Source organism: Aegilops tauschii, chromosome 3 (assembly GCF_002575655.3).
Source record: "Aegilops tauschii subsp. strangulata cultivar AL8/78 chromosome 3, Aet v6.0, whole genome shotgun sequence".
In the NCBI taxonomy this organism is placed as follows: Eukaryota; Viridiplantae; Streptophyta; class Magnoliopsida; order Poales; family Poaceae; genus Aegilops; species Aegilops tauschii.
Window position 1 is genome coordinate 19412807 of NC_053037.3, and position 71657 is coordinate 19484463.

A 71657-nucleotide genomic window follows, 5' to 3' on the forward strand; every position below is an offset into this window, starting at 1 on the left:
CTCCGGTCGGAACTGGAATCCCGACCCTCGCCTGCGCCTCGCTCACAAGATGGGATCCTCCCCAGGTCGGCTGCTGCTCGGCAGGATGCGCCCCGCGCATCCGACGGGGACTGGCGCCGCCGCGGTTCGGGTCGGGGTGAGGCTACTGGCTCGCGGGGTGGCTTCTCTGAGCGGGGAGAGCGCCGTGCGGAGGAGCCTTGCCGTGAGCGGTCTCCTGCCCCCAGCCGCCGGGAGGACCGACGCGCGTCCCGTGATGATGGTCCCGAGGGGCGTCGGGCGGATGCCCGTTCTGAACGGCCGAACTCCTTGCGGCGGCCCCTTGACGCTCCTGGTGCGGCTGCTCAGTCAAAGAAGAAGAAGAAACACAAGAAGAAGAAGGCCTCGGGGGTCATTGACAGCTCCGCTTCGGTGGGGACGTTGGAGCAGGTGGCTCCGGCGGTTCCCACCCCTCGTGTTGGCCGCCCCAGGTCTTATGAAGAGACGATGTGCCTCAACTGTGGCTGCGCGGGGCACTTCCGCTCCGAGTGTGAGCCCCCCCAATGCCCCACGACCCTTGCCTACCTCGGGTATGGGACCGAAGGGGGCAGCTTCTACTACGTGGATGCTGAGATTGAGGAGGAGGCGGTGCGGCCGCACTTGGCGATGGTCACTCTCGCCCCCGAGCAAGACCTACCTCCTGGGGTGGTGATCTCGGCTGACCTCATCCAGGCCGAGCTTGCCGCTGACATCGGTGACTTCCGCGGCTCCGACTTCACTTGGGAGGTGACTGAGACGGCGCCTCTTGTCTTCTCGGTCCCTTTCCCTTCCGCGGAGCTGCTCCATGTGTGCTCCCACGACTTCATCCGTTGCCCCATCAATGAGCTCATGATCTCCGTTCGGGTCGTGGATGCGGAGCCTGATCCTGTGTCTCCTATGGAGAAGGTGTGGGTCCTTGTCTACGGATTGCCCCGAGGTGGCAGGGTGGCCCCGAGGGGTGGCAAGCTTGCCCACATCCTCAAGGCAATCTCTGAGTCGGTGGGCAAGTTGGTGACCGCCGACCTGGCGTCCTTCGAGGATGATGGCCCCGCACGCATTGAGATCCTCTGCCCCGCTCCGGCTGAGATTGATGGGTTGTCCCTGGTATTCTACTTCGGCGATAAGGGGAAGGGGAAGCGCCTCACCTTCAAGCTTAAGTCTCCGGTTCCTGAGGATATGCTTGGGCCGGCCCCCGCTGCCGCTATGCCTCACCTGGATGATGGGCATGGTGGGGGTGGGACCGCGTCTTGGGGGAGCTCTTCCTGTGAGGATGATGAGGTTCCTCCGGCTCCGTCTGCTGGGCGACGTAGCCCGGTTACTACTAGTGGTGGGTCCTCCTGCCCTGCAGGGACGGCTTCCCAGGTGGCGTCAGGGAGTGGGTCTTTGGTCATGGCCACCCCTCTTCCTGTCGCACCCTCGGTGGCTGACTTGGAGGTCGTGGAGGAGGACGTGGTGAGTGTGGGGATGGAGGTGCGTCCTTCGTCATCACCCCGCTCACCTGGGGTGGTCTGCTACTCGCGTTCGCCGGGTTTCCCACCTTCCTCAACCTTGGGGTCCCCGGACTTGGAGCCTCCCCCGCCCTTGGACCTAGCCGTGGTGACCCCTACCGCGGCTGGCTCCAAGCCTCGGGGCGGGGCTTCTCCGCTGGTGGCCACGTGTCAGAGTGCGCGACTCAGCCAGTCCTGGGCCCTACTGGACGGCCGTGTTCCGACGATCCAGGAGAAGGCCGCCATGCGTGAAGGAAATATGCCCTAGAGGCAATAATAAAGTTATTATTTATTTCCTCATATCGTGATAAATGTTTATTATTCATGCTAGAATTGTATTAACCGGAAACATAATACATGTGTGAATATATAGACAAACATAGTGTCACTAGTATGCCTCTACTTGACTAGCTCGTTAATCGAAGATGGTTAAGTTTCCTAGCCATGGACATGAGTTGTCATTTGATTAACGGGATCACATTATTAGGAGGATAATGTGATTGACTTGACCCATTCCGTTAGCTTAGCACTTGATCGTTTAGTATGTTGCTATTGCTTTCTTCATGACTTATACATGTTCCTATGACTATGAGACTATGCAACTCCCGTTTACCGGAGGAACACTTTGTGTGCTACCAAACGTCACAACGTAACTGGGTGATTATAAAGGTGCTCTACAGGTGTCTCCGAAGGTACTTGTTGGGTTGGCGTATTTCGAGATTAGGATTTGTCACTCCGAATTGTCGGAGAGGTATCTCTGGGCCCACTCGGTAATGCACATCACTATAAGCCTCGCAAGCATTGTGACTAATGAGTTAGTTGCGAGATGATGTATTACAGAACGAGTAAAGAGACTTGCCGGTAACTAGATTGAACTAGGTATTGAGATACCGACGATCGAATCTCGGGCAAGTAACATACTGATGACAAAGGGAACAACGTATGTTGTTATGCGGTTTGACCGATAAAGATCTTTGTAGAATATGTAGGAGCCAATATGAGCATCCAGGTTCCGCTATTGGTTATTGACCGGAGACGTGTCTCGGTCATATCTACATAGTGCTCGAACCCGTAGGGTCCGCACGCTTAAAGTTAGATGTCGATCGGTATTATGAGTTTTGTGTTTTGATGTACCAAAGGAAGTTCGGAGTCCTGGATATGATCACGGACATGACGAGGAGTCTCGAAATGGTTGAGACATAAAGATCGATATATTGGACGACTATGTTCGGACACCAGAATGGTTTCGGCGAGATAGTGTCATTGACAGAATTCTTCAATCACTGCCACCAAGCTACAAGAGCTTCGTGATGAACTATAATATGCAAGGGATGGATAAGACAATTCCCGAGCTCTTCGCAATTGTAAAGGCTGCGGAGGTAGAAATCAAAAAGGAGCATCAAGTGTTGATGGTCAATAAGACCACCAGTTTCAAGAAAAAGGGTAAAGGGAAGAAGAAGGGGAACTTCAAGAAGAACAGCAAACAAGTTGCTGCTCAAGAGAAGAAACCCAAGTCTGGACCTAAGCCTGAGACTGAGGGCTTCTACTGCAAGCAGACTGGACACTGGAAGCGGAACTGCCCCAAGTATTTGGCGGATAAGGAGGATGGCAAGGTGAACAAAGGTATATGTGATATACTTGTTATTCATGTGTACCTTACTAGAGCTCGCAGTAGCACCTGGGTATTTGATACTGGTTCTGTTGCTAATATTTGCAACTCGAAACAGGGACTACGGATTAAGCGAATACTGGCTAAGGAGGAGGTGACGATGTGCGTGGGAAATGGTTCCAAAGTCGATGTGATCGTCGTCGGCACGCTACCTCTACATCTACCTTCGGGATTAGTTTTAGACCTAAATAATTGTTATTTGGTGCCAGCGTTAATCATGAACATTATATCTGGATCTTGTTTGATGTGAGACGGTTATTCATTTAAATCTGAGAATAATGGTTGTTCTATTTATATGAGTAATATCTTTTATGGTCATGCACCCTTGAAGAGTGGTCTATTTTTGTTGAATCTTGAAAGTAGTGATACACATATTCATAATGTTGAAGCCAAAAGATGCAGAGTTGATAATGATAGTGCAACTTATTTGTGGCACTGCCGTTTGGGTCATATTGGTGGAAAGCGCATGAAGAAACTCCATACTGATGGACTTTTGGAATCACTTGATTATGAATAACTTGGTACTTGCGAACCATGCCTCATGGGCAAGATGACTAAAACGCCGTTCTCCGGAACTATGGAGCGAGCAACTGATTTGTTGGAGATCATACATACTGATGTATGTGGTCCAATGAATGTTGAGACTCGCGGCGGGTATCATTATTTTCTCACCTTCACAGATGATTTGAGCAGATATGGGTATATCTACTTAATGAAACATAAGTCTAAAACATTTGAAAAGTTCAAAGAATTTCAGAGTGAAGTGGAAAATCATCGTAACAAGGAAATAAAGTTTCTACAATCTGATCGTGGAGGAGAATATTTGAGTTACGAGTTTGGTCTACATTTGAAACAATGCGGAATAGTTTCGCAACTCACGCCACCCGGAACACCACAGCGTAATGGTGTGTCCGAACGTCGTAATCGTACTTTACTAGATATGGTGCGACCTATGATGTCTCTTACTGATTTACCGCTATCGTTTTGGGTTATGCTTTAGAGACGGCTGCATTCACGTTAAATTGGGCACCATCGAAATCCGTTGAGACGATGCCTTATGAACTGTGGTTTGGCAATAAACCAAAGTTGTCGTTTCTTAAAGTTTGGGGTTGCGATGCTTATGTGAAAAAGCTTCAACCTGATAAGCTCGAACCCAAATCGAAGAAATGTGTCTTCATATGACACCAAAGGAAACTGTTGGGTACACCTTCTATCACAGATCCGAAGGCAAGACATTCGTTGCCAAGAATGGATCCTTTCTAGAGAAGGAGTTTCTCTCGAAAGAAGTGAGTGGGAGGAAAGTAGAACTTGATGAGGTAACTGTACCTGCTCCGTTATTGGAAAGTAGTTCACCAAGGAAACCAGTTCCTGTGACACCTACACCAATTAGTGAGGAAGCTAATGATATCGATCATGAAACTTCAGATCAAGTTACTAGTGAACCTCGTAGGTCAACCAGAGTAAGATCCGCACCAGAGTGGTACGGTAATCCTATTCTGGAGGTCATGTTACTTGACCAAGGTGAACCTACGAACTATGAAGAAGCGATAGTGAGCCCAGATTCCGCAAAATGGCTTGAGGCCATGAAATCTGAGATGGGATCCATGTATGAGAATAAAGTGTGGACTTTGGTTAACTTGCCCGATGATCGGCAAGCCATTGAGAATAAATGGATCTTCAAGAAGAAGACTGACGCTGACGGTAATGTTACTGTCTATAAATCTCGACTTGTTGCAAAAGGTTTTCGACAAGTTCAAGGGATTGAATGGATTTCTGAAAGAAGAGTTGTATATGATGCAACCAGAAGGTTTTGTCGATCCAAAGGGAGCTAACAAAGTGTGCAAGCTCCAGCGATCCATTTATGGACTGGTGCAAGCCTCTCGGAGTTGGAATAAACGTTTTGATAGTGTGATCAAAGCATATGGTTTTATACAGACTTTTGGAGAAGCCTGTATTTACAAGAAAGTGAATGGGAGCTCTGTAGTATTTCTGATATTATATGTGGATGACATATTACTGATTGGAAATGATATAGAATTTCTGGATAGCATAAAAGGATACTTGAATAAAAGTTTTTTAATGAAAGACCTCGGTGAAGCTGCTTACATATTAGGCATCAAGATCTATAGAGATAGATCAAAACGCTTGATAGGACTTTCACAAAGCACATACCTTGACAAAGTTTTGAAAAGGTTCAAAATGGATCAAGCAAAGAAAGGGTTCTTGCCTGTATTACAAGGTGTGAAGTTGAGTCAGACTCAATGCCAGACCACTGCAGAAGATAGAGAGAAAATGAAAGATGTTCCCTATGCTTCAGCCATAGGCTCTATCATGTATGCAATGCTGTGTACCAGACCTGATGTGTGTCTTGCTATTAGCCTAGCAGGGAGGTACCAAAGTAATCCAGGAGTGGATCACTGGACAGCGGTCAAAAACATCCTGAAATACCTGAAAAGGACTAAGGATATGTTTCTCGTTTATGGAGGTGACAAAGAGCTAGTCGTAAATGGTTACGTCGATGCAAGCTTTGACACTGATCCGGACGATTCTAAATCGCAAACCGGATACATATTTACATTGGACGGTGGAGTTGTCAGTTGGTGCATGTCTAAACAAAGCATTGTGGCGGGATCTACGTGTGAAGCGGAGTACATAGCTGCTTCAGAAGAAGCAAATGAATGAGTCTGGATGAAGGATTTCATATCCGATCTAGGTGTCATACCTAGTGCATCGGGTCCAATGAAAATCTTTTGTGACAATACTGGTGCAATTGCCCTGGCAAAGGAATCCAGATTTCACAAGAGGACCAAGCACATCAAGAGACGCTTCAATTCCATCCGGGACCAAATCCAGGTGGGAGACATAGAGACATGCAAGATACATACGGATATGAATGTTGCAGACCCGTTGACTAAGCCTCTTCCATGAGCAAAACATGATCAACACCAAAACTCCATGGGTGTTAGGATCATTACTGTGTAATCTAGATTATTGACTCTAGTGCAAGTGGGAGACTGTCGGTGTACAAAGGAAGGGGCGCATCTTTGTACCCCTTTACCTGTGCACGGACAGTCGGAGCCGCGCCCGCGGCCACGCCAAGCAGAACAGGGGAGGTGAACCAAGGTAAAACCGAAGCCCAAGACAGCCAGAGCAACGCCAAGACCGAGAACACAAAGAAGCAGAGAGGCGAAGCGGGTTCCCCCGGCAAAATCCTTGCCGGGGGCAGCCTCAGCGGCCCCGGCAAGACCCTTGCCGGGGTGGCTCACCCACACCAGCGGAGTGAGCCGCCCTCGAGCCCACTGGTTCCAACTCAACCAACCACGTTGGAACTAGGGCTCGGGAGGCACCTCCATGGTGGCATGCAGATCTTTGTGAAGACAAGGAATATTCAAGATCAGATGAGGATTAAAAAACAACGGCCCTCGGCAAGATCCTTGCCGAGGAAAGCCACAAGACCCCCGGCAAGATCCTTGCCGGGGACGACAGCGCGCCACGGCAAGACCCTTGCCGGGCCACCCGACAAGGCCCCCACCAAGGACGCCAGCAGGGCCACTGCCAGACCCGCACCAACCAAGTCTCCGCCGCCGTTCGCATGCAGCTGCCAGCTCAACCAGCTGAGCAGGCACCTTGTGGCAACATGCAGCTCCCAGGCCAACTCATCAAGCGCCTGCGTGGCGGCATGCAGATCTTCGTGAAGGCTCCACCACCGCGCCACCTCAGCTGCCTGCCTGCCTACATGGCGCCGCACGCATCGCTGGCCAGGGCGCGTGTCGAAGCGAGGAGGAGCGGCGAATGACGGGACGGGCCTCACCCCTGTCCCCGATAAAGCTAGGGGACACCTCAGCGGCGCATTGAATGCGTCTTGTCCTGTAATACGAGCGATAAGCTCGCAGTACTGTATGCCTTTCCACCTCCTGTGTGCCACTGTGGCAGCCCCTTTCGACTATAAAAGGAGGCCCATGGCATACTGGAGAAGGATCCGGCTCTTCGGAACCACGCACCCACCATAGCTAGTTCGAGAGCTCAAGAACTCTCTGAAATACATCCACCAAAGCAGGACTAGGGTTTTACGCATCGTCGCGGCCCGAACCTGGGTAAACGATCCTTGTGCTGATTACTAATCCTGCTCTTCTCGCAACCCTGCGCCCCGGCAACCGTAGTAGGGATTCTTGTGATCCCATAGGTGTCATTCCACACCGACATCTTTGGCGCGCCAGGTAGGGGGAGCAATTGTGAGAATCTGGTCTAGTAGTTGGCCTAGCAGTTCTTCATCGCCATGGCTCCCAAGAAGGAGACGGCCAGGAGGAAAGGGCGCCGCCTACGAACGTGAAGGACGCCAGCGCGGCAACAGAAAAGCTAAGTCATTCAGAGCCTTGAGTTATTTCCTCTTATATATAAGGTTATCGTCCTCGGAGTTCTTGCCTATGTATGGATAACCTGCACGCAAAGGGGCCCTCCCGCTATTGGCAACACCCTTGTTCTGTTTCTAGTCCGCTCAACAGCTCAAGCGGCCGCGTCGAGGGTGGCGGGGTAGCCTTCCGCACTTGGCAACGCTCTCGATTCTGACTCGAGTCAAGCTCGACAGTTCGGGTGGCCGCGCTAAGGGCGATAAGGTGGTTCGCCTGGCAGCAAGCACACCCGGCAGGCCAATGGGGATCCGTCCCCAAGACGCCGCCCTGGGTTTACGCGCCGGCAAACCTACCCAGTTAACGTAGGGTGGACATGCAAAGGAAAATCGAACAGGAAAGTAACATGCATAGTATTAAAAGTGCTGCAGAGTTATATTACATCAAATTGTTGCTGCGGTTCTAACTAAAGATAGCAACTGTCTTTGTTGTGAACCTGCAGCGGCGATAAGAAACGGGGTGCCTAATCCCGGCACTGGCTCTCCACCCTCAGAATTCCGCCGACACGGCTGATGATGGGCTTGATGCGCTCCCTGAGCGGCGCGAGGTCCGTATCCTCCGGCAAGCTATCCAGCGCGGCTTCGAAGTCGAGGTCAGGGTACCAGTATGCCACCTTGGTGAGAACCTTGGTCATGGCGCCCTGGCAGAGCCTCCGGGCCTCGTCGGCCAGCGAGGCCGCCCGGTTGGCATGAAGCCGCTCCAAAGCACCGACGACCTTCTCAAAGAACAGGGGCAGGGCTGCAGTTGGCGCTCACGCTCTGCTCCGGGGCGTACCTCACGTCCGGCATCCCCATGGTGGCCAGCTGCGCGGCGGCCTGGTTGGCGACGGTGGCGAGGCGATCGAGACAGCGGTTCTCGCCCTCCACGTGATCCATGAAGTACTACTAGAAAAAGGCTAATTAGTGGCGCACCTGTTTTGGCCATGAATGACACACTATAGGTGCGCCACTATTATCACGCCATTAGTATCCCACCGTGGTCAAACTTCCCAGAAGGTCACCCATCCACACACTACTCTAGCCCGAGCACGCTTAACTTCACAGTTCTATCCAACCCCAGCACCACCTCACTTCATAGGCACTTTTATATATATATATATATATATATATATATATATATATATATATATATATATAGTGTTACTATTCATCACCCAGGGTGCAGAATAAGCTATTCTTCACCCAGGTAATCTAACGACCATTTCATAAATAAATTACATTTGAAATACAAATAGTTACATTCATATTGATTTACTGTATAAAATTTGGCATTAACAAAAAAAATATAGGTCAAAAAATGTATTTTATGTACATTTTACACTATGTTTTTACATTTGTAATTTTACGTAACATAAATTTTTTTTACGACGATTATAGGTTTTCTTACGTTCTCTTTTTATCTCTAAAATAAGACAAAATTTACGAAACGTAAAATTACGGTGCATAGATGTTAAAATAGAGGTGGGTGAAGAATAACTGTTCCTCACCCAGGGTGACGAATAGTCAATCCATATATATATATATATATATATATATATATATATATATATATATATATATATATATATATATATATATCATATCAATCCTATTAAACCTTATTGATGTCTAGGACTTTGTTCATGTTCATGAGTGTGATGAAATTTTGAAAAAATATTTCAAACTTCCCTGTCATATTACGTATCATATTTTGAAAAAAAATTCCAAAGAAAATTCGAAACCAATTTTTTTTCTGTTACTAGTAGCGCACCTAGCAAATGGTGCGCCACTAGTAAGTTTGAATTTTTTTTCCATTCCCCCCTTCTAGATCTTAAAAGCCCCGTATCTTTCGTTCTGTTAGGTTTTGGGGATTCTGAAAATCTTGAACGGGGTAGATGATTTTTTCATATAAAAAACTTTTTAATCCGAGTTCATATGCAAAAGTTATGCCCATTTTACTAAATTCCAGAGAGATTTTGCAAATAAAGTCGAAATTCATATTTGTAAATTTTCCCAACAACTAGACCACATATCACATGGGAAACTTATTTTCTTTTATTTTTTTGACATTTCCATCATTTTTTTATTTTTTTTAACTGAAAAAGCGGTCCAGATGGGGTGTGTGTGTGCAAAGAAAGTTACTAATGGCGCACTACTAGTTGACATAGTAATGGCGCACCTTCACAAAGTGCGCCATTACTATGTGTATGACTTGGTCAAATCTTGGTCAAAGTTAGTAATGGCGCACTTTGTGTAGGTGCGCCATTACTAAGTTTGACATAGTAATGGCGCACCTATGCAAAGTGCGCCATTACTAAGTTTGACCAAGATTTGACCAAGTCATACACATAGTAATGGCATACTTTGGTGAAGGTGCGCCATTACTATGTCAACTAGTAATGATGCACTATCCCCTGGTGCGCCATTAGTAACAATTTTTTTCTAAACTAGTAATGGCGCACCACACATCAGGTGCGCCATTAGTAATATGTCAATAATGGCGCACCTGTATCTTAGCAGTGGCGCACCACATACATGGTGCGCCATTAATGTCCATATTAGTCATAGCCCTTTTCCTAGTAGTGAAGTTGAGGGCCTCGTTCTTCCGCAACTGCTTCTCGGCCTCCAGATTTTTGGTCAGGGTCCCCTCCCGGGCCCTGGCCTCCGACAGCATCTTCTCGAGACCCTCCAGCTTCAGCTTGAGGTCTTTGATGGAGCTGTTGGTCTCGGAGAGCTCCCCGCCTTGCTGATGGCCGCGCCCTGCGCCTCCGTCAGGGCGCCGTTGAGCGTGTCCTTCTCCTGGGACAGCTTCAGGGCCTGCTCCTTCAGCTCGTCCCGCTCCACCACTACAAGAAATATGTCAACTTGTGACCCTCACTATTGGCCGCTGAAAGGTCATAGTTTTTCATTTGCGACCTTTTTGTGACCAAAAACAGAAGGTCAAAAGCTGGCGGTCGTATACTGAAATTAACGACCTACTCACAGAAGATCGTTGAACCCATGACCTTTTGTTTTGGTCACTGGCTGTCTTGCCAGGGCACGTCGGATCCGACGTGGCAATCTGACGTGGCAAAATTGCGACCAATTGAAAAGGTCACTGACAAGATTCAGCCCGGTCCGATTCGGTGTTCTACATGGGCCGAGCCCATTAATTCAGCCTATTTGTGTTTTTTTCCATCAATTTTTGTTGGGTTCATGGGCCAAGCCCAACATTGCAGCTTTTTTATTGTTGGGGCAGGGCCTTTTTGTCTAAACTATTTCATTTTCCTTTTTTTAAAATGGGTCCAGATGGGTCCCAATTGTCAGGTTCTTCTAACTGCGTCCCATTTTTCATGTTCTAGTAAGTGGGTCCCATCAATCAGGCTCATATTCTTCATATTTCAACCAGTAACAATAACAAGCTCTATACGTGCCAATACATGACCATGTGTAATACAGTACTTTCAAGCTCTACAAGTGTAACGAGTTCTACAAGTGTAATACAGTACTGCTTTACAAGAAATGACAACATGCCAGACTCGCTAGACGACCGTAGTCAGATGAACAACATGACAGACTCGATGGACGACCGTAGTCAGATGAACAACATGCCAGACTCGCTGGACGACCGAAGTCAGGGCTGGCAACAAACAAAACTGCAACATGGCTTCCTCTGTCACCCTGTTACATGAATGAGAGAAGAATAAAAAAATTGGGGCAAATATATTATGAACAGACCATTCAAGAAAATGACATTTATTTAGAATGATAACACAAATTGAGCTAGTGCCATGCTTTTTGTCCTCCAACTAGTTAAAATGAGATACCCATACATACAAGAAAACAGATACAGAATATGAATATGCATGGCTCAAGTGCAAGTCGTGCAAAAAACTTCACTGCAACACATTGCACCTAAAACAAAATACCATTCTACTAACACGACCATCCATTCAACCGGCAAGATCTAACAAAACTAGTCAGCACAAGCATACTAACATCACAAAGGTAGGAGGGTATAAAGGGAACCGAGAGAGATACCTGTGGATTATAGTGCCAACGGTGATCTTTAGCAGCGCCGGAGACGACTCGAACCCAACTATGGCAGCGGCGACGACGACTAGTATAGTGCAGAAAAAAGAAAAGATATCAAATCAGCCATTTTTAGGCTCAACCATGGTTGATATCCAACAACATGCAAGCAGGTTTTTAATCGAGAAAAAAAATATAGAACAGTCTACATCTACAAGTAGATACAAACTGGATTTGATCAAGACTTATAGAAAGGTAAAAAAGTTGCATGTTTCAGAGCCAGGACAACAATCCATCTTTATTAGGAAAGGAAACCTGTCTGTTAGCAGCAGGCTCTCTTCGATTGTTCAACTTAATTGGGTGGTTTTGATCAAATATTATTGATGCAACACTTGGCATCACTAAACTACAAGTCCAAAGCATCATAAGCACTAGGCAGAAATCACCATGGCCAGAACATAACTTAGCAGAAGGGGTGTATGGTCGTGGACACACGCAGAGCAAGATAATAGAGCAAGAGAGAGCAAAAGAGAGGAGCGGTTGCTTACCAGAAAAGGAGTTACTGGAGTGGGAGGCCTGCGAGTGGAAGAAGAATCATTGCATGGTGGCGTGTCTCTGTCTCGCACCTGCGTGTGTTAGAAAGTGCACCCATCAGGGAACCAAGCATATACATGACATGCCGAAAGAATAAATACCATGGCAGCAATGAAATTAAACACCAACTGCCAACAGTACTACTGCTGTCGACTTGTTTGGATCATCACAAACCAACTAGTATAGCAGTTGGCACACGAAAGTAGCAGCAGTACATGCACCTTCCAGGTTCACATTGCACTTTCTTTTCAGGTTTGCAACAAAAGGAAGAAAGAAAGAAACAACATTCTCAGACGCACTAAGACACGAACTTGACAGCATAATATTCCCAGTCAGCCACTTAACTGGATCAATTCCCACAAAGCAAGACACAACAAAATATTAAAAAAGAATACACAAAGTGATCAGAAGTGGCTTTGAATATAACATTCGCCCTGGCAGAAGACTCTGTCAATAAAAGGCACTTGTGACTTCAACTAACTTGTGGACTAATTTTGCTCAAGTTTCTTAATAGACTTACAATGTTTAGCTTCCAGAAATTAAATCACAAAGTTTAGCTTACGGAGACAAAATTACAAGGTTTTCTATCTGCAATCAGTACAAACTTGATAGTGCTACAAGTGCTAATGATCCAACAGTGTCCCAGCTCCACACGTCCTAGTACTGAATTTCCTCACACTTGATAGCTCCACACGTCCTAGTACTGAATTTCCTCACACTTGATAGTGCTACAAGCAAGCAAGCAAGCAAACATGCAAATACAAGTAGTAGTACTGGTTGTCTAATGAATGGGATACATGATTCTCCTCAAATAAATTGACAAGGTTTTCTTCTTCTTTTTTCTAGTTAATGACAACCAGTCATCAATCAAGCAAGCTACATCACATTGGTACAGCAGTTAGCATCGTTCAGCATATATGGGGTGTGAGCAGTCAACACCTACCAAAAACAGGGTCAGGAGCTTCCTCTTATAATCGCTCGTCTTGTGCTCTGGTGAGGCGGTCACAGACACCGGCCTCTGCGCGACGCCGCTTGAGGGGAGCGCTCCAAAGGGGAGCAGACCTTTCGCTGCAAGACTCATGGATGGTGCCATGTTTGCTCACTGGATGAAATGAATGGAGATGTCATCAGCATGAATCAGAGACAGAACATAGCTGTTGTCGTCAGCATCAATTAGAGACAGAAATTAATTCTTGAAAAAGCAAAACAATAATACTAGTAAATACTAGTGCAGTTAACTTGTCGGTTAAGAGACTAACGAAACCAGTCACTCTAAGCATACTAGAGCTTCAAACCTCAAGCTAAACAGAGTAATACTAGTGCATACAAAACCTCAAGCTAAACACAATATGCAGTACCTAGGAAGTAATCATCATATTTTCACAAAAACAACATGCAATGCAGACATATATACTCATACAAGAAGATCACTGCCTGCAGTTTTATTTAGATGACATACACTGCAAAATTTTTAAGAGAAAATAACTGCACCGAGCAATTTACTTCATGATTATGCAAGCAAGTCGACATGACATCAAATCAAACACAAGCATAAATGATCTGTCAATCTGCATCATCAGTAGAGCTACACTACAGCAGGGCATTTCAGCATTATTTAACCCTTCAAATATTTTGTCAGAGTACATGTCACGAGTCTACACTCTACAGTAAACACAACTATAGTTTTCAGCAAACGAAACACAAATCTGGGGTACCAACCGTTCAAAAGGACACATGTCAGATACAAATTGCTAGATACAACAAGAAATATGCACAGTGCATGTCTTCCACATGGCAGGTCACCAGATCAAGGGTCCCTATCAAATAGCCAGATACGACCGTTCCTATCTACAGCGCGTGCCTTGCCCATGGGTCTCAGTCCAACAAATTCTGCATGTTTGCCCATTGGTCTCAGTCCAACAAATTCTGCATGTCACTATATCTGGGCAGCACTCCAATCATTCATAGCTAGCTAATTTTCCTAGGGTGCAAATGGCAGAGGGCTCACCTCATCAAGGAACGATGGCAAGGCCAAGCGGAGCTCGTCGGGAAATACAGATGCAAAAAACCTCTTGGCAGCCTCGCGAAGCACCTCGCCCAAAGATGGTGACCTACAGCAGAACCGTTCAGGTTACTTCCCCAACAACTAGGACGAACCGGATCTGGACCATTCATAAGAGGAAACGAAGTGAAAATACCCTGTTGGTACGAGGTCCATAGGCGCACTCAGAAACCCATAGTGGCCCTGAAGGTAGCAGTCCTCCGCCAGGACGACGGAGACCATCGGCGTGAGGTGCAAGATCCGCTCGCTGAGAGGACGCGCCGGCTGGAGAAGCCCCGTGGCCAGCGACCGAAGAGGCAGGCAGCCATGGCCACGTGCTGCGTAGCACCAACAGAAGGTCCGTCAAGCAGCGCCAAATCAAATCCAGAGAGAGGGGGGTCGAATCGGGGAGTTCCTACCTTGAGACGAAGGGGGGACTAATAGACTCCAGCTCCAGGTAGTCGATGACGGAGCACACGAACGCGTCGTCCACTCGCGCCACCGCGCGCTTGATCCGCTCCGCCACGAACACCAGCGGCTGCGACATCACGTCCCCCACGCGCACCATCACGAGGTCCCGCACGATGGCGTTGCCGAAGTAGTTGGCCGGCAGCTGCGGGCGCAGGCGCTGCCAGATGTTGTCCCCTGCGGCGGGAGGGACGAGCGCGGCGGCCCTGCGGTGGAGGGCGCCGACTGAGGCCTCCGGGACGGGCAGAGGAAGAGCGGCGGACGTCCTCCGGGAGGCGAGGAGGAGCGGGTGGTGGCGCGCGGGCGCGGGCGGCGGGGTTGGATCTGAATCAGGGAGGGATGGGATCGGCGGGGTGGCGGCGGCGATGTGGGAGACGAGGGGAGAGGGAGCGCGTGAGGGAGAGGGAGCGCTAGGGTTCGTGGGGTGAGAGGGTGAGGGAGTTTTCTTTTTTCTTTTTTTTTTTGAGACAAAGAGGGGGAGGGGGCGAGGGAGAAATGGCTGCCGTCGGATCCGAGAGCATCCGACGGCGTTTGAGCACGATCCGCGTGACATGTCCATGGACCAATCACAACCCAGTACACGTTATGACCTTCTAAATTGGTCGCAATCGACTAAAAATAAGGTGTTAAACCATATTTTTTCAAAAAAAGGTGTTGAATCATAGAAACAGTTTTATGATATGAGAAATTCAAAAAGAAATATTCTCATTGTGTCACCAAATGTGACATAGATTTTAGGAAAACTAACAAACTTGGAATTGGAATACCACAAATATCTTTTAAAAATTGTTATGAGAAATGAGTTTTTAGGGGGGGTTTCATTTTCTACTTTTTCACATGAAAAATTCAAAGAAATGATCTCATATTGTGCACAAGGGTGCATATTGGAATGGCAAACAATGTTGCCTAAGGAAGTTTTCATTTTCTTTGGACGAAAAAACCATTTTCCATTTTTTGAGTGCCCAAAAGGAGGTCTTTTTGTGAAGGACCTCCCAAAATAATTGTTGCAAAATTGGACCAAATCATTTTTCTAAATACTAGGCCATATTTAATGCATAATTGACCAAATGGTTGGGTGTTAAAAGTTTTGATCCACCTCTGGTGAAAAAGACAAATTTCCACCGATTTAGCTGGAAGCGGGTCAAATTTGAACTGCGGCTGCCTCATAGTTTGCTCTTTACTTTTTCCAAAAATCATTTCTAGGTACATAAGTATCTATCTAATCAGAGAAACATCAAAAGTTTTCCAAGATTAAACCACTAGCTAGGAACGGTCAAGCCCGCCGTTTTGACCGCATTTTGAAACGGGCATAAAAAATTCAAAAAAAAATCAAAAAATTGGAAAACCTTCGCATTGTGTCATTATATGTGGCCAAGTTCCCAAGAAAAATAACAAACTTGTAATACGGCAATTATTTTAAAAAAAGTGTTCTCGGAACCGAGCTATCACGTGTGGAGATCAATGGCTTTCAAGCCAAATGATCAATCTTATGGCCACATTCATGGCATAGTTTGTTCAAATGATCTAATATTGTGCACAAGGGTGCATATTGGAATGGCAAACAATGTTGCCTAAGGAAGTTTTCATATTCTTTGGACGAAAAACCATTTTCCATTTTTCGAGTGCCCAAAAGGAGGTTTTTTTGTGAAGGACCTCCCAAATAATTGTTGCAAAATCGGACCAAATAATTTTTCTAAAATACTAGGCCATATTTAATGCACAATTGACCAAATGGTTGGGTGTAAAAAGTTTTGATCCACCTCTGGTGAAAAAGACAAATTTCCGCCGATTCAGATGGAAGCGGGTCAAATTTGAACTGCGGCTGCCTCATAGTTTGCTCTTTATTTTTTCCAAAAATCATTTCTAGTTACATAAGTATCTATTTAATCAGAGAAACGTCAAAAGTTTTTCAAGATTCAACCACTAGCTAGGAACGGTCAAGCCCGCCGTTTTGACCGCATTTTGAAACGGGCATAAAAATTCAAAAAAAAAATCAAAAAATTTGAAAACCTTCGCATTGTGTCATTATATGTGGCCAAGTTCCCAGGAAAAATAACAAACTTGTAATACGACAATTATTTTAAAAAAGTGTTCTCGGAAACGAGCTATCACGTGTGGAGATCAATGGCTTTCAAGCCAAATGATCAATCTTATGGCCACATTCATGGCATAGTTTGTTCAAATGATCTCATATTGTGCATAAGGGTGCATATTGAAATGGCAAACAATGTTGCCTAAGGAAGTTTTCATTTTCTTTGGACGAAAAAACCATTTTCCATTTTTCGAGTGCCCAAAAGGAGGTTTTTTTGTGAAGGACCTCGCAAATAATTGTTGCAAAATTGGACCAAATCATTTTTCTAAAATACTAGGCCATATTTAATGCACAATTGACCAAATGGTTGGGTGTAAAAAGTTTTGATCCACCTCTGGTGAAAAAGACAAATTTCCGCCGATTCAGCTGGAAGCGGGTCAAATTTGAACTGCGGCTGCCTCATAGTTTGCTATTTATTTTTTCTTTCTAGTTACATAAGTACCTATTTTACCATAAATACATGGTTTGGTGGCGATACGTCGAGGTTTGGGCGGTGGCCGAGGGCCCGAACTCTAGAGCGCGTAAACTCGCATGCCCGCCGCATGGTCACCGCGTGACCGTGGTGTTGCCATGTGTTCTGGGCGGCCTAGGCATGTCTAGTGGGTTGGGCACTCCCCTGGTAGGTGCTAGGAAGAAAATTACAACATAAGATTCTCACGAGGAGACCGATCGATGCTCAAACATGAATTAGCAGCCAAGTGTTTGATTAGCGGTATGGGAAATGTACATGGCTAATGGGCGTGAGTTTTGGCTGAGGATGATCAGTTACTAAGAAGACCGTCTTCACAAATTTTCAGCTCAAAAGGAGGAGCCTAGGTGGTACTTGCTTTGCAAAGTACCACACTGGACATAAATACGAATGTTGAAAGCTGGGCTCAAAATAATGAATGGATTGAGCTGGCATTTGGTGGAGATGGTTATTTGGGCATAGGAAAGCACTGTAGAAAATGGATACCATTTGGACATGCCAAAATAGCACTTCCTTCACAAAGTGCTGTTCAGAACAGAATAGGAAAATGAATATTTTTAAATTATTTTTGAACTAGGCAAGGAAGGTTTTTTACATATTTGACGAAGATATGACCCAAAGTATTTATGAGATTTTTTTGGGAATTTTGGGAATGACAGAAATATAGGTTGCTTCACAACCTAGGGCAAAAACTGCCACATGGACATGACACATAGGCAAAACTGATGAGGTGGCGCCTAGTCATAGCAACCCACCACAATTTACAAGGTTATGACCATCTATATTGGTCATGATCAGTTAGAAATAAGGCAGCAGACCAGTGCTATCTGCTTTATGACCATTTCGTGTAAGGAAATTACGACCTTTCTAACCAAAATGGCCGTTATAGTTTAGGGTTTGGAGCCCCCCAAACAGCTTTTGACCAATTGGTCTCAAATGGTCATAGATCTATGACCAATTCTTCCAGGGTCACTGACAAAAGGTCACTAGTTGACATATTTCTTGTAGTGCACCTCCAACACCTTCACCTTGCCGGCGTGCACCTCGGGCTCTTTGTGCCTCTGCTCCAGCTCACGGGTCCGCTGCAAGACAAGCTTCTCCACCTCCCTGTCCTTGGCGCGGAGTTTGGCGTCGAGCTCCGCCTCACGCTTAGCAAGGTCCTCCTCCTGGGAGTTCAGCGCGGCCTGGTGCTGAGTCTGGGCGGCCTCGGCTACCGCGGCCAAGCCCTCCGCCGTCTCCTGGGCCTTCTTGATGTCGGCCAGCTTCATGGTGAGCTCCACGTCGCGCTTGGCCAACTCGCCTTGGGCGGCCTTCAGCTCGTCGTGAGCCTGGCGGAACCAGTCCTGCATCTCGGCAACGCTCTTCTGGAGGTCCGCCTCCGCCCTCTCCACCACCGCCGTCCTGGACTTAGCCTTGTCCAGGCGGGCGCGGTGGAGCACCTGGAGCTTCCGGAAGCTGGCGCCCATGGCGTGGCGGAGCCGCTCTTCCTGGGAGCCGTCGCCACCGGCGCTCGGCTCGTCAACGATCTCAAGCCCGTTGGCGGCGAGCACCTCATCGTCAAACACCCCCCCCCTCGACGGGAGCCCTGGTGCTCGACGCGCCTGGGAGGTGGACGAAGAGATCGTCGCTCACCTTCAGGTACCTGCCGGAGCCGGAGGCAGCGGAGGAGTAAGGCTGGTCATCAACCACCTCCTCCTCGGCCGCGGCCTTGCCAGCCTCTCCGGCAGGCCCCTTGCCGGCCTCCTCGGCGGGCCCTTTGGCGGCGTCCTCCGCGGCGCCCCTGGCGGCCTCCTCGGCAGCGATCTTCTCGGCCTCCATCGCGGCGTCCTTGGCCACGTCCTCGATGACGGTGTCCAGGTCCTCCCGGTCCGCCGAGAGAGGATCTGGATATCAAGAAGAGGGTGGGGTAGAGCCAAGATCAATGATTCAAAAAGAAGAGAAAAAGCAGGGACAAAAGGCCAGAGACTTACCGGTCCCGGGCTGGGAAGCAAAAGTCCCCTCCCGCCAGCATCTGGCGCCGAGGCGAAGCCACCGGCGCCCAAGTTCTCCTCCTCCTCCTCCATGTGCGTGGGCTCGGTGCTTGGCGCCCTTGCCGGGGACGCCTCTCGGGGCGGTGTGGTTGATGGGGGCGGTGTGGTGGGAGTACCCCTCTGTGGCTCCTCCTGCTGCTGCTCCCCTCCTGCATACGCGACAAGGTCAGCGCCAAAGTATCGTACCCATGACACATGTCGATGAGGAGTGAGCGGTGGACTTACGCTGGGGGCTGCGCTGGGGGCTGTTGTCCGGGCTGCTCAACACCACCAGCGGCGCCCTTGAAGTACCAGCCGGGGGCTGGCTGCCCACCGAGGTCTTGGCCCTCTTCACCCTCTGGGCCAGCATCTCTGCGTCCCTACAAAGATGAAAACGAGTCAAGGCAAGCGACACCGATTGAGGAGACAGAGATGACGGGAAAAAGCAAGATACTTACTCGTCGTCCACCTCCTCCTCTGTTGTTTTCCCCTTCCTCCTCGGGCTGAGGGACCCGAAGTCGAAAGTGACCCCCGCGTCGGCATCTGCCGGAGGAGGGGAGGAGGGCGGAGTCTGCGTGCGCTTGGATGAAGAGGAAGCCGATGTCTTTTTCCTCGCTGTCGCGGCCTTCACCACATTCTTCGCCACCGCGGCCCTCGTCTGACGCGCGGACTCCTCCGGAGACTTTGGCCGCTGTGCGGCCCTAACAGGTTGTACAGGCTCGCCAAAAGTGGCCCGCAGCAGGACTCGCCCTCTCCCCGTGGCCGGAGGGTCAACAGCCCCGGCTTCCTCCTCCAACAACTCGTCAGCCGCATCCTCAAACAGAGGAGCCTCGGTGCCGGCGCTGCTTTCTTCCCCGGCGGCCGTCGCCCACCGGGCGAGCTCCTCCTCCTCTGCAGCCGTCGCGGCCTTGTCCTCCACACCGCCAGCGCTGCCGGCCTCCTCGGCAAGCTGCACCTCCCTCGCCCTGGTGCCGATGTAGTCCAGTTCCGCTTGGGTGGTGTCCTGGACGAGCAGCCGCTCGGCGTCGGCGTTGATGTATCCCTCGTGCAGAGTGTCGAAGAACTCCTGCACCTGGACGTCCTCCGGCGCAACCCAGCTCGGGTCAGGGCCATGCGCGTTGCAGTCTGGCATCATGGCGATGATTTCGGTCCGGCGCGAATTATTGCACAGCGGGACCACTCCCGCCGACAACTTGAACAAGGGCCCCATAAAAACCTTGCCGGACTTCGCGGCGGCCCTCGCGACCTTGCCGATTCGCTCGACCTCGCCGTCGCGGCCCACATCGAACTAGAAGAGTCGCTGGCAGAAATGGGCATGCCCCATCACTGTGAAATTGTGGTCGAGGACGGGGCAAAGCCGCCTGATGTCAGCGGGGTTCGTGAAGAGCCAGGCCGGCCTCCCCTTGTTGTGCAGTGGAGCGATCCGGCGGCGGATGAAGTCTGCCCCGATCATCTCAAGTGTGAGTCCTCCCTCGGTGAGCCGAAGGATCCTGGTGGTATCGGCCGTGTGCTTCTCGTCGTCGGCATCGATGTCGCTCCAATCGCCTCTGCGGACCGGCGGCACCCGGCGGACTTCGCAGAACGCCGGCGGGTCCTTCTCTTCGATCCAGCACCACCGGCCCCGCCATTCTTCCCACCTCTCCTTCATGGCGCCATCCGGGTACGCTCCCTTGGACCTTGGGATCCAGGTGATGCAACCAGAAATGACACCTCCCGTTTGGATCCGAGGGAAGAAGTAATGGCGGTAGAGCGCCGTGTTGGGATGCACCCTCGCGAAACCTTCGCAGAGGTGCGCGAAAAGGGCCATGCACGCCACGGCATTCGGGGTGAAATCCAAGAGGCGGAAGCCAAAGGTATGCATGATCTCGCTGAAGAAGTCGGAGAAGGGAGGACAAAGCCCGCAAGAGAAATAGTCGACAAAGAAGGGGTACCGATTCGGCGCGGCCTCGGCGCAGTTGGCAGGGATGTCGCGCGTGGCTGGGTGCCCCGTCTTCTCTCCCTCCTTCTTTACCCCCCTCAAGGGTTTGAAGGCCTCCCGGAGCTCGAACACATCCACTATCGAGGGGAAGAAGGCGGATTGCGTCCGCTGCACCGCCAGCGCACTCTCCGGTGGCTCCGTCGCTCCGGCGTCCTTGGCCACTCCCTTGCCCTTGGTGGATTTTGGCGCCATGGCGGCTAGGGGAAGGGGGCAAGAGGTAGTGGACGGCGGGAACGCGACGGCGGCGAACAAGGACGAAGCTTAGGGAGGAAGGAGAAGGGAGCGGCGGCTCTGAGATTGGAAGAAGGCGCAGAAGGGGTAAAGTGAGCAGCGCGCCCGCGGTTATTCCTTTTTACGGGGAAGGCGCGAGCCGCCTCCTTTCCCATTAACCATGATGTGACGCATGTGTGCGGAAACCACCCCACGCATGCCGCCCACATCATGCTCGCCCCTCCACGTCGCACATTCAACGCGGGTCGTGGGAAGCGCGGCGCGTGAAAAGTTTTACCGCGGTAAAAACCGCCCCGCCTGCCCACGCACCGTTTTGGGCCTGGCCCGACAACGTGTCGCGCTTATGTGTGGCCCAGGCCCGGGGGCTCCTGTCGGTGTACAAAGGAAGGGGCGCATATTTGTACCCCTTTAACTGTGCACGGACAGTCGGAGCCGCGCCTGCCGCCACGGCAAGCAGAACAGGGGAGGTGAACCAAGGTAAAACCGAAGCCCAAGACAGCCAGAGCAACGCCAAGACCGAGAACACAAAGAAGCAGAGAGGCGAAGCGGGTTCCCCCAGCAAGATCCTTGCCGGGGGCAACCTCAGCAGCCCCGGCAAGGGTTGCCGGGGCGGCTCGCCCACACCAGCGGAGTGAGTCGCCCTCGAGCCCACTGGTTCCAACTCAACCAAGCACGTTGGAACTAGTGCTCGGGAGGCACCTCCATGGCCCTCGGCAAGACCCGATGAGGATTAAAACACAATGGCCCTCGGCAAGATCCTTGCCGAGGAAAGCCACAAGACCCCCGGCAAGATCCTTGCCAGGGACGACAGCGCGCCACGGCAGGACCCATGCCGGGTGCCCTCACCAAGGATGCCAGCAGGGCCACTGCCAGACCCGCACCAACCAAGTCTCCGCCGCCGTTCGCATGCAGCTGCCAGCTCAACCAGCTGAGCAGGCACCTGCGTGGCAACATGCAGCTCCCAGGCCAACTCATCAAGTGCCTGCGTGGCGGCATGCAGATCTTCGTGAAGGCTCCACCACCGCGCCACCTCAGCTTCCCGCCTTCCTACATGGCGCCGCACGCATCGCTGGCCAGGGCGCGAGTCGAAGCGAGGAGGAGCGGCGACGGACGGGATGGGCCTCACCCCCGTCCCCGATAAAGCTAGGGGACACCTCAGCGGCGCATTGAATGCGTCTTGTCCTGTAATACGAGCGATAAACTCGCAGTACTGTACGCCTTTCCACCTCCTGTGTGCCACTGTGGCAGCCCCTTTCGACTATAAAAGGAGGCCCATGGCATACTGGAGAAGGATTCGGCTCTTTGGAACCACGCACCCACCATAGCTAGCTCGAGAGCTCAAGAACTCTCTGAAATACATCCACCAAAGCAGGACTAGGGTTTTACGCATCCTCGCGGTCCGAACCTAGGTAAATGATCCTTGTGCTGATTACTAATCCTGCTCTTCTCGCAACCCTGCGCCCCGGCAACCGTAGTAGGGATTCTTGTGATCCCATAGGTGTCGTTGCACACCGACAGAGACTGAAGGAAATATGCCCTAGAGGCAATAATAAAGTTATTATTTATGTCCTCATATCATGATAAATGTTTATTATTCATGCTAGAACTGTATTAACCGGAAACATAATACATGTGTAAATATATAGACAAACATAGTGTCACTAGTATGCCTCTACTTGACTAGCTCGTTAATCGAAGTTGGTTAAGTTTCCTAGACATGGACATGAGTTGTCATTTGATTAACGGGATCACATTATTAGGAGAATAATATGATTGACTTGACCCATTCCGTTAGCTTAGCACTTGATCGTTTAGTATGTTTCTATTGCTTTCTTCATGACTTATACATGTTCCTATGACTATGAGATTATGCTTCTCCCGTTTACCGGAGGAACACTTTGTGTGCTACCAAACGTCAAAACGTAACTGGGTGATTATAAAGGTGCTCTACAGGTGTCTCGGAAGGTACTTGTTGGGTTGGCGTATTTCGAGATTAGGATTTGTCACTCCGAATTGTCGGAGAGGTATCTCTGGGCCCACTCGGTAATGCACATCACTATAAGCCTTGCAAGCATTGTGACTAATGAGTTAGTTGCGACGCCCCCTTTCCTCCCCCTCTCTCTCCTTCCCTCTCCTCTCCTACTCCCATTTGGAAGGGAGGAGTCCTACTCCCGGTGGGAGTAGGACTCCTCATGGGGCGCGCCTAGGGTGGCCGGCCCCCTCCCCCTCCTCCACTCCTTTATATACGGGGAGGGGGGCACCCCTTGGAGATACAACAATTGATCTCTTAGCCTTGTGCGGTGCCCTCCTCCACCATATTCCTCCTCGATCATTTCGTAGTGGTGCTTAGGCGAAGCCCTGCGTCCGTAGCATCATCATCACCGTTACCACGCTGTCGTGCTGACGGAACTCTCCCTCAAAGCTCGGCTGGATCAGAGTTCGAGGGACGTCATCGAGCTGAACGTGTGCTGACATCGGAGGTGCCGTACGTTCGGTACTCGGATCGATCGGATCGTGAAGACGTACGACTACATCAACCGCGTTGTGCTAACGCTTCCGCTTTCGTTCTATAAGGGTACGTGGACACACTCTCCCCTCTCATTGCTATGCATCACCATGACCTGTGTGTGCGTAGGAATTTTTTTTAAATTACTACGTTCCCCAACAATGCGGGCGGCTGCTCGCGACTACTCCTCAGGTACTCCCCCTGGTCCGTCCTGTTCTGGTTCTTGTTTTTCTGTGCTTGGTTCCGCTCCGTTGTCCCATCTGGCTGAGGTGGCTTCCGATAGTGTCATTTTGTTCTGTGGTGAGAAGGGGCCCATCCTTGAGCAGATCTCTGCTATCTGCGCCAAGGAGAGGCTTGACGGGGCATTGGCTGAAGCCCGCGCTTATGCTGCGTCGGCCGAGTCCAGCACCCCGGCGCACACTGACCCTGGTCATAGAGAGACCAGGGATGGTGCGGCGCCCCAGTTGGAGACCGTGTTGGCGACGCCCCTGGCAGCTCCCCCCTCAGCGAGGACGCTACGAGGACGCCCCCCCACGCGTCTCAATCCCACTGAACACCGACTAGAGGTGTGTGGGTCTAGTTCCAGGTCCGCCTCCCTCGGACCGGAGGCATCCGTTGCCCCCATCCCCCTACGCGGGGGCGGCAGGGCCGGCCGGTGAAGGCTTCCCCCCGACCCACGATTGATGGGCGGGCTAGCTCGGCCCCACTTGCGGGGCCTAGGGATTCCTCTGAGGTTATTAAATGAAGCTCCTATGTTGGAACATTAGGGGCTTCGGCCTCACTGGCCGGTGGAGACAGCTCATCGAGTATTTGCGACAAGAGGAGATTGACATCGTGGGCCTTCAGGACACGATACGCCAGGACGTTAGTATGCTTGAGCTCCAGGGGCTCTCTCGCCACTAGTTTGCCTGGCAGTAGTTGCCTGCTACGAGGCAATCTGGTGGCATTTTGCTCGGGGACAGGGAGGATGCCTTCTCGGTTGAGGATATGGACCGAGGGGAATTCTTCCTGAGCATGTCTACCACAGACCGACGAGTCCACTTCAGTTGGGAGGTGATTTTCGTCTATGGTCTTGCAGATCATGGGCGCTCAGCCGCCTTCCTTACCGAGCTAAAAGTAAGGTGGAGAGGTGCACCACTCTGGTGGTGGTGGCCGGGGACTTCAACCTCATTAGGTGGGCTTCTGATTAAAGCTCGCCTAATGTTGATCTGGTCCGCATGCGTCTATTCAACGATTGCATTGCGGACCTGGCGCTCCGTGAGATAGCCCGTGTAGGGGCTAGGTTCACGTGGACGAATAAGTAGGCGGAACCCATCCGGAGTGTCTTGGATCGGGTCTTTGTGTCGACCCAGTGGGAAGTGATGTTCCCACTGTGCTCTCTCAAAGCGGTCACTCGGATTGGCTCCGACCATACCCCCCTGCTTTTCTCGTTGGGGGATGAGGCCCCCCTAGAACCCATCGCTTCCGCTTCAAGACGTTCTGGCTGGAGCAACCGGGTTTCTTTGAGATGGTTCGCGACCGCTGGCTAGAGGCTGTCGCGTCACCGCCTCGGGTGTTTTGTGACGTGGATGTCTGGCATCACTGTGCTAAATTGTCCCGTCAGGCCATGAAGGGCTGGGGGGCGAACCTTGGTGCTGATCTCCGGGCCCGTAAAGATCCCTGCTGGATGGCCTTGCAGACGGGCAGGGCCTGTCTCCTGACGACTGGCTTAGGAGATATGCCCTCGAGGCCTCGCTCATGGACATTTATAAGAGTGAGGAGTTGTTTTGGCAACGTCGAGGGGGCCAGAACTGGCTCCTTAAGGGTGATGCGAACACGGCGTACTTTCAGGCGATTGCTAATGGCCGCAGGCGGAAATGTGCCATCCCGCTCCTCTGGGATGGGGATGTTCTTCTGGATAACCCATATGACATCTCCACCCATATTTACTCCTTTTATAATGAGCTTTTTTCGGCAGAGCCGCGTGGAGGCGTCTCTCTCCGCGCTGACTTCTGGCCGCTTGCTGACCAGGTCTTCGGTGCGGAGGATGCGGATCTTACTCTCCCATTCTCCCCTAAGGAGGTGGGTCAGGCGATTGCGTCTATGAAAGCTTGCTCGGCCCCGGGACCGGATGGCCTCCCGATAGTCTTTTTCCAGAAATTCCGGGAGATCCTACGTCCGGTCATTATGCCCATGTTCCATGAGTTCTATATTGGAACCTTGGACATGGCTAGGATTAATTATGGTGTCATATCCCTGATCCCCAAAGTAGTTGGGGCGACGGATATCCGGCAGTTCCGCCCCATCATGGTGATCAACGTGTTGGAGCAAATCTTTGCGAAGGTTTGCGCAACCCGTTTATCCCCGGTGGCGGAGCAAATTGCTCACCCCCTTCAATCCGCGTTCTTGAAGGGCAGGCGAATCCATGACAGAATTCTTGCCTTTCACGAGATTGTCCACAAGGTGGCGTCGAAGGGGCTTAAGGGGGTCTTCCTCAAACTGGACTTCCAGAAGGCGTATGACCGTCTGGATTGGTCCTTTTTGAGGTTGGTGATGGAGCGGCGAGGATTTGACAAGAGGTGGTGCTCCTGGATCATGCAATTGGTTAGATCTGGGAACACGTCAATCAACATCAATGGCGAGGTGGGCCCCTTTTTCCAGGTTTCCAGGGGGTAAAGCAAGGGGACCCTGTCTTCCCCTTGCTTTTCAACCTCGCAGTTGATGCCCTTGCGGGCATCATAGATAAGGCCAAGTTGGCCGGCCACCTTAAGGGTGTAGTGAGTCACCTCATCCCGGATGGAGGGGTTACTCACTCTTGCAGTATGCGGATGACACCATGATTATGGTGGAAGGCTCGGACTCGGACATTGTTAATCTTAAGTTCCTTTTGCTCTACTTTGAGGAAATGTCTGGACTTAAGGTTAACTTTGATAAGAGCGAGGTGGTGGTCCTTGGCTACTCGGAGGCTGAGCAGCTTCGGATCTTGGATAACCTCAACTGTAGGTTGGCTTCGTTCCCCATATCTTACTTGGGGATGCCCCTGGCTGAGTCTAGGATTTTAGTGAGTGGGTATGATCCGCTGGTGGGACGAGTAGCGTCCCGTGCGTAGCCCTAGTGCGGTCGGTTCACTTCTAAAGGTAGCAAAAATGTCCTCATTAGCTCTAACCTTGCCAGCCTCCCCATGTATATGATGGGGATGTACATCTTACCCGAAAGTGTGCATAGCTCCTTTGACAAGGAGCTGGCTAGGTTCTTCTGGTAGGCAGGGGATGGTCGGACCAAGTACCATATGGTGAAGTGGGCTGACATCTGCCTGCCGAAGGACCGAGGTGGCCTGGGCATCCATGCGTCTCGCCGGATGAACGTTGCGCTGATGCTGCGTTGGGTTTGGCGGATCTTGAGGGGAGATGGGGGTTTGTGGCTGCAGCTGATTGAGGCCAAGTACTTGCAGGGTCAACCCCTCTTTGCTTGCTCTCTCTCGATCGGGTCCCAGTTCTGGAAATCTATTTAGGCCATAAAAGAAGAGATTAGGCTGGGTTTGCGTTTCTCGGTTGGCAATGGGTCTGGGACCCAGTTTTTGTTGGACCCTTGGTTTGAGGATGAGCCTCTTCGCCTGCGGTTCCCGAGGCTCTTTGCGATTTGTGACGACTGGGCCATCCTTGTTTCGATGGCTGCTTTGGATGAGGGATGGAACATTGCGTTCTGCCGCTCATTCGGACCAGATGAGGTACGGGAATGGACAGAAATGAGGGAAGTAGTCCCTCTTCCTCTGTCCCAGGCCCCTCACTCTGTTTCTTGGAGCCTTTCTCCTTCGGGTGAATTCTCCGTTAGTTTGGCCTATCAGGCACTATGCCGATTGCCGGTTCTACAGTGGCTATCCCCATTGTGGAAGGCGCCGATGCCCTTGAAGATTAAGATTTTCGTATGGCAGCTTCTCCGAGATCGTCTACCTTCGGGGACCGAGGTGCTGAAACGCCAGGGTCCGGGCAATGGCCTTTGCCCTCTGTGCCACGTCCCGGAAATGGGAACGCACATTTTGTTCTCGTGCGTAGCAGCGCAGGCACTTTGGTGCTTTGTTTGTGAGGCTCTAGGACCGGAGTGGGAGGCCCTTGACCTTGCAGAGTTTCTGCAGGTTAGGGCCACTCAGGTTGGCCGTAAGCGCCGACTGTTCTGGCTCATCTTCGCGGCTATGATGTGGACTCTTTGGACTACTCACAACAAGATGGTGATTGAGTGGGTGTTCCCGCGACGTGCTTCTGACTCGTTCTTCAAATTTCTTGCCTTCTTGCAGCACTGGCATCCGCTCGCTAGGCCGAGGGATCGTGACCGTCTTCAGCTCTTTCTGGATGCTTTGGTGTTTACCATGTGTCGACTCTCCGACCGCTCGACAGCTTCGTAGCTTGCCCCTGGTGGCCTTTTCTGTTTCTCTTCAGTTCTTTTGGGCGTCTCTGTGTTGTGGCCCCAGCATTTTTCTTTTATGACTTTGATTGGGACGTGGTTGTATGGACTTATGCTTTATCTATAAAGCGGGGCGAAAACCTGTTTCGAGACAAGTCACTCTTTCCGAGAGAAAGACGAGCATGGCAAGTCTTACCACCTTGTATTCCAGTTTTTTAGGAGCAAACACGCAAGGTCTAATGAGCTGTGACACCAATCTACCTATCAGCCTGAGCCTCAGGTTCCAGCAGCTTACGTATTACCCATCAATGATGCTTCTGTACGGGATGGCTCTCCATCGGACTGTGACATGAGCTGTAGTTGGCCATATGCCTACAACCTGGAGTACCTTGGCAGCATAGCTGCTCTAGCTCATGTGATCTCCCCAGAGCATTGTTTGACATTGATCCTGAGGTAATAGCTAGAAGCCTACAACTTCAACAATACTCTTTATTTGTTAATGAAGACAATCAAGCTTATCAGTTACTCTCTCCGTCCCATAATATAAGAACGTTTTTGACAAGTGTCAAAAACATTCTTAGTGTCAAAAACGTTCTTATAATATGGGACAGAGGAAGTACCAGATATTGGATTCATAGGAAGGTTTTAACATTTGCGGCCCACTGGAGCTAGTAGGATTATGCGGAGATGAGTCGGTTCAATGACTGGGTTGCGGATCTAGGTCTCCTAGAACTGGATAGGGTCGGGGCGCGGTTTACCTGGACTAATAGACAGGTTTCCCCAACCCTTAGTGTTCTCGACTGCGTGTTTGTCTCCCCCGACTAGGAGCTCCGGTTTCCTTTGGCCTCTCTCCAGGCGATTACTCGCATCGGGTCCAACCACGTTCCCCTCCTCTTGTCCTCTAGGGATGAGAGACCGCGGCCCCCGCCGCGGTTTCTTTTTGAAGCTTTCTGGCTCCGGCAACCAGGCTTTATGGCTGCCGTCCAGGCTCTAATGCCGAGACCCATAGGCAGATGTCCATTCTGGACGAATGGCATCATCTCTTCAAACGGTCCAGGCAGTTCATGAAAGGGTGGGGTGCCAATATTGGGTGAGACCTTCGACTCCAGAATGCTTCTCTTCTCGAGGAGATCCGTGCCCTAGACCTTCGCTCAGATATCTCAGGGTTCTCCGCTGATGAATGGGCCCATAGATGTAACCTGGAAGATTCTCTCATGGAGATCTATTCCAAGGAGGAGGAATTCTGGCGGCAGCGAGGCTCTGTTAATTGGGTGTTGTTTGGTGACGCCAACACTGCCTACTTCCAGGCCATCGCCAATGGCCGTAGGCGGCGATGCTCCATTCCCCTATTATGAGAGAGGGATCAGCTATTCCAAGATCCTACAGCTATTCGTTCGCTAGTTGAAGACTTCTAAAAGTCGTTATTTGCGGGGCATCCTCGGGGTGGTATCGCCCTGGCTGACCATATCTGGTCTCCTGACCAACAAGTCTCCTCGGAGGAGAACGCGGCCTTGCTCGCTCCATTTGATGCCGCGGAAGTAGAGACCTTTGTCAAAGCCATGAACCCAGCCTCGGCCCCGGGCCCGGATGGACTTCCAGTTCGCTTTTTCCAGGCATTCTGGCCGATGGTTAAGGAGATCATCCTTGACTTGTTCCGGGATTTTTCTAGGGGAACATTAGACATGTCCCGGCTTAACTACGGGATCATTTGTTTGATTCCCAAGGTTTCGGGTGCTGCTGACATAAGGCAATTCCGGCCTATCATAGTCCTCAATGGGATATTCTGGATTTTGGCTAAAGGGTACGCCACTAGGGCGGCCCTAATCGCCCCTCGGATCCACCACCCGAACCAGTCTGCCTTCACGAAAGGCAGGTTTATTCTGGATGGGATTCTCGTTCTCCATGAGGTCAAGAGCAAGCACCTCCGTGCGGTGTTCTTCAAGATTGACTTCCATAAAGCATACGACATTGTCCATTGGTCCTTCCTTCGGGAGGTGTTTCTCAAGCGCGTATTCGACCCCAACTGGGTTGCGAGGGTGATGCAGTTAGTGACGAGCGGCCGCACGGCTGTGAACATCAATGGGGATATCGGGCCTTACTTGTTGACTGGCCAAGGCGTACGGCAAGGGGATCCGATCTCCCTCTTTCTTTTCAATCTTGTGGTTGATGCTCTGGCCTCGATCCTAGATTTGGCCAAACGAGCCGGCCACATTCGGGGGATTTGCCCCCATCTTGTGGCCAATGGAGGTCTGACCCACCTCCAGTATGCGGATGATACAATTATGATGGTGGAAGGATCTGACGAGGATATTCGGAACCTCAAGTTCCTCCTCCTCTGCTTTCAGGAGATGTCGGGGCTCACGATCAATTTCGCCAACAGTGAGGTGATGGTCCTGGGATAGTCCCAGGCGGAAGCTCAGCGAATCGCCAATCGCTTAAATTGTCGATTGGGATCCTTCCCGACTACTTACCTTGGCATGCCAATTAGTGACACACGTATACTGGAGAAGGACTTTCGCCCAATAATCGCCAAACTCTAGCATAGGATGGAACCTTGGCAGGGGAGATGGATGTCTAAAGCCGCTCGAGTCTTTTTGATGAACTCCTCCCTCATTAGCCTTTTGATGTACATAATGGGATTCTATAGTTTACATGAATCCCTACATCATGAGGTCACCAAACTCCTGTCTAGATTCTTCTGGGCGGGAGAAAACAATAAACAGAAGTACCACATGGTGAAGTGGTCCGAGATCTGCAAGCCTAAGGACCAGGGCGGCCTGGGAGTCATTTCATCCAAGTGGATGAATATTGCCGTCCTCTCCAAATGGCTCTGGCGTATTCAGACCGATGTGGGAGGTCTGTGGCTCGAGATTATCCACGCGAAGTATCTTCGCGGGCAGCCACTGTCATTCGCTCCCAGATCTGGAGGATCCCAATTCTGGCAATCGGTGTTCCGTCTGATGCCGGTCTTGCACATAGGGACCTCTATTAGAGTTGGCTCCGAGTCCGACACATTATTCTGGCTCGATCGATGGGCTGGGCCACGCCCATTTGCGGAACGCTTCTACGCGTTATTCTCGATCTGTGTCCGCCCACAACTCTCTGTAGCTGTGGCTTTAGCTGACTTGGGCGCCATTGCCTTCCGCCGTACCTTCGGGGCGGTAGAGCTCAAGCAATGGGACGAAATGCTCGAGTTTATTACCCTCCACCCCCTCCCTTGAGCCCGATTCGCTGTCTTGGCACCTGGAGCCAAATGGCAGGTTCTCGACTATATCTCTTTACCAGGCGATTGTTCCCACCCCTGGCCCGGTGGAACTATCGGTGCTCTGGGAGATCAAACTCCCCTTGAAGATATGCATCTTTCTCTGGCAATGGGTCCGAGGCCGTCTCCCATCGGGGACGGAGGTCGGAAAACGTAATGGCCCTGGAGATGGCCTCTGTCCCATTTGTTTTGTCCCGGAAGACTGTAACCACATCTTCTTCCGATGCCCTGTAGCGCAGTTCCTTTGGAGCTGTTTCCGGGAGGTGGTTGGCGGCAATTGGTACCACGACAACCTCCCAGACCTATTTGGGGAGGTCCTTCGGCTCCCCGGTCCTAGCCGCCCCCCAATTTGGGTGGCTTTGGGTACCCTTGCTTGGACCCTTTGGTGTACCCGCAATAAACTAGTCATCGAGCATGTCATTCCGTGCAGTGTGACTGATGCAATCTATAAAATGTGTGGCTTCTTACGGCTCTGGAGACCGCTTGGCAAGCGGTGTGATCGTGGCGTCATTAACAACATTATGGCAGGTCTTCCTTCCGCGGCATCGGCTTTCGCTCCACCGCCACCACCCCTGAGCCGGATTAGCTCTTTTTTAGCTATCTTTGGGGCTTGTTCTGCTGTGCCCCCAGCATGACTTTGTGCCTTATTCATAATGTGTTGGATTCTTGGTCCGTTGCTTTATAATATAAAGTGGGGGGAAACCCTTTTTCTCAAAAGTAGGACTCGGAGCCCTTGACCCACAGGATGGCGTTGGCTCTGCTGATTGATGTAACCATCAATCAGCAAGTTAATTACTGGCCTGATTATTGGCACCGCTAGCCAACGGTATAATAGCATTGTTCAGGACCTGTTGCATGCAGGTGTAGTATATTGGTTAGATTAATTAGCTGGCGGTGTGATCTCTGTCCGGCCGCCTCAAGATTCCATAAGAACATGTGAAACTTGGTGGTATGCTTACCTTGGACTGCGTAAATAGATGAAATTTAAATCAGCTCATTAGGGCAACAAGCGACCTAACTCCCAGTTTGGGCTTCTTAAGCAAATGTGCGTAGTTGGTTTTGTTAAAATGATTTGGTTGCCTGTATATACTCAAATATAAGACTGAGAAATATGGTTCTCAAAATAATGAACATGATAAGGCAAAATAAATACCTTTTCGAACAAAAAATGATAAGGCAAAATAAATGAGTCAGCTGAGAGGTCTGTTAGGTTTAACCTTGTCAAGTGGAAATAGTGTGTTGTTCAATCGGCATCACCTCTCATCTAGTATCTTCTTGCTTCGGCACATGAAAGCGCTAGGACAACAACCGCGATATCATCATGTCTGAAAAGTCCTGCACCCACTTGATCTGCGGCCACTCCTGATTGCGTTCCAGGTCTTCCCTTTGCTCCGTCAATTAAGATACGGAGTTCCCATGTTAGACGTACGACGACTGTGAGATGATTCCATTCCCCAAGCATATAGCATCCGTTCTTTGCCACACAGCACATGCATGATCACCAACTTTGTTTGCTCCCCTTCTGTGTCTTGCTGACACAAATTACAAGTCTTGTATTTTGATGGCTCCTGTCTACTGGTTCTTAGTCTTCATCGGGGTTTGGTGGCTACCACTGATGCTCGTCGGGGCTGACGAGCAGCAAGGCGAAGGCTGCTCGCGCTCGGCCAACAGGTGTGGCACCCTCACCATCTCTGATCCGTTCTGGCTGGCTGAGACAGACGCGGGAAGATCGTGTGGTATCTTGGACTTCAAGGTCACTTGCTATAATAACAGCAGTGCAACCCTACGGAGCTCCGTGCCCCTCATCCCCGGCTTTGCAATCAACAGTATCTCTTACGAGGAACGCAACTTGCGAGTCGTTGATGAAGGCAAGCAGAAACTATTGGAAGCCTCCAGCGGTTGCGGCATAAAGATTGGGAACACCTCCGCCAAACTAGACACCCAGTTCAAGATCGACCTCAGCAACCTGAATCTCATTTTGTACAATTGCACGGAGGAAAGCGCGGTGGCTGCTGCACGTCCGGACAGAGGCCTGGTGCAGACAAGAGTGAGGTGCAGGAACGAGTGGGTGGTGTTTGTCCGCTCGGGAGTGCATCACGACCGGATCGGGAACTACGCCAGCTACGCCATGGAGGGCTGCGATGCAAGCGTCGTGCCGGTACTGGGCTCATCGTCAGGCAAGACGAACGCAAGCGACTACGAGCAGCTCATCAAGGATGGCTTCCTCTTGACATGGGAGGCCCCCCCTCTCCCTCTGCCTGCAGCAGCACGTAAGTTCAACCACCAAATTATTTTTTAATCAAGTTTGTAGCTACACTAGGAATAGCAGTGCCTAATTTGTTTGCACTTCCCTAATCGAACCAAGCAAATTAGTCATGTCAGTGACTTATCCTTTAATTCACTAAGCTCTCTAGGCGTGGAAGCTCTGTCAATCAACTGAGATCCCCAATTTGAGATTAGTACATGATTTTAAGATATAAAAGGGTTTCCCCCGCTTTATATTATGAAGCAACCGCATGAAATAGGGTACACCAACAAAGGATTTTAAGATTAGTACATGAATTAGTACATGATTTTGACTTGGTCAACGCGTTGTGCTTTGTGGAATGATCTGATGACGGATGAACGCATGAATGTGGCACGGATGACCGCTTCAGGCGGGAAAGGGTGCGGGCAAGGGAGAGGGTTTGGGTAGGCCAGGGATGTCAGACGCTTGTGTGAAAAAATGACGTCTAGACTGCTGAGCGGACCGATACATGACCGTGCTGGATGGCAAAACACGTCCGGGCCACGCGGTCCGGACGGCTGCGGGCGGTTTGAGGGTCCGCGTTGGAGATGCCCTTATCTTCTTTATATTTTGTTTGTTCAGCTGAGCTGACATGTTGAGAGATGCTGCTATTTGGACCTACATGACATCTTAGAAACTACAGGTTCTGATGTGATGTCGGTCTACTGATCTTTCCCATTGGAGTTAAAATTTTGATCTGCTTATGCCGCATGCATTTCTAATAGCTAGTTGCGCTTGGCTGTCAAATTGCCATGGTACATTTTGATGTTTTATTTAATTTTGTGATTGATGCTTACATTGACTAACCATAATAATTTCACTGCAGATGGTAGGCGCAGCAAGAAGTTAATTTTGATAGGTATGTCTATCATGGCTTCTGCTCAGAAAATACGTGATACTTTGTCTCAAACTTTCATACTTTGATGCTATCTAAAGGCAAACTGCTAAGTCTAAAATTAACCAAATTATGGAGATTTCTAATTTAATGACGTGAAATTGAAAGATTCCTAAATGGCTATATTAGAAAAGGGATAGTTTACACAGTCTCATGCATATACTGTCAACTTTACTAAATGATGTCAACTTTTCGTTTTTTTACAGTTTCTCTGTCTGCTACAATCAGCTTGCTAACATGTCTAGTTTGGGGGGTGCACCGACATAAGAAAAAGATTAGTCTTCTCATCCTCCCAAAGCAGACCGGTAATAAATCAAGCATGGAAGAAATGCTGCGGAAGTATGGATCTTTGGCTCCGAAAAGGTACAAGTACTCAGAGCTGAAACAAATGACTAGCTCTTTCAAGGATAAACTTGGAGAAGGTGGATATGGCATGGTATTTAGGGGTAGCCTACAAGATGGCTGTGCGGTTGCCGTGAAGCTCCTAAAAGTTTCCAAAGGCAATGGAGAGGAGTTCCTAAATGAGGCAATTAGCATTTGTAGGACATCACATATCAACATTGTCTGTCTGCTCGGTTTTTGCTTAGAAGGAGCAAAGCGAGCCCTTGTTTATGAGTATATGGCTAATGGTTCACTGGAGAAATATATTTACACAGAGAATTCAGATCTAGTTATTGGATGGGACAAGTTACAGCAAATAGCACTTGGCATCGCACGAGGATTGGAATATTTGCATCAAGGATGTAGTACTCGCATCATCCATTTTGACATCAAGCCTCAGAATATACTTCTAGATGAAGATTTTTGTCCCAAGATTGCAGATTTCGGTTTAGCGAAACTGTGTCACCTCAAGGCCGGTAGCATCCTCTCTGTCGCCGAAGCAAGAGGTACCATTGGATTCATTGCTCCAGAAGTATTCTCTAGAGGTTTTGGAGTCGTTTCTACAAAGTCAGATGTCTATAGCTATGGAATGATGCTCATGGAAATGGTAGGAGGAAGGATAAATAAAGGAAAAGGGAATACCGAGAGCTCAAGTGATGTGTATTTTCCAAACAGGATATATGACAGTGTAGCAGAACAGGTACAAACTTGTGAAGTCATCTGCGACCTTGAAGAGGCCATGAGAAAGATGGCCTTAGTGGGCCTATGGTGCATACAAACTAACCCCGAAAACCGTCCTTCGATGAGCAAGGTGATTGATATGTTGGAAAAGAGCATCAATGAATTGGAGATGCCACCGAAGCCGTTCCTTTCATGTCCCTCGGTCCCGTCATATTTGTCGCCGCACACAAGTTATGGTTACATATCATCGTATTGCTCCGCATCCCCTGCACTGTTACCATAGCCAAAAGGAAGATTAATTGGACAAATGTAAATTCAAATTCCCACTGCATTACCATTATGATAGTACAGTGTGTAACAGTAATATTTATTTTTCAAACGTTGCATGGTGTCTCTCATCATGGCCGGGCTGTTTGAGATTATTGTATTTAATATGACATATGAGTTAAAACATGGATAACCAAATAAAAGCTGTTTGGGTGTGATTCATGTGTTTGGTATTCCAACTTCCAACAATGGTACGTAACTTATAGTATAAGTAAGGGTCGTAGTACGTAAGTCATAGATAAGTAGTTAGGGGCCTCGGAAACCCAGTAAGCGTCGTAGAGCATCTATTCTAACCACGACCTGACGACCCTACAAAATCAAGAAACCTGAATGCTTCGTTGTGAAGCTGAACATTGCAGCAATACATGCCCAGATTTAAGTATCTTATCCACGAACCAAACATATACAATCAGCGGATCATATTGCTCTGTTGAAGTAACAACTACCAAAAATTGGAAAAAATAGTGGCCAGATCAACCATAGAATCAGAAGGGAGCGCACTTAATTTTTACCTTGCTGCTCTTGGCGACCACTCAATCGAATAGCACCACCATTTTCCCTCACGGGCGCACAGCCGCGCCGGCAACCAGAGCCCTACTCCTGGCGCGGCGCACATCACCCTACCGCGCCGTTACTCTCCCTCGACACCGCCTTCGGGGTCCAGCATTTCCTGCCCTGACCACCGGTGCCGTGGCCGTGGCAGGCCATGCGATCATGCGGCGGGAGGGATGAGAGGCTCTTCGTCGCGTGGGTCACGGTGGTAGCTCCGGAATGCAGCAGCGCTGGCGCGGGAGGGAGGTATCACGGCGAGATGGCACGGCGAATCGAGCCATGGAAGATTTTTTTTCGAGCAACACAAGGCATGGCAGATCAGCCGACAGCAGCGGCCTAACACTTGCATATTTATGCTCTCGGCCTTTTCCTAGTTCACTGCAAATCAAACAAAAATACTACTACCAAAAAAGGCCTTTGCCTCGCTTTATATATAAAGCAATACCACCTAGCCGATACAAAGTGGTGAGAGAACCATTTTACACAGCAGATCAAGGATAAACATAAAAACAGAAGTAGCCACACCCCAACAAGAAGCACCCAAGACTACTGGCTAGAGGAGGAAACCACGCCTCCAAAAGAAACCACCGGATATCGCTACAACGTACAAACCAAGCTGCCGCTGGAGAGGGCCTCCTGCCCTCTCACTCCGGGCCATGGAGCGCCGATCCTGCCAGCAGACACCAAGGACCGAGAACAATGCCAATGAAGTCGCGTTTAAAAGATAGGAAGCAACCGAGACCACTTCACACCACAGCCGAAGGGACTTCGAGCCAAGATCTGAGCTTGCCCACCAATGACGATGTGCCACGACCGAAGAGAACCTGAACTCCATAGTGACGCCCCAGGAGGGTGACGACAGAATGCGCCGCCGCCGCCGAGACCAAAGGAACGATCAAGGATTTTCATCCGGAGCATTGATGCGGGAAGAGGGACCTCCACGATGCCCTTGGGAAGGAGACGATGCCCACAGGCATCGACACACACCGGCACCGAAGCACTGAGCTTTTGTTCAGAGCCTCACCCATGCCAGATCGAGGTATCCTAATCATCAAGCCCGTCGTCACGAAATCAAGCCTATACATCACGATGAAGAAGACACCACTGACAAATCACCGGCATCACTAGGATCCCTCGCCGCCCCGCTCTCCGCCATCCACACGACCATGGAGAGAAGCCATCACCACTGCAATGCCACCCGCCGCAGAGCCGAACGTGCAGTCCACCTTCCAGGGCCGCCGCCCTGGCATCCAAGGGCTTGCATCCCCACACCACCACTCGCAGCCGCCGATAAGGGAACCAACCACCGGGGACATGGAAAGGCACCTTCTTTCACATCCAGAGGAACCCCGGCCACCCCACCGTCCCACACCAAGTCCCAAATTGAACCTGCCCAAGCTGAGGGCCCGCGACCCAATACTTTGTCTAGCGTGGACTTTCCGACCAGCAAGGCGTGAGCGTGAAGTCGGGAAATCGGGACACAGACTACTGGAGCTTGCCGGCATTGGGGTGTGGTTAGAACCCGAGGGCTCGTCTAGTCACACCCATGCTTAGGCATCAGTCCACTGCCGACGTCGTGTGCAAGTGAGGCTGTGAGCAGCAAGAGGAGTGTAGCCTCCCTCTCCCCACTGGGAATTTAATCCTGCTATACCTTAGTCCAACTCTTTTGATTACGCCTTTTCGGTGTAGATTCTTTCATGTTTCTTCTTAACTAGTTGGAGTACTAATTAAAAATTGTTGTTTTGAGAAAGATAATTGTGGGAGCTCCTTTTTATCGTTAACCCCAACATTTTCCCGGCTAATGAAAGTCTGAATTGAACCAAGAACTTGGCGTCGACCAGTTGTTGGCTCGCTAGAGTCAAGTAGGCCAAAATGCTTGCAGCCAGCCGAGGCTCAGGCCATGCTCGCCTTTCTGGCTTCTTAATAAAATGCCACCTAAACCACTCAGCCGGTGGTTCAACTTATTATTCCAGTCCTTCTTGGGTTGTTTTACTTGTTTAGTTTTGCAGACGCAGATGGCCAAATTTGTACAGCATAGCATATTGGCCAGATCCATTGCATTTCCAGGCATAGCATATTGAACTAGCCCTTCAAGTTTCTCTGGGTCAATTTTTGTTTCGAGTCAAGTCAAATATGTCACAACTGAAGAGTCGGTGTTTACTAATATGCCCAATTGGTGGCATTGACTAGTAGACTATGGTGTTTCACTAGCAATTGTCTGGGTCCTCCCGACCAACTTTCTCCTTGGAAGATAGACTGATAGAGTACTCCAATTACTGTACTTCATCGATAAATAACCTTTAGAACCAATTACACTTGCCTGAAGCATCAGCTGCTTGCATTATAAATATCAGAAGATGATGCTCTTGGTAACAGCTGTTTGAATTATAAAAACTTCGGGGTACTATACTTGCAACTGGTTCTGCCTAATTTCATTAAGCAACTAGGGCTAAATTGGTATCATGTGCTCCTTTTCTGACCAACCATATATAGTTAGTTGTATGTTACTCTGGAATTATTTTACAGGATCTGTTCCATCGAAGCCACGAAAGGGGGCACACAAGTGGCTCTTTTACAAGATCTATTCCGCCGGAGTCCTCGTGGTAACGCAAAAAATATTGGAGGCAGCCCTTATATCAATTTTGCGGGACGGAGTTGTAGCGAATCGGCTAGAGTTGCTCTTTTTTGGAACATAGTCGCTAGCAGCGTCCGGCTTTAACTTAATAAAGCCACCAGGCAGAATCCACACATAGAGTCTTACAAGCCAAATAAAGACAGTCAACGAGCACATGGCTCAAGATATAGCTAAGGAGATCGCAGCCACAAGTTCGATATCACAAATGCGAAACATCAAGGCCAAAGCTAGCAAAATGAGGAGGTTCATGGTGCAGCCATCATCCCTTGCCGCGCATTCACCATGGTTGTCTTGTTCAGCTCCATAGTCTCTTTCATGCGCTCGATGTCACGCTTCTTCCCCAGCGGTGTCCATACCTGAAGGAAAATATGACATTTGAAGATAATATCAGCGAGGTGGGCCGGGAACTTGTGTTCAATCGTAATTTTGTTTCGAACCGTCCAGAGGGACCAAAGTAGCGCCCCAACGCATCTCCAAACAATCCTAGCATTGGCCCCTCTTTGCGACGTTAAGATAAACAGCATGTCGTGGCTAGACTGTGGGTTCCAATTTTGATTGAAGGCGTCTCTCACCGCACTCCACGCAAATCTAGCGAGCACACAACCAAAGAACACATGGTTCGCGTTTTCCCCTAAACCGCAAGTGGTGCACGTGCCGTCCGCCGGACCATTTCGTTTGGCAACGTTATCCGACGTAGGTAAGCGGTTGCGAAACATTTGCCATAGGAAAATCTTGATTTTGAGAGGAATGTCAGCCTTCCATAGCCCCCTAGCTATATCTAGCGTAGTACCCTCAGATAGCTTGTCATATAGGGACTTGACCGTAAATCTCTTAGAAGCGTTCAACTTCCACGAGATCGTGTCCGCCCCATTACTACGGGTCAGCCCTCCCAAGTTAGCCGACAAAGCGTCCCAGCTAGCGGCCTCCCTAGTCTCTAGATTCCTAATGAAAGAGATGGCTGGAGGTTGGACGCGCAAAGCATCGGCCACCATAATGTTGGTGTCCGTTGCCAATTGGTACAGTTCCGGATGTGATTGCCATAACGGCTCCTGACCCCACCAGTGGTCGAGCCAGAAACGTGTGGACTTGCCGTTGTTTACCCGGAACTGCGCAGCCACTGAAAACGCCGGTCGAACCGCTTGGATCCCGTTCCAAAAGGCCGAGCCGTTGATTTTAGCCTTGAACAAATTCCCCTCCGGGAAATATTTAGCTCGGAGGATGTCTGCCCAGAGCCCCGACTCGTTTTGGGCAAGACGCCACCACCACTTAGTTAGCAGGGCCACGTTCATGAGTTTAGAATTCGTAATACCTAGGCCGCCAAAATTTTTTGGCCTACACGCCGCTGCCCATTTCACTAAGCGGTACTTGCGCTTGGTCCCAACTCCTTCCCAAAAGAACCGGGAACGAGGAGTATCGAGTCTTGCGTGAACCCCATCCGCCAGTAGGAACATCCCCATTGTGAATATAGGAAGGGAAGATAAGCTGGAGTTGGTTAGGATGAGCCTCGCCGCCGAGGACATAAACCTACCCCTCCAAGGGCTCACTCTGTTAGCGACTTTCCCATACAGCGGTTCCCATTCCGCTATGGTAAGTTTCTTGGTCGAGATCGGGAGGCCCAAGTATTTAATCGGAAAGCTCCCTAGCTTGCAATTAAGTAAATTCGCCACCCGCGCGCTAGCTAGATCATCCATCCCAATGGTGATCACTTCGCTCTTCATAAAGTTGATCTTAAGCCCTGATAAGATCTCGAATGCAAGTAGAAGTAGCTTGGTGGTAGCTATGCTGTGGTCGTCGGGTTCGAATAAGAGCATCGTATCGTCTGCGTATTGCAGATGCGTGACCCCACCTGGAATAAGATGAGCTACGAGCCCTTTAATGTGTCCCGCTGCCCTTGCTTTATTAATCATGGCCGCCAGGGCATCCGCAACAAAGTTAAAGATGAGCGGGGAGCTTGGGTCTCCTTGACGGAGACCACGCTTGTTACGAAAGAACTTGCCCATTGTGCCATTGATATTGACCGCCGTGTGCCCACTACACACGAGGTGCATGATGCGATGTACGAATCCTGCCTCAAAACCCTTTTTGAGGAGGACTTCTCGCACGAAATCCCAGTTAACGCGATCGTACGCTTTCTCGAAATCTAATTTGAGTAGCACTCCCTGTGCCTTGGTCCTTTTCAACTCGTGAACGATCTCTTGTAACGCAATTGGTCCCTCGAGGATGTTGCGGTGTTTGAGGAAACCCGTTTGACTAGAGCTAATCACTCGTTGAGCGACCGGAGCCAAGCGCGAGGCATAAGCTTTCGCACAAATTTTGAACGGGACGTTGATCAAGGTAATGGGTCTAAAAAGCTTAATGTTATCCGCCCCTTTCACCTTAGGAATAAGGCTAATGGCTCCATAGTTCAACCGGGAAAGGTCCACCGTGCCTAAAGCGAAGCCGTTGACAATATCGTAAAACAAGTGCTTAAGGCAGGGCCAAAACTTCTTAAAGAACTCTACCGGCCAACCGTCCGGCCCAGGCGCCGTGCTCGTTTTCATGCCGTGTAAGGCCTGGTCTATTTCCTTAGGAAGGAAAGCAAGGGCTAACCTATCGTTCTCTTCCTGCGAGACACGCTCCGCGGTATCCCACAAGTCACCGCGCAAGCGTAAAGGTTTTTCAACGGCCGTCCCCAAAAGGCCTATGAAAAACTCGTAGATATGTGCCACAATTTGGTCCTGCGCCAGCAGGACACCTTGGTCTGATTGGAGACGCAGAATGGTGCATTTCCTTTTCCTCCCGTTCACGTAGGCATGGAAATATCCTGTGTTTGCGTCTCCTTTCGTGACCCATTTGACTCCGCCCCTGCGTCGCCAATATTCCTCTTCCGCGCGCAAAATCGCCGTTACTTGATTTTCTAAAGCGTACCTATGCGCCCACTCGGCCTCCGAGAAGGGCCGGCGATCTGCCTCCATATCTAACAACGCAATAGTCTCAACTATGCGCGCGCGCTCTTTCTTGGACTCACTGCCATGGTTAGCGCCCCACCCTCGCAGGAAGGCACACAGCTTGCCAGCAGCCGCGACCCAGCTCTCTGCTGGACCGCGTTGGGGCCCCAGATGAGAACAAATCGCACCCCAACGCTCTACCACCATCTGGGCAAATCCCTCTGCTTCGAACCACGCCGTTTCGAAGTAGAACCTAGGGCTACGGCGGATGAGATCCTCCCCTGAGGAAAATATCAGCGGAACGTGGTCTGATCCAATGCGCGTCTCCGCCACGAGGGAGCACATGGGGAACAGTACCTCCCATTCCGGCGTAAAAAAGACCCTATCCAGCACGCTACGGACCGGCTGCATTTGCTTGTTAGTCCAGGTATATCTGGCACCAGTCCGTGCTGCTTCCCGCAATGCTGCTGCCGCAATGGCATTATTGAATAAGGACACCCTCGTCCAGTCAATATTAGCATTATTCTTATCCGCCCCCGAGCGAATTAAGTTAAAGTCTCCCCCTACCACCACAGGGAGGTTGATTGCCCTTTTGGCCCCAACCAGGTTGGTCAGTTCTAACAGGAACGCTGGCGATCTGGAGTGGTCGGCCGGCCCATAGACACAAACGACCACCCACGACAAACCAGAAACACGATGTTTAATAGTAGCAGATAAAAGGAAAACACCAACATCCCAATGCAGAACATCACATACATCCTTATTACAACCCAACAGAATGCCACCAGAGTGACCGACAGAGGGAACCCAATGCCAATCAAAACGTTGAAGAGGATCATAAGCAAGCAATTCTCTGAAGGTAAAATCAGATTTAATCGTCTCTTGTAGCGCAACCACGTCGATATGTTCTTTGGCCATGTATTCTCTAAGCTGCGTGCACCGACCACCGTGGCCACAACCACGGATATTCCAGAACATGTATCGCATCTAAATCACCCTGTTACGTAGGCGCACACCTCGAGAGGTCACCGGCTTCGCCACTCTCTTCCTAGCCGTCGCTCGGCCATTAGAAGGAAGGACACCAGCTTCCCTAGCTAGTGTCACCTCGTCGGGCACTCTCTCGTCACCAGCCTCTACTGGCACAATGGCTAACTCGATGTTGCTAGCACAGCGCACGGCGGCGGCCGTCAGCGCAGCCTGCGCCTCTTCCCTAGCGTGCACAAGTGATATAATTTCGGACTGAGACCCTCGGGTCTCCACCCCGCAGTCATTTAGAATGCTCACCAGGTGCTCATCCGAGAAGGCATTAAGAATGCGGAAAGATGGCAAGGGGTTACCTGCGGCGTCCATGTTCTTGTCGGCGATACGGAGTTTGGCGCTTTCCAAGGAGGAGAGATCGCCGAGCTTGGCCTTGGCCCGAACGCTAGGGGCGCGCTGCACCACCGGGATCGCCTTGGTACGCCTGGCCTTGTTGTTAGTCCCCATCGTCCCTAGCGCTGCTCCCAACTCACCACCAAGGTCAGAAATCTCCACCTCCGTCGCCACCGTCGCCTGCTTGTTAGCCGGTTTCCTCCCCGCCGTTTTCTTAGGTTGCCTGCCCCCGCTGTTGGAACCCCGACGCGGAGCAGGCGTAAGGTCAGCAGCCTCGATCACCACGCAACCAGAGTCCGCCCCCCACGACCAATGGAGAGGAAGAAGTTGGAAGCGAGACAGCAGAGGAGGCCCCGCCCGCGCCAGTCAGAGTCGCCGCCACCTGGGACGGGGCAAGGTTGGTCCCGTACTCGTTGAAGGAAAGCTCCAGCGACCTGGCTAGCGGAGGCCCGCTCACCGCGGTGTCCTGAGTCGCCACCCCCATGGCACCAATCTCAGCCGACAGCGCACCCAGCTTGTCCCAAGTTTCCGTGTCAATGGATGTGTCCTGGATGCTGTCGTCTTGATCCTCTCCCCTGTCTTGCATCTTGGTATCCTGGTTCTCCGCACCACGAGGGCCGCCCTCGCACCCTTGCGGCTCCTTGCCTGGTTCGGCCCTGCCGTGTTTTTCAATGCCCAGCGTCCGAGCGCCCGGATTCGCGTCCTTGGCAGGAGGGTCGGCAGGGCCTGCTCCCAGCACGGCCCGCTCACCACCCCTTTTGGGTAGGGTCTCGCGCTCCACCTTGATTTGGTATCCCTCGTGGTTGAACCACACCTCGACGACACCATTCAGCTTCTCCGGCGCTTTGCAAGCAAGCTTCATCCGAACAGGCCCCAACCTGATCAGAGAAAGTTCATCGACCACAATTGGCCGGCCCAGCATCCGGAACCCCTCCCTGATGCGATCTTCACGCCTATGTTTCTTTGGGATGCCATGGAGCCGCACCCAAGTCTCCGGCATCACCATGGGCTGGACCTCCTCGTGTAGCATGTCGCGCACACGCGCAGTGATGTCATTGATGGACAAAAACAACTTACCACTAGACTTCGCCATGTGTAACAGATCTGCAGAAAGAAAGACCACCACGAAGTCGTCATCACCCACTTGTGTTACCTGCCAATCCCAGTCTCCTGTCACCATGTGCTTCAGTTCTTGTTTGAGGATCCGAAGATTCAGCTTCCCCGGCTCCGCAGATAGGATGGCCGCGTTCATGATGCGAGCATCGATGGGGGCTTCGGTCTCGTCCGCGTCCTCGAACTCTAGGCAGAAAAATCCTTCCCCAGATATGGCGCTTCCCATGATTTGAAGGTGAAGCTGCCGGCCCCTCGTCGGACAGTGAGCGGACGCGTGCCCTTCTTCCTTGCAGAGCACACAAAGGGGCAAGAACTTGCACTGGGATTGGAAGTGGCCGGGGCGCCCGCACTTGAAGCACTCCACGTCCGGTGCCACCTCCACTGGGATGGGTTCCTCCGCCGTACCCTTAGGTGCAGAGGGCAGCGCCACCGCCAGTGGATCTGCACGCGGCTTCTTGGCCATTGGGTCCCCGTGGCCCCCACCACAGTTGGGATGCGGCTCATGCTTCCTCTCAAGCTCTCGTCGCCGCTGCTGAACCTTCTTTTTCTTCTTGCGCTCCTGCTGCTGGATCCACCACGGGGGAGGAGGACCCCAATCCCCCTCACGCCCGCCATGGTCGCGAGATCCGCCACGCTCTTCTCTGGCCTCGCGGCCACCCGAACACTCGCGCATCACTCGCTTCGCCTTGTCGCGCAGTTCCCGCTCACTACGCCGTTCCGCCTCCGGATCTGACACCTCCATCGGCCGCTTGTCCGCACGCCTATCTCCCATCACCACCACCGCGAAAGAATGGAGAAGGGAGGGAGGAAGGGGGGCAGATCTGGATTGAGCGGGCGGAGTGAGCAAGGCGCCGCACCTCGCGAGTGGTGGCTGGAAACCCTAAACGGGGATCCATGCAACCCCTCCTCACCCACTTATAGCCAGTGGTCGGGCCAGTGCCGGGCCGAGGCGCGTTGGGCCGTTGGGGCACTTGAGGCCGCGGGTCCGAGGTCGTCTCCAGTCCCAGCCCCTTTGGAGGGTCAGAAAACGCCCCAGCCTGTCCCCCCAGCCCAGGCCCAGAACCCCCAGCCAGCCCCACGCCCGACGTCAGCCCAGGAAGGGCCCCCACCAACGGCCCATCCGGCCCAACCCTAGGGCCTGGAGCCGAGCGCATCGTCTCCGGACCGCACGGCGCCCCCGCCGCCTCCGCCGCCGCCGCCACAGGGGGCGCCGGCAGGCACGGCCAGTCCTCCCTGGACAGCTCCGTCTGCGCCACCATCAGGTTCGCCGCCGCCTTGGCTCGAATACACGTCGCCGCCCCCGACGAACCGCCAGCACCCGAGTCCGAGCCGTACACCCGCGACGGCAGCCAGATGCGTGAGGCCATGGATCTGGAGCCACGGCCGCCCGGCGCAAAGCGTCTCCCACGCCCCGAGCTCGAAGCTACACCGCTCTGCTTCGCTGCCAAAGCCACGAAATCTCCAATCGACGGCCCTGCCGGCACCGCGCACAGGCCCCGCTCCGGATCCAGCTCCCCGCCTTCGTCCTCCTCCTCCGAGTCCTCCGCCGCCAGCGCCCAGAAGCGGTTGTGGCGACCACCGTCCCCCGCTGTAGGTGAGCCGGCGCGGCCCTCCCCGCCGCTCACCTATAGTACGCTCGCGCTGCGCCGGACCGCAGACCAGCCCGCCGTCCCCTCCGCGGATGGCTGCCACACCGCAGCAGGCGCGTCGCCCAAGCTGTCGCCCATCTTCGAAACCAACCTTGGTTATTCAGCAGCAAAGCTTTGATCCTCACGGGGAACCAATAGAGACCAGCTAGAGTTGCTCTTAGACAAAAGAATGCAAGAGAATCTGTCCTATATGATTGTCCCATTTCGTGTCTCGGAGCAAAACCAGTTACTGTCGTTGGCTTCTGCATGCCAGTCGTGTAATCTTCACGCCATGCACGTCTAATCCCCGCTTCTCTCATCCACGATCCACGATATGGCCATCCTACTCTTACTGCTGCTCTTGGCTTCCATGCTTCCATTGCCTTAGGGGGCTAGCACAAAAGATTTGGCTACCTGCTTGTCACGCCCTCTGTCCCCCCAATCCCACCTGCAAAGGCACCCAAAGGGCGGCCCACTACTACCATGGTTGGGCTGGAGCGACCGCGTCGTCCAACCCAGCCCAACAGCCGCTACGCGGCCCACATATGGGACACCACTGGACAGGTTAAGAAGAAGCGAACCACTCCTGCGTGAGGTGACGAGAAACGACTAGGCTGTAGGCGGCGGCTCTCCTCCTGGATCCCCTTTCTTCTCCTGTAGAACCCTAGAATTCTATCAGATTGCGACATCTACTTGTATCCAGTGAATTTATCCTACCAGGAGCGTAACAAGTGGCATCAGAGCCTTTCGATCCGTCCAAATTTTTCCCCTTCTCGAATCTGGCGGGGCGATTTCCGTCGATCATCCAGACTCGATGCGGAAAGGCGGCAACCATGGACGATCAAGCCAAGGCTCTGGCGGATCTTACCGCGGCCATCGCCGGGCTGACGGCCAAGATCGACGACCTCCACCCCGTCGTGCTCGATCTGCAGAGTTGGAAGCCCTCCATCGAGCAGTCCATGGAGGACCTGCGCCAGGAGGTGGGTACCCTCCGCACCCAGATCGGCGACAAGGCCCCGCCCACGAGCAAGGAGACAGCACCGCAGCATATTCGGCTCGCTGACCTGCCTCCCCTGCTTCCTGCCGTGCTAGACGCGCCCCGGCCACCTCCGCTCGGGCTGCTTCAAGCTGGTGGTGACCACGGTCACGGGCTCGATGGCCACGGCATCGCCACTGATCTACAGGGGAAATCGTCTAGGGAGATCCGAACTCCACTATTGCCTCCGGCCACTGGTACGTCCGACCCCTTCCACTGTGGCGAGCATTCGTTTTCGGGGGATCGTAGGTACAAGCGCTTACCACTGCCGCCACGTTTCGATTTTCCCCTGTTCGATGGCACAAATCCGAAGGCCTGGCGTCTCAAGTGTGAGGCATACTTTCGGGTTTGCACGTTGAGCCCAGACACTTGGGTTAGCTGTGCGGCTATGTATTTTACAGATGGGGCTCTCACCTGGCTCCAATCCTCCCAAGCCCACTTGCACTATCAAGATTGGGGGGGGGGGGGGGGGGGTTGCTGCCGCGATTTGCACTCAGTTCCGCCGCAAAGAATTTCAAAATCTCTTGCGCCAATTTAACAGACTTCGGCAAACCGGTACCGTGGCTAAATATGCTGAACAGTTTACCCAAATTATGCATCATCTACTAGCACACCACACCTCTTGGGATCCTGCTTTCTTTGTAACTCAATTCATAGAAGGCTTGCAGCATGAAATTCGTTCCGCTATCGTTTTACATCGCGCACAAACATTGGATACTGCTGTGGATCTTGCGTGTTTGCAGGAGGAGGTGATGGAGGCGTTCCGCAGAGAGGACAGATGGCCCGCTGTTCCGTCTGTCTCATCAGGAAATGCTCGTGCTCTGCCACGCACAGCGTTACCACTGCCTCTGCCTCCGGGCAAGCATGGAAGCGGGACTTCAGCGGCGCGCCAGGACGATCGCCGCGCCTCCGACATCAACCGATCACCTGCCAGTGATGACAAGTTGGCAGCTCTTCGGGCGTACCATCGTGCCAAGGGCCTCTGCTATACGTGCGGCGAGCGATGGGGCCGAGAGCACCGGTGCGCTCCCACTGTACAGCTCCCCTGGTGGAAGAGCTCATTGAGATGCTCACCGCACAGCCATCCGAAACTACTACAGGCGATACTTCGTCAAGTGATGCCGACTGCTGTGTGCTGTCCAAGGAAGCCCTCGAAGGAGTGGAATCTCCGACCACTATGCGTCTCCATGGCTGGGTTCAGCAGAGCGAAGTGCTTATGTTGGTTGATTCAGGCTCTTCACACAGTTTCGTCAGTTCAGAGTTGGCTTTGCGCTTGAAAGGGGTCCAGAAAGCTCAGCGGCCACTGACTGTTCGGGTGGCCAATGGAGGTGTTTTGCACTGTGAACAAGAGATTCCAGCTTGCGCCTGGCGCTCTCAAGGAATTACATTCACCACCGACCTCAAGGTCCTACCACTTGGTTGCTATGATGTCATTTTGGGCATCAATTGGCTCGCTCGTCATAGTCCCATGCAAGTTCATTGGTTGAAGAAGACTATGTCATTTGATTATGAGGGCAAACGCATTCAGCTCACAGGTGCTAGAGCAAATACCACCAGCTGCCATTTGATCTCGGGTGATGAAATGCATGAGCTGTTGAATCAGAAAGCTGTTGCGCGTGTGGTGCAACTCTGTGCTACGGCAGCAGACATGGCGCAACCACCAATCTCTGCAGCTATTGGAGATCTCATGGAACAATATGGCATGTTGTTTGAAGAGCTTCGAGGGTTACCGCCTCAACGATCCTTTGATCATTCCATTCCTTTGGTACCTGGTGCTCGGCCAGTCAATTTGCAGCCGTACCGGCATAGTCCAGCGCAGAAAGATGAAGTGGAACAACAAGTGACCGATATGCTGGCTCAAGGCATCATTCAACCAATTACAAGTCCCTTCACATCACCTGTTTTGCTGGTGCAGAAGAAAGACCTTACGTGGCGGTTTTGCGTGGATTACCATCACCTCAACGCAGTCACCATCAAGAATCGTTACCCTCTCCCAGTCATTGATGAGTTGTTGGACGAACTGGGGGGATCTCGGTTGTTCACCAGTTTGGATCTACGAGATGGCTATCATCAGATTCGGATGCGACCCGAGGATGAGCATAAAACAGCCTTCAAAACGCACCATGGACACTTTGAGTTTAAGGTCATGCCAAATGGTGTCACGGGTGGACCATCAACTTTCCAAGGGGGCATGAACATAGTCTTTGCACCGCTGTTACGAAAAGGAGTGTTGGTTTTCATTGATGACATCCTAGTACACAGCAGTGACGAAGACACACATGTGCATTTGTTGCGCAAAGTATTCCAATTGCTTGAGAAACATGGCTTGAAGATCAAACGTAGCTAATGCACCTTTGCAAGCCCGCAACTATGTTATTTGGGCCATGAGATTAGTGGAGATGGTGTGCGCACCGACGCCAGAAACGTTGCGGCTATCCAAAACTGGCCAGTCCCAACCAATGTCAAGGTGGTTCTTGGATTTCTGGGCCTAGCGGGCTACTATCGCAAATTTGTCAAGGGGCTTGCTGTTACACGCCATCCGCTAACTAATTTACTCAAGAAAGGGGTCATTTTCAGATGGACAGAACTTGAGGATGGATCATTTCGAGCCTTGCAGCAAGCGCTCATCTCTGCACCTGTCTTAGCGCTGCCGGATTTCAAGAAAACATTTGAGCTGGAAACGGATGCATCTGATTTGGGCATTGGTGCAGTCTTATCCCAGGAAAAACACCCGATCAGATTCATCAGCCGTGCTCTGGGACCCAGTAAAAAAATGCTTTCTACATATGAAAAAGAAGGGTTGGCCATACTGCTGGCAGTGGATCATTGGCGTACCTATCTGCAGAATGATGTGTTCATTGTTCACACAGATCAGCGGAGCCTCATACAACTCGAAGATCAACGGCTCAGTACACCATGGCAACAGAAGATTATGGCTAAGATGCTCGGCCTGCGTTATCGCGTCGTTTACAAGAAAGGAGCAGACACCCGTGCCGCTGATGCTCTGTCTTGCAATCCCGGACCTCCTCAAGGAGATCTCGCAGCGATCACCACGGCAGTACCAGCCTAGTTGGAGGCAGTACAGCAAGGATACCAGGACGATCCCACTGCACAACACCTGCTTGCACGATTAGCAAGAAAACAAGGACCCCAGGATGGTTTTTCATTGCAAGAAGGCATCATCAGGAAACACGGACGCATCTGGTTGGGTGATAACGTAGAGCTGCAGAAGCAAGTACTCAATGCGCTGCACACGAGTGCCATTGGTGGCCACTTGGGGTTCAATGTGACTTACCGGTGAGTGCGTCGTCTCTTCACATGGCCTGGGCTTAAGCATCATGTCTAGCTCTTCGTCGAGGCGTGTCAGATATGCAAGCAAGCCAAACCATAGCGGGTCCGTTATCCTGGCCTCCTGGAACCATTGTCAGTGCCCAGCCAAGCATGGCAAATGATTACCATGGATTTTGTGGAGGGCCTGCCTCGCTCCTCCATCTACAACTCGATTCTGGTGGTGGTGGACAAATTCTCGCGGCATGCCCATTTTATTGCACTCTCCCATACCTTCACGGCATTCCAAGTGGCGCAAGCATTTGTGGCGAACGTCTACAAGCTGCACGGTCTTCCTGATTCGATTGTCTCCAATCGCGATCCAATCTTCACTAGCACACTGTGGAAAGAGCTCTTCCGGCTCACGCACACCAAGCTCCGGATGAGTACATCGCAGCATCCGCAGATCAACGGGCAAACCGAACGCGTGAATCAATGCCCGGAGACATTTCTTCGTTGTTTCGTCCATGCCTGTCCAACAAAATGGTATGCCTGGCTGGCCCTTGCTGAATTCTGGTATAATACATCACCTCATGCAGCTTTGGGCATGACCTCGTTCGAGGTCTTATATGGCCACGCGCCGCGGCACTTCGGTATCGTCGACCCGGTGGCCTGCGCGTCCTTGGATTTGACAGAGTGGCTTCAAGACCGAGCTCAAATGGTGGCGCTCATACGGCAACATCTGCTTCGCGCGCGCCAGCAGATGAAGGACTCCGCCGACAAACGCCGATCATACCGCGTCTTCGCCGTCAACGGCTGGGTCTTCCTCAAGCTGCAGGTGTACATCCAGCGCACGGTGGCCACTCGCTCCAATCAGAAGCTCGCCTTCCGCTACTTCGGACCGTATCAAGTACTCCAACGCCTCGATGCTGTGGCGTATAAACTCAAGCTTCCAGACTCCAGCATGGTGTATCCCGTCTTTCATGTCTCCCAGCTACGCCAAGCCCTCCCTCCAACGGAGCTGGTTCAAGAGCAACTTCCAGCAGTGGCGGCGACAAGTCCGACACCAGACGAAGTGCTGGAGCAACGGGTGATTCGGTGCGGCAACTGCATTGTGCCTCAAGTCCTGGTCTGCTGGACTGATCAACCACCCGAGTTCACCACCTGGGAGGATCGTGAAGAGCTCCAGCATCACTTCCCAAAAGCTCCAGCTTGGGGTCAAGCTGCATCTCAAGGGGGGGGGGGATGTCACACCCTCTGTGCCCCCAATCCCACCTGCAGAGGCATCCAAAGGTCGGCCCACTAGTACCATGGTTGGGCCAGAGCGACCGCGTCGTCCAACCCAGCCCAACAGTCGCTACGCGTCCCACATCTGGGACACCACTGGACAGGTTAAGAAGAAGCGAACCCCCACTACTAGGGAAAACGTTATACACAGAACTTTAGCAGTAGCGCTTGTTAAAAAAGCACGCTACTGCTAGACAGCAGCAGCGCGTGCAAAATAAGCGAGCCGCAGATGCACATATATCAGTAGCGCATCTCACCGAAAACTCGCTACTACTAAAATTCCAATCACTTAGCCGATGGGCTACACATAGTAGTAGCGATCTTCCAAAAACCGCGCTACCGTTAATATACTTATAGCAGTGCGTTTATGCGTAAAGCGCTACTGCTAACGAAAAGAATGTAAAATGAAAAACGAATAGAAAAGTAAATGAAAATGAAAGAAGTAGAAAAAGGAGAAAGGAAAAATATAAAATGTGAAGAAAAATAAATGAAAAAGGGAAAAAATGACGAAGACGTAGCAGTAGCGCGTTCGCAGAAACGCGCTATAGCTAACTTAGCTATAGCGTATTTTCTGTAACGCGCTACCGTTATTTTTGACTTAACCAAAAACGGTTTCCCCCCGGTCACCACTTCTCCCCCAAATCGATCCCTCGCCCCACTTCGCCGCCGTCTCCCCCACTTTGCCGTCGCCCCCACTTCGCCGCCATCTCCTGCCGGCGTCGACACCACGCTCATCCTCACCGCCGCCGCCCAGCCTCACCGCCGCCGCCTCTCGGGCCGCCCTCGACCTCACCGTCGCCTCCCTCGACTTCACCGCCGCCGCCCTTGACCTCACCGCCCCCGAGCCCGCCCAGGACCGCCGCCTGTTGATCCCGAGCCCGCCCTCGCCGCCCCTACCTCCGTCGTCCAGCGCCTCCCCGCCACCGTCTCTCCCCTCTCTGTAAGCCCCCCACCCATCCTTTTTAGTTAATAGATGTTAATGTTAAGTAGTAGATAATGTTGATGTTTTTAGTTAGGGTAATAATAGATGTTAAGTAGTAGATAATGTTGATGTTAATTAGTTCAGTAGGGTTTAGTTTTTGAATTGAGTTTGTTTAACTAGATGTTAATTAGGGCAGTAGGGTTTAGTTTAGAGTAAAGTTTAGTTCAGTAGTTAACTAAATATAATCTATATTTTGAATTTGGTTTGAGAGAGCATGAGATTTGTGTAGATTTTCTTGTCGTGTCAAACGCTAGGACATGCAAATTTGAAGTGGTCAGGATATATGCAAATTCCTCAATTGTGGTTGCACATGTTTCGATTGTGCCCAAGTAGCCTTTTGTTGTTTCCAAGGAATGAAGCCGAGTGGCCTATGTTTTGCCGGAATGTTGATTCATTTCCGTTCCGGCAAATTTCAGGTTCTCAATTTGTCCACTTTGTAGCAAAGGTCATGCCGAAATTTTCCGTGAATTTTGGCATGACTTGTGCTACAAACTAGGACATATCGAGTGCCCGGGATTTGCCGCACCGGGAAGGAGTCAATGTTCCTGCAAAACAATTGGCCTTTTATGTCATTATTCATTTTATTAGGTCTAGAATTAATTGACTAGATTTAATCTTAGGAAATATGGCTAGCAACGATGAAGGACAGGGTTCTGGTGATTGCGACGACGTCTACCGGGCGGCAGGCGAATTTTTGAGCCTTGCCGACGATCAACCGATGTTGTTGCTGGGCCCACCGGTGGCATCGGGGACTGAGACCGACACACAGACCGGCATTGAGACTGAGACCTGCATTGAGTCCGGCGCTGAGACTGAGTCCGGCATCGAGACCGGCGCTCAGACTAAGCCCTGCGCCGAGACTAGCGGAGCCGGTGTAGAACGAAAAGCAAAGAGGCAACGGCTTCCTAACAAGCTCAGGACTACTAGACTGGTGGTCACGGAGGTGGACGATGGCAATTTTGAGCCAAAAGCGCCCTAGGAACCGCGCGCGTGCTACGGCAATCAAATAGGCTGCATCGTACGGGCAACCGCCACCATCAACGATGAGAAACTACAGAAGATAGATAATATGAGGCCCTCCCTCCTAAAGAAGTTTCACCAGATATTCTTGTTCCCGGGCCGGAATGAAAAGGATTATAAAGATCCAGATAAGGACCCGGTAATGAAGAAGATAAACAAACACGCCATGACCAAGTTTAGCGACGCGTTGGTCGCTTGGAAAACAAGGGTGAAAGCAAGGATCATCGACAAGAAGGAACCCTACTCCGAGATTGTAAAGGATAATCCGACAATCACGGAAGAGCAGTTTCAAATATTCAAGGCGGCTTGCGAGGCCGAAGCTGCCAAAAAAAAGTCTAAGTACATGAAGGGGCTTCAAGAGAGGAACATTGGGAGCCACCACCTCGGAAGCCGTGGTTACGGCGGGAAGAGGTCCAAATGGGCCAAGGAGGACGCGGAAGCCGCGAGTCTGGGCATCCCAGACCCCTTGGCGGAGTTCACCGTCCCGCAGGAGCGTGACGTCCTCAGGGCCCGGCACCGTTGGGACCCAGTGAAGAAGTTTTTCGAGACGAACGCGGTCACGACGGAGTTCATAAGACTGCTGGTAATTTTAGTTTCCGATCAGTTCAACTGCACGTTAGTCATATTTGTAAACGATCCTTGTGTCTTTTGCAGAGAGAGAAGCACAGGATTGCGGCCGAAAGCGACTCGCCGTCTGAGGCGTTGGCGAGGCCCAAGTGGGACACTCCATTCAACCGGGCATTGAACATATTGAAACGACTCCCGGTTGATACTCAACCGTCGTATGGACGCGTGCACGGTGTCGGAGATGGCGCCACATGGAAGTACTACCGTGAGACCACGGAGGAGAGAAAGGAAAGACGGAGGTTAACTGAAGAAAACATCGACAAGAAGGTTGAGATTGCGGTTGAGAAGAAATCATCTCAGACATTCGCAACAGTGGTAGCTGCCGCAAAACAGGCGGTTGTAGATTTGTCTACTTCCTTGGTTTCGGCCGATTTCAATTGGACCAGGCAAAATCCAGAAAAAAATGACGCGGACTTTCCCCTTGCTGACTTCTTGGGGAGCAGCTCGACTAGCATTGCACCAGCACCTGCTCCCACACCGGCTCCCACACAGGCTCCCGCACCTGCTCCGGCACCGGCTCCGGCACCGGATGTGCTCGGCGGTGCTTCGTCTTTGGCTGAGCTCGACGCCCTCACGGTATCTGTCACACCGGCCACCTTCAATAAATGTATAATCTCCCATTTTCGTTGCATTTCGGATGTCTCACGTCGCAGACTTTTCTTTGCAGGCCGACGAAACCCCGTGCACCATATTGTACACCATCGGCGACCAGAAGGTGGACGTGGGGAAGCCGACGATAATGAAGCTGAAGGAACCATTGTTCCACAGCCGGCCGATCCCCCCGAACGTCTTCAAGGTTTCCGTGGCCAGTGTCAAACTGGGCCACGAGAATTTGTCTCCTCTGGTACTAGTGGAGGATGACGACGAGACCCCGCGGCGGCTTGGTGATTGTTGCAATGGGTGGGTCCAGTTGTGGCCAAAGAGCCTCCAGCACACCCACGAGCACGCAGCCTCAGCAAGGTATGAACATCAACACCCCACCTACCCAATTAGCGTCGGGTGTCAGGTTGGGTGATAGCGGACGGGGTAAGGAAGAGGCTCCATTAGTCGCTGATGACGTCGCCATGGATGAGGATGAGGATGACGATGGCACTCAACAGTATGTCTATACTGGCGCCTACTCAGGGTTTGAGCGTCATGAGTCGGTGCCTGAATTGCCGTCTCCGGAGGCTGAACGTATTATGGACGACCTTCCGGTAGTAAAGAAGTCTAGGAAGAGAGCGAGAAAAGGCAAAAAATCTGATTCTATTATCCAGCCGCCTCAGCAGCCTCGGGTTCAAGACCGTATAGATATCCCCGGTGCGGATAAATGGCATATCCCCGGTCAACCAATCCTACCTGCAACAGCGCTAGGGGCCAGATTCGGCGATCTAAGGAGACTTCATGATGATGTGCTGCGGATAGAGAAAGGCCTCATCGCCTCGAAGAAGGACAAATGTCGCGGGAAGACGTCCGAACACGGGTAGCCTCTCAGCGTCTCGACCTGAAGCCTTTCACTAGGCTCGGGGACTATCTCCCTGACTTGGATGGATGGCACGACATGTTGGAGTGATTGTCGATATATGACAATGTGTCTGTTTAGTCCATACTTTCTGTATGACGAAACTTTGAGTTATGCACGACGAAACTTTATTTGTGATGTAATTAAACCGTCCGCCTCGACTAGTGACAATCACTCTAGTTAGGGCATTTTGGGTACGATCAACTTTGTTATTTATGCTTATGATATGTTGCTTCTACTTTTGCCAAGTCTGTCTTTTTCTGTTGCTCAACTATATATGTTGCATATCATCGACTCATGTGACGATGCAGGTGCATAGATCATCGATGGCGAAGAAGTGCTACGCCAGGAGTATATATACGACGAGTGGCCGGAGTGTCAGGCCCAGGTGTACCGGTTTCCGGTTTTCGAGCGACAGGCAGTAGTTAGTTTAGGTTCACGCTAATGCGAGAGAGGGATACGAACTCATGTACTGCATAGTTCCGCTCTCACTCAAAGTGACAGCTCTTCTCGCGTATATCATTGTTTAGATGGATGACGATGTAGTTGCAAGTAATCGAGACTTGCATGTATCGCTATTTTTGAGATGATACGAAATACCACTTTGTGTTGGATGATGATTATGATGAGACTATTTGTATGTATATGCTATGATTACATTTGTGGTCTCGCAGCCATTTGTATGTGTATCATGATGACATTTGTATCTGCTAAAGATTCTTGTATAAAGCCTGTTCAAATACAAAAAATATATGCAGGAAAAAAACTAGTAAAATTAGCAGTAGCGAGTGGAGAAAAGTTAGCAGCAGCGTCACACTAGCAGTAGCGCGTCCAGGCAATGCGCGATAGAGCTATTAGCAGTAGCGAGCTTCCAAGAAGCACGCTGCTGCTACACTTGTATAGCAGTAGCGCGGGTGTGCACGCGCTGCTGCTACGGGTTAGCTGTAGCGCCTTATTAGTAGCGCCTGCCACCGCGCTACTAATGTACCTAGAACCCGCGCTGCTGCTAGGCTTTTCCCTAGTAGTGCCCTCCTACATGAGGCGACGAGAAACGACATGAGCCAACTCCCCTCCATCATGCTGTCTGGCCATTGTGCCGGCTCCTGACTTCGCGAATGGCAGCGAATATGCCACAAGCATGAGACAGGGGTTTCTTCTCGAGTGGACGGTGGCGTCAGGCCATCGCTACAAGTTGGTGCCTAGCAGCGGCCAATGCAGGTACGCCAACACTACTAGGGAAAACCTTATACAGAGAACTTTAGCAGTAGCGCTTGTTAAAAAAGCGCGCTAGTGCTAAATAGCAGTAGCGCGTGCAGGATAAGGGCGATGCAGATACAAACGTAGCAGTAGTGCGCCTGACTATAAACGCGCTACAACTAAAATTCTCACGACTAAACCGATAAGCTACACATAGTAGTAGCGTTCTTATTTAAACCGCGCTACCGCTAAGTCTATTGTAGCAGCGCGTTTACGTAGAAAGGCGCTACTGCTAACGAAAAGAAAATAAATCGAACAAGAAATAGAGAAGTAAATGAAAATGAAAGAAATAGAAAAAGGAGAAAGGAAAATATAAAATGTAAAGAAAAATAGATGAGAAAGGGAAAAAAAGAGACAGGCTTAGCAGTAGCGCGTTTTGTGAAACGCGCTATAGCTTTTTCTTTAACGCGTTACCGCTATGTTTCACTTAATCAGCGGTTTTCCCTCCACCCGGCCACCACTTCTCCCCCAAATTCCTTGCCCCCACTTCGCCGCCGTGTCCCCAATTCGCCGTCGCCCCACTTCACCGTCGTCTCCTGTCGACGTCGACGCCCCCCGAGCCACCAGAGCCGCGCGCCGTCGACGCCACCATAGCCGCCCCCAATGCCACCGGAGCCGCGCAGCCTCATCAACGCCACCGGAGCCGCCCTCGGCGCCACCGGAGCCACCCTCGACACCCCTGCCTCCCTCGCCACAACTGCCTCCCTCGCCACCACTGCCTACCTCGCCACCACCGGAGCCATCGTCTGTAAGCACCCTCCTCTCTCTCTCTCTGATGCATAGCACAAACATTGGACATACTAACTAGGTAGGTTAACTAGTTTAATTAGAATAATTTTTTAGGTTAGTGCAAAAATGTAGTTAGGGCTTTGACAGAGAACTAGTTAGGTTAACTAGTTTAATTAGGTTAATTATCTAGGTTAAGAAAAAAATTATTTAGGGCTTTGACAGAGAACTAGCTAGGTTAACTAGTTTAATTAGGTTAATTATCTAGGTAAAGTAGGTTAACAAGCTAGGTTAATTTGGTTCATTAGGTTAACAAGCTAGGTTAACTAGGTTCGCTAGGTTAGAGGAAAATTTTATTTTCGACCACTATTTTTCTAGGAAAAGAATTTAGGCAAGTTTTATTTTAAAGATGATCCCTTCCTAGACTTTTATTGTTGATTACATCTTTTCATTGAAGTGGTCATGTTATATCTTTTCATTGAAGTGGTTCGATTGTGCCCAAGTGGCCTTTGATTTCCGTTCCGGCAAATTTTAGGTTCTCGATTTGTCCACTTTTTAGCAAAGTTCATGCCGAAATTTTCCGTGAATTTCGGCATGACTTGTGCTACAAACTAGGACATATCGAGTGCCCGGGATTTGCCGCACCGGGAAGGAGTCAACGTTCCTGCAAAACATAGTGTCATTATTCATTTTATTAGGTCTAGAATTAATTGACTAAATTTAATCGTAGGAAACATGGCTAGCAACGATGAAGGACAGTGTTCTGGTTATTGCGACGACGTCTACCTGGCGGCAGACGAATTTTTGAGCCGTGCCGACGATCAACCGATGTTGTTGCTGGGCCCATCGGTTGCATCGGGGACTGAGACCGACACGCAAACCGGTGCTGAGACTGAGACCGGCGCTGAGACTCAGACGGGCATCGAGACCGGCACTGAGACTGAGACCGGCGCTGCCTCGGGGAGCGGAGCCGGTGTAGAACCGAAAGCAAAGAGGCAACGACTTCCTAACAAACTCAGGACTACTGGACTGGTGGTCACGGAGGTGGACGACGGCAATTTTGAGCCAACCGCGCCCGATGAAGCACGCGCGTGCTACGACAATCAAATAGGCTGCATCGTACGGACAACCGCCACCATCGACGATGAGAAACTACAGAAGATAGATAATATGAGGCCCTCCCTCCTAAAGAAGCTGCACCTGATAGTCTTCTTCCCTGGCCGGAATGAAAAGGATTATAAAGATCCAGATAAGGACCCGGCAATGAAGAAGATAAAAAAAACACGCCATGTCCAAGTTTAGCGACGCGTTGGCTGCCTGGAAAACAAGGGTGAAAGCAAAGATCGACAAAAAGGAACCCTACTCCGAGATTGTAAAGGATAATCCGACAATCACGACAGAGCACTTTGAAATATTCAAGGCGGCTTGCGAGGCCGAAGATGCCAAAAAAAGTCGGAAGTACATGAAGGGGCTTCAACAGAGAAACATTGGGTGCCACCACCTCGGAAGCCGTGGTTACGGTGGGAAGAGGTCCATATGGGCCAAGGAGGATGCGGAAGCCGCGAGTCTGGGCATCCAAGACTCCTTGGCGGAGTTCAACGTCCCGCAGGAGCGTGACTTCCTCAGGGCCCAACACCGTTGGGACCCAGTGAAGAAGGTTTTCGAGACGAACGCGGTCACGACGGAGTTCATGAGACTGCTGGTAATTTTAGTTTCTGATCAATTCGACTACACGTTAGTCATATTTGTAAACGATCCTTGTGCCTTTTGCAGAGAGAGCAACACAGAATTGCGGCCGAAAGCGACTCGCCGTCTGAGGCGTTAGCGAGGCCCAAGTGGGACACTCCATTCAATCGGGCGTTGAACATATTGAAACGACTCCTGGTGGAGACTCGACCATCGTATGGATGCGTGCACGGTGTCGGAGACGGCGCCATGTGGAAGAAGTACTATCGTGAGACCACGGAGGAGAGAAAGGAAAGACGGAGGTTAACTGAAGAAAACATCGACAAGAAGGTTGAGATTGCAGTTGAGAAGAAATCATCTCAGACAGTCGCAACAGCGGTAGCTGCCGCAAAACAGGCGGTTGTAGATTTCTCTACTTCCTTGTTTCCGGCCATTTTCAATTGGACCAGGGAAAATCCAGAAAAAAAATGCAGCGGACTTTCCCCTTGCTGACTTCTTGGGGAGCAGCTCGACTAGCGTTGCACCAGCACCTGCTCCCACACCAGCTCCCGCACCGGCTCCCGCACCTGCTCCGGCACCGGACGTGCTTGGCGGTGCTTCATCTTTGGCTGAGCTCGACGCCGTCACGGTATCTGTCACACCGGCCCCCTTCAATAAATGTATAATCTCCCGTTTTCGTTGCCTTTCGGATGTCTCACGTCGCAGACTTTTCTTTCCAGGCCGACGAAACCCCATGCACCATATTGTACACCATCGGCGACCAGAAGCTCGACGTGGGGAAGGCGACGATAATGAAGCCGAAGGAACCATTGTTCCACAGCCGGCTGATCCCCCCGAACGTCTTCAAGGTTTCTGTGGCCACTGTCAAACCGAGCCACGAGAATTTGCCTCCTCTGGTACTAGTGGGGGATGACGACGAGACCCCGCGGCGGCTTGGTGATTGTTGCAATGGGTGGGTCCTGTTGTGGCCAAAGAGTCTGCCTCGTCTGGAGGCGATCGGGAGCACACCCACGAGCACGCAGCCTCAACAAGGTATGAACATCAACACCCCACCTACCCTATTAGCGTTAGGTGTCGGGTTGGGTGATAGCGGACGGGGTAAGGAAGAGGCTCCATTAGTCGCTGATGACGTCGCCATGGATGAGGATGAGGATGACGATGGCACTCAACAGTATGTCTATACCGGCTCCTACTCAGGGTTTGAGCGTCATGAGTCGGTGCCTGAATTGCCGCCTCCGGAGGCTCAACGTATTATAGACGACCTTCCGGCAAAGAAGCCTAGGAAGAGACCGAGGAAAGGCAAGAAAGCTGATTCTATGATCCAGCCGCCTCAGCAGCCTCGGGTTCAAGACCGTATATATATCCCCGGTGCGGATAAATGGCATATCCCCGGTCAACCAATCCTACCTGCAGCAGCGCTAGGGGCAGATTCGGCGATCCAAGGAGACTTCATGACGATGTGCTGCGGATAGAGAAAGGCCTCGTTGCCTCGAAAGATCCAGGATACCCACTCTACGTGGTTAACGTTCCGCGGCAATTGTCGTACGTCGACTTCTTCCCCGTGGATAAGTTCTTCCTTCGATTCGATTACATATTCGACATGTTTCACGTGAAGAAGCTGTATTTTACGTTTGTCCGCCTTTATGTCTTGCACATGATTTACATCATCGGGGTTGAGCAGATACCTCATATCTGTGTCGCTGACCCGTACTTCATGCACGAGGGCTTCTTGGGAGTCTGCGCAAAGCACCGTGAATACGCGAGGGAATACATCATCAATTTCTTGCCCGCCAATAAGGACAATGAGGCGATTCTCGTGCCTTATCATCCCCTGTAAGTCATCCGCGCGGATATCCTTCCTTCGATTCAATCATTCATTTCCACGGTGGAGGCTAATTAATTTGAGGTGTACTTATTTTGCGTAGCGGCGGGCGCGCCGTCCTCATTATCCTCTACCCCTGATACTCCCACGCTCTTTACTTGGACTCGTCAAAGAACATTAACAAAAAGGATTACACCCACATCAAGGATGTTCTCGACAGTGCTATGTTTTACTACGACGCACGGGGTGGAGAGGTCAAGGACAAGAAGAGAAGGGGCGGTAGGCCCGCCTTTGGCCATAAGACCGACTTCTGCTGCATCCAGCAACCGAGTGATTCTCTTAATGATGGATTCTATGTCCTACACCACATGCTGGAGTACATACGGGATCACCAGAACCTTCGCATGTCACCTACATCCGGCGATGCCCATATTCTGCAATGGGCAAAGAACATAGGAGATATCGAGAATCATCGACTTCGAGATGAGTTCTATCACATCCAGCGCAAACTTGCCCAAATCATCATGAAGGAGGTCGTCGAAAAAACAGGGTGTTCTACGAAGAAGGACAAATGTCACGGGAAGACGTCCGAACACGGGTAACCTCTCAGCGTCTCGACCTGAAGCCTTTCACTAGGCTCCGGGACTATCTCCCTGACTTGGATGGATGGCTTGACATGTTGGAGTGATTGTCGATATATGACAATGTGTCCGTTTAGTCCATACTTTCTGTATGACGAAACTTTGAGTTATGCACGACGAAACTTTATTTGTGATGTAATTAAACCGTCCTCCTCGACTAGCGACGATCACTCTAGTTAGGGCATTTTGGGTACGATCAACTTTGTTATTTATGCTTATGATATGTTGCTTCTATTTTTGCCAAGTATGTCTCTTTCTGTTGTTCAACTATATATGTTGCATATCATCGACTCATGTGACGATGCAGGTGCATAGATCATCGATGGGGAAGAAGTGCTACGCCAGGAGTATATATACGACGAGTGGCCGGAGTGTCAGGCCCAGGTGTACCGGTTTCCGGTTTCCGAGCGACAGGCAGTAGTTAGTTTAGGTTCACGCTAATGCGAGAGAGGGATACGAACTCATGTACTGCATAGTTTCGCTCTCACTCAAAGTGATAGCTCTTCTCGCGTATATCATTGTTTAGATATGGATGACGATGTAGTTGCAAGTAATCAAGACTTGTATCGCTATTTTCGAGATGATGACGAGAGACCACTTTGTGTTGGATGATGATTATGATGATGACATGATTTGATGAGACTAGTTGTATGTATATGGTATGATTACATTTGTATGTCTATGATATGCTAAAGATTATTGTATAAAGCCTCTTCAAATACAAAACAAATATGCAGAAAAAAAACTAATTAAACTAGCAGTAGCGAGTGGAACAAAGTTAGCAGTAGCGCTGCCTTACCTGTTGCGCTTCCTTCTAAAAAGCGCTGCAGATATTAGCAGCAGCGCCCTTCATCAAAGCGCGCTACTGCTATCCATGTATAGCAGTAGCGTGGGACGACAGGCGCTACTGCTACACGTTAGCTGTAGCACCTTATCAGTAGCGCATCGTCCCGCGCTACTGATAGGCAAAATACCCGCGCTACTGTTAGGGTTTTCCCTAATAGTGCAATGACAGGTGCAACGAAGACGTGCGCCCCATAGAGAGTGGCAAGTTCACGACTATGGTGACTGGTACTACTACTCGGCTTGGGGGATGACCTAAAAATTACCTACCCATTCAGGCTGGAGGAACCCGGCCAGCCTCCCAGCGGGTCCCCATCATTCCAGCTCAACTGCAATGCCAGCCCAGCGCTGCTGAGCCGCTCCATGCTCTTTGCAACTGCACCAAGCAGGTGACGCCGCCGGGATTCAACCACATGCATTGCGCCAACGAGTCCTTCTACCGACTTGGCAGGGAGTATGGCAGCCACCGCAAGCCAGGCGTTGTCCCGCCAGCCTGCCGTCTCTCTGTCGTGCCGGTTCTTGGTTTCCCGGACGGCGACGATTATGTACTGAGCATGAGGCAATGGTTCCTGCTTGAGTGGACGGTGCCGTCGGATGATTGCCCCAAGTGCTAGGCAAGCGGCGGGCAGTACAGGTACGCTAACAACGGCACCGGGTTTTCCTGCAACTGCAACAATGGCCAGGGCTAGCTCTGCGGTGAGTCCAGAAAATTAGCTAGCTCTGCTCTCCATTTATATCTTTAAATGTTTATTTACATGCAGCACTCTTGCATAGTTTTAAAACAAGGTCGGAAAATTAACTCTGCCCATTGATTCTCATTCCCTTTGTCAATTCTTACACCTTTGAACTTGAAAAGAAAACTATGGTATTCACATGAAAAAATTAAAGTGTCAAAACAATGATATTCCAAGGGGTTGCATAACATCGTACCTATCCTTTTGAAAGATCATTCTTCATGCCAGTTCAAGTACTCAAGCCAACTCCAACGCATGATCCCAAATGGTCCGACCGCGTCCGTTTAGAGGTAAATGGACACAAAACACGGCACAACACGTAGGAGCAAATGGACAAACATTTGTTCTTCTTCCGCTTTTGACCCACTCCTGGCCCAAATTTGGGCCACGTTTGTGTCATAACGGACAAGCACGGAAGGGCGGGACGCGCGTGCTTGTCACCCTGGCCCGCCCGTCGGGGGCACAACCCCCTTTTTTCTTCCCACATGCCCTCCCTCCGCCCCCCACCGTCGCCGCCGCAACCCCATCGATACCCCATTTCCTGGACGCCTTCCTTGCTTTCCTACCAGGCCATCCGAACCATGACCACACCAATGCCATAGCCGGCCCACACATGTGTTAGTGGTTCTTTGTTGCGATAGCCGGTGAGAGAGAAGCTACAGCCTTCGATGCCACCCATCAACCCAAACAACTTCCGACATGCGATGCCTAGCTGTTGGGCACCCCCGCCAATGCCAACCTTGTTTTGCTGCCTGTGAGGGGAGCTCGAGGTGCTCTTTCCAGGCGCATCTCCGCCACGACCGCAAGGTGTTCGACACTTTGCTCACAAGGCACCATGGATAGTGGGAGTATTTCTTTCACAACTTCATTTGTTCATCAGATGACAAAGGCCTTGTGGTGGCTGCATTGGTCGTCAATGACCACATTGCTAGGCAGCGGCCTCGGTTCAGGGGATCAATCCCAGGTCATGCTCCGGCCTTGAATCGCAATAGGGAGAACGGCCACGCCCTACTCTATGCCGATTACTTTGAGAATACCATGCTCTTCAAATTAAACCAGTGAACTCACATTGGCAACCAGTAAATGTATCAATTCATTTCTATTCAAGACAATTGCGATTGGGTTGCAAAACTATTTGATTGTGTTTTTATTTGGATGTGGAACTATTTGTTTTGTAAAACTATTTTAAATGTTTGATTTATTTGGTTATTTGCAGTCACATAGGGCTTTAGCCAGACAAGATGCGGCCGAGATGTGGCTCCGTGTTGGGCGCACAACCGGCGCATCCAGAAAAACGGTCGGACGCCACTCCATTGCCCTACCCAAACTGACAAAATCCGGACAAAACGGACGTCCGTTTGGATCATGTGTTGGAGTTGGCCTCTAGTCCTCCGGCCCCGGTCTCCCGTCGAAAACCTATCTACTTGTCTCCAAATTCACATGCCTGTCAATTGAACTCACAAAATTACATAACACGCTGCTAGCTGAAAACATTTTTGTTGTATTGGCTAGCTCAAGAAACTGAAGTACATCTAATAGACTAGAAACAAGAAGTGATCCACTTGCTTCAAAAATTATGTGGGACCCCTACACACATCATCTAAAATCGAAACACGGGTCCAACGGATCCTTGACACACACCACATGTGCATGCTCCAGAAGTCGCCGCAGCCGTCTCCCACGAAAAAGGCGTGATGTCTACATGTAGAAATGTGCAACTGAAGATTAGAGTTTTTTTTTATGTGTGTGTGTTCTTTCTGTTTGTTGCGAATGTTTTTTTTTTGTGTGTGTTCAAGTCTGTTTTTTTTGACGAAAAAGCAGCTAGAGCTGATTTTCATTGATGAAGAAGAAACATAGAGTAGCTGATGGTTACATGGACAGGGTTCGGCACCGGCGACCAACTATACAGACCGGCTTTGACACACTCAAGGCGGATCAAAAAACTTGGACATTGGCTTTAGCCCAGCGTGCAGCCAACATCGTGCCTCATCTAGGATTCTGGAGTGGACCTGGTTCACCGAGCTTGCTGTGGCGTCAAAAATCCTTGCTTTTCGCTTCTTCCATAAGCACCATGCGACCAGGAGGCACGGTGGCCGCTAGGTGGATCTGTCTAACTTTGGCAGCGAGGCCACCTGCCTTCGAAAGCGATCTCGGAGACGCCCGGTTGCCTGCATCTGGATGCCTGCACATGGAGGTCCCAGAGAGCTCGCCGTCTTCTCCCAAACCCGAGCCGAGAATGTGCAGTTTGCGATGAGGTGCACGGCCGTTTCCGGGGTCTGCTGGCATGGGGGCACAAGGGGTCGTGCGGTATCTGTCGCTGTCAGTCACTTCCCCTTCAGCAGAATCCAGGCGAAAGCCTTGGCTCGCGGCGCCACCTTGGCCCTCCAAATGACGGCGTTGTCGTTGGAGGGGATGGATCCCTGAAACAGCATGTGGTATATTGAAGCCGCCGTGTACTCACTCAATGCAGTCCATTTCCAACGCAGAGAGTCCGTCCTGCCGTCCTGGAAGGTGATCGCTTGCGTGGCCTCCCACAGCTGGCAAAGCTCGCGAAGGACAAGTGGACAATCCGGGAGGGGTTGGCCTTGACGTACTGCATCCATTTGTCCTTGTTGATAGCCAGACGCAGGGAGAGCGGTCGCCCATTGAAGTGGTCGAAGAGGTTCGGCCATAGATCGGCAGGTCGGCAACCGTCCACCCAGTGAGAGCGCCAAAAATTTGCTTTGCAGCCGTAACCGATGATGATTGATGTGGAGGGTATGGAGCTCCGTAGAGATGGATAACTGTTGTTAGTACATTGTGTGTTCAAGTCCATTGTACATGGTAATGGTATAGAGCGCCAAAAATTTGCTTTGCAGCCCATTGTGTGTTCAAGTCTGGAACTGTTTTTTCTTCTGGATAAAGTGTGAAGGTTGTACAAGACCACAAAGCAACCGGAACCGTAATAATCAGGCTAAGCATCCTGGTCCCAGTCACCTCACTGGCTCGCGGAGGTCATGGCCATGGACCCCGTCAAAGTCGTTGCACCGAAATTTCAGAGGCCACTGGATTACCAGTCCAATAGGCCAACTGGGAAACTTCGTGGAAGATGATCGCCTGATCAAATTTCCGGTGAAATGTTCCGGCCAATGGTAGTAGTCCGCTCGCTTGCCGTCCACATATGAGATGGTTCGTGCTTCTACAAAGGTATTATCTCTCTACCTTCCCATAGCCCATGACCACCGAATCCAGCTACCTCGCCTTGTTCTTCACTACAATCTCTCCAAATCATCCGCTCCCATGTCTCTCAGCTGCTGCTGGTTCTTGGTCTTCGTCGGGGTGTGGTGGCTGCCACTGATGCTCCTGGGGTGGCCGAGGAGCAGCAGGGTGGAGACTGCTCGGCCCAGATGTGCGGCAACGTCAGCATCTTCGATCCCTTCAGGCTCACTGGCTTGCAGACCGGAAGATCATGCGCTTCTTCTCCCCGGGATTTTGAAGTAGCTTGTACTAACAACAGTTATCCATCTCTACGGAGCTCCATACCCTTCAACAGGGGCTTCGAAATCCTCAACATCTCCTACGACGAACGCAGCTTGTATGCGGTTGATCTGGAAAAGCTGGATTTATGGCGTGCCCGCAACAGCTGCCGTGTACCGATCTGGAACACCTCAGTCAAACTGAATGGGCCATTTAGGATCGACCCCGTCAACCTCAACCTCATCCTGTACAACTGCACGGCGGCGGCGGCCTTGGCACGTCGGGACGTACAGAGGCCTCGTGCAGACGAGCGTGAGATGCGCGAACGAGTGGGAGGTGCTTGTCCGCGCCGGAGTACCTCACGACGCCACAGGGAACTACGCCGGCTATGCATTGGAAGGCTGCGCTGCTATCGTCGTGCCCGTGTCGGGCTCGTCGGCGGGGCCGGGGATAAACGGGAGCGGCTACGAGCAGCTCTTCAACGATGGCTTCCTCTTGACATGGAGTTGCCCGCCTCAGACCACTCTCCTTCCACGTAAGTTCACTTGTCGAACTATCTTTTAATATGCCAGGATTTCCCTAATTGAGCCAAGCAATCGATTCGTGTCACTCACTTATTGAGGATGTTCGCTGCACGCCTGGTAGTTTTAAGCTCAATTTCAGATTGTTTTTATTTCCGTTACACTTATTTATGGATTAGAGAATAGCATCTTCAGTGGCTTTACAAACTAGTCATCTTCTTTCTCCTCTCCACTTCCGGTCATCCCTTTCTCTTGCCTTGTCGAACTAATTATCCACTTGCGTCAGGGGTAATTTTTTTCTTACCTAGGCATGTAATTAAGTAGGAAGTTCTCCATCTCCTGTCATATTTATAAATCTAAGGAACAACAGGTCAGCATGTATGTAGACTATTTCTGCAACTCCAGGTATATGAGAAATGGGTAATGTGTCTTTTTGCCGGTACTAGTCGGGATTATAAAAGATGGAGACCGTTTTCTTTTTGAGGAAAAAAAAGTGACATAGTTATTCATGTAAAACAGTACAGACATGTAATCCAAGGTCTACACTATCTTGCGACACCACTTTTTATTTTGTACATATCATTAGCAAATATTGAAGATTCAAAATATGGTGCATGTGTTTCTTTCTCTCCGAAAAACAACCAATAATAGACTACTGCATGGTCTTGCTTTTTGAACTAAATATGATGCAATATTCCAGGTAGCAAGACGACTCGCACGAGGATTATAACAATAGGTAAGCCAAAACTTTCCATGTATAATCATTTAAGCCTCAATAGTTAATTTAGTGAATTTCAAACATATATAAAAGTTTATAACAATCATACTGCATAATCTTTCGCTTTGATTCCAAATAAAAGTTTAAACATGCAAACTGTCAGCATGTGCATAATACAAGACTAATCACTTCAGAGCAAATGTCTATGACCTTTTCCCCTTTAGCTTGTTACCACTTTTATTGTTGTACTCTTTCAGATTAACAAATTTGAACTATTGTTAGCCTAGAGATCCAAATGACCATATCATCCCTTCAGACCTCCCATTTATAATATAAAGTAACATCTACTTCTATCCCAGCTTTGACATCAGCAGCTGCAGCACTGCTCTTTCCATGTATTTATGTGCTGATATGGTATATGACGGGTAAAAGAAACTGGTTTCTTATCTGGAAAAAGAAAAGCAGCAGCACTGAAAGGCATTATGAGGCCATGATAGCGTGGTATGGATCACTTGCTCCAAAAAGATACACATACTCAGAGGTAATGAAGATAACATCGTCTCGCCATAAGCAGCTTGGTCAAGGTGGTTATGGTGTGGTTTTTGAAGGAAATTCTTGCATGACTGCAAAGGAAATGGGGAGGAGTTTGTGAATGAGGTTACAAGCATTGGCATGACCTCTCATGTCAATGTTGTTAGCCTGTTTGGGATTTTGTTTGGAGGGATCAAAACGAGCTCTTATATATGAGTACATGTGCAATGGTTCCTTGGATAGATACATTTACTTAGAGAACCCAAAAGAAATTTTAGGACGGGAGAGGCTCTATGCGATAGCGATTGGGATAGCTCGTGGACTGGAATATTTGCACCATAGCTGTAATACACGGATCGTCCATTTTGACATTAAGCCTCAAAATATCCTTCTAGACAAGGATTTTTGCCCAAAGATTGCCGATTTTGGTCTTGCAAAACTGTGTCGTAACAAGGAGAGCAAGCTTTCAATGATCGGTGCTAGAGGTACAATTGGATTCATTGCTCCAGAAGTTCACTCACGATACTTTGGACTTGTTTCAACAAAGTCAGATGTTTATAGCTATGGAATGATGTTGCTAGAGATGGTTGGAGGCAGGAAAAATGTGAAATCAATGGCTGAAAAATCGAGCGAAAAATATTTCCCAGATTGGATTTATGATCACTTTGCTCAAGACGATGGATTAGAAGCATGTGAAGTTACAAGTGACATTGAGGAAATTGCAAGAAAGATGACCCTGATTGGCTTGTGGTGCATACAAGTATTACCTGTGTATCGTCCTAGTACAACAAAAGTGATAGAAAATGTTTCGACAAAAGCTTAGATGACATGGCCATGCCACCGAAGCAAAACTTCAATGGACTACTGTAAGATACTTCTACATCTATTGGTATTCCCTTTTTTTTGGTGAAGTTCTTATTTTCTAGAAAATATTTTAACAAATTGACCTACATGCTTATCTCCAATTCCAGCGAAAATTCAGCTCACAATATGAATGTACAAAGTGCAAGTTCTACGAGATCTGAGGAGATAAAGCTCGTAAATTCAGAAAACACACAATAATTTCCACCACTTTAAGAAGGTAAGATGTGCGAGAGTATATTCATAAACTGAACATGCTCAACTAAGTTTGACATTATATCATAGTCTTCAAAGAATAGCTAATGCACAATTGACAGGAAATTCCAACATAAATTCCTCAGGCTTTGAGAGTACCTAAAAAGAATTGCTTTAAGATTATAGAGAAGGACCATATTATGGGGATCTAGGAGGGGTGAAATAAAAAAAATAGTTTCATGTGCAACAGACTCTTATTCCATGTGGTGTGCACCAATGACCTAGTTTAAAGGGTGGCTCTATCCCTAAAGCTTGCTTCCCTGGCTATAAATAAAACTCATATAAATGTATTGTCAAATTGAAATTCCATTGATGAAAAGTATTTTCTAAGTTAGAAAATAATCACTGCATAAAGACTAACCCATAATGATTTTTCAGTTTGGCTGTTGGGAAGGGCGTGAAGAACACAAGAGGTACAGTGGCATACTTTTGAGTTCACTGTACACTAGGAGTGGTGACAACAAACTTTACCTTGTATATGGAGATGTCAATGCCAAATAAGATTTCGTTTCCCTGACAGGCACCTAAATGCGTGTCATATTTGTATTAATAGCAAATACCAAGGTTGTACCACTTGCCATAGTCACCAATTTACATAGGTGATAACGGAAGCCTTGTGAGATCACCGTATTTTAGGACTATATACGACCACGAAGTTACATACCAGATCAGGTGTCCGATGAGTTTTGCGTCCCAACTTCCAAGTTCGAACAGATAAAAGGATTTAATCTTATTATGCTAAAGCAGACAGCTATCCCCTCCCCCCCCCCCCCCCCCCCCCCACCTCCTACACAAAAAAAAAAAATAGGAGTATAAATTCCCCGCAAAACTCAATAAACGTAATTGCGGGCCTAAAATTCAGAATGTGGATGTAAACTGTATATCCATCAAAACATATGACAATTCGTTGCAATCAAATTCATCGTGGAAGCAGCAGGTGTATACTTACTTGCTGCTCTCATCGGTGGTATATATGTGGTATCAGCTCAAGCCAACGACGCCGCGCTTTTCCTTCACGCACACACAACCTCGCCGGCGACCGTCCCGCTCTCTGTGTATTACTCTACCTCCGCTGGCGAGCCAAGGGTTTGCGCAAGTCTGTGGGCAACATCAGTTCCGCGACCCTCATTTGCCAATGTTGAGCTAGTGTCGAGGGATTGGGGGCTAGCAAGTCTTCCCTGCCTGGATCACAATGGTAGCCGCACGCTGCTACATTGGCGCTGGCACGGGGATGAGAACAGTGGTGGATTTTTTTTTGGAGAAAATCTTGCCACTTCATTCATTCAACCTAATGTTCATAGGTACAGTAGCTGGGTCATGGGGGCTGCCCATCCAAATATGTTTACCCATACCTAGATTACAAGCATGTTTGGCGAGATTATGAGCCTCGAAATTGAAGTCGCTACGTTCATGAACCTTCACCTAAGTGTTGGCTTTTTGAGCTTCACTTTTGAGCTTCACGAGAACAGTGGTGGATGTCGTGGGGAATCAGGGGC

At 50.4% G+C, this 71657-nt stretch overlaps 1 protein-coding gene, 1 non-coding gene and 1 pseudogene across 2 annotated transcripts; 2 read left to right on the forward strand and 1 right to left on the reverse strand.

Moving 5' to 3' along the window:
- Positions 1 to 10913: 10913 nt before the first annotated feature.
- On the reverse strand, positions 10914 to 15243 carry LOC109776621 (uncharacterized). The gene is made up of 7 exons (XM_073509853.1): positions 14621 to 15243; positions 14359 to 14539; positions 14169 to 14271; positions 13104 to 13262; positions 12115 to 12192; positions 11576 to 11654; positions 10914 to 11215 (listed from the first exon to the last, which is right to left on the reverse strand). Exons 1-3 carry the CDS (start codon positions 15226 to 15228, stop codon positions 14173 to 14175), a joined length of 888 nt encoding a protein of 295 aa, XP_073365954.1. The 5' UTR covers positions 15229 to 15243; the 3' UTR covers positions 10914 to 11215; positions 11576 to 11654; positions 12115 to 12192; positions 13104 to 13262; positions 14169 to 14172.
- Positions 15244 to 32926: 17683 nt separating this feature from the next.
- LOC109776616 (LEAF RUST 10 DISEASE-RESISTANCE LOCUS RECEPTOR-LIKE PROTEIN KINASE-like 2.1) lies at positions 32927 to 36571 on the forward strand. Its single transcript, XR_012180895.1, has 3 exons — positions 32927 to 33896; positions 34707 to 34782; positions 35004 to 36571. It is a non-coding gene; the product is annotated as an LEAF RUST 10 DISEASE-RESISTANCE proteinUS RECEPTOR-LIKE PROTEIN KINASE-like 2.1 (transcript).
- A 30318-nt stretch (positions 36572 to 66889) lies between these two features.
- LOC109776619 (uncharacterized) lies at positions 66890 to 70284 on the forward strand (annotated as a pseudogene).
- Positions 70285 to 71657: the final 1373 nt, after the last annotated feature.

Excerpts from the sequence above, each read along its gene's own strand:
- LOC109776621 (XM_073509853.1), bottom strand. The coding sequence starts at position 15,228 with ATGGACATGTCACGCGGATCGTGCTCAAACGCCGTCGGATGCTCTCGG. Across the intron at positions 14,540-14,620 it reads AGTCCCCCCTTCGTCTCAAG|CACGTGGCCATGGCTGCCTG; the intron begins GTAGGAACTCCC and ends GGTGCTACGCAG. Across the intron at positions 14,272-14,358 it reads ATGGACCTCGTACCAACAGG|GTCACCATCTTTGGGCGAGG; the intron begins GTATTTTCACTT and ends GTTCTGCTGTAG.